Below are 72,089 nucleotides of genomic sequence, written 5' to 3' on the forward strand. Positions count from 1 at the left end.
TTTTAATTGCATTATATTGATCCACGCCTTAAATTGAGTCACAAGCCCCTTAGGCATTGCTGCAAGATTAATGGAGACGGCTAGAGTCATTAAATTTAATATATATTTAAATTTAATGAATGGAGTAGGGAAGGGTTCAATATCTATTTTGAGCATAGGTCAGACATTTTCGCCAACAAATTAATGATAGGTGTGTCTATTATACGTTGTATATACTGAAATTTTGGCAAAAAGAAATTGTGAATACAAATGATAGGTCCTCCCATGATATAGCCATACACTATAGGCTTCCCTGTACTAGTGCTTTTGACTGTGCACATATCATTTATTGGACCTGTCCTACATCCACCCATTATGTTGCTATAAACAACAAGTGGTACAAATTTTGTACTCCCTCCGTATTTTAATGTATGACGACGTTGACTTTTCGACCTACGTTTGACCATTCGCCATATTCAAAAATTTTATGCAAATATGAAAATATTTATGTCATGCTTAAAGACTATTTGATGATGAATCAAGTCACGATAAAATAAATAATAATTACATAAATTTTTTGAATAAGACGAATGGTCAAACGTTGGACAAAAAGTCAACGGCGTCATACATTAAAATATGGAGGGAGTATGAAGTCTAAACATAATATGGCTATATGCATCCTTATTTGGTGCAGAGGCCAGTAATTATAGATTTCTTGTAAAAAAACACCATATATATATATATAGAACTAAAGAAACTAATCCCAATTTACTAACACACGTAAGAAAATGGAAACGAATGGCCAGTTTTTTTTTTCATAATTCTAAGCACTGACTTTTGGTTATTCATTTTCACATATATATGGTCCACTAGACCACTACGGCTCCATTAACACACAACACCAGACGCAGATATATGCGGAATTCATCAACGTTTGTATTGAGATGGACATGCTGGTCCATTTAGTATAAATTAAAGGGAAAGGCAGGCAGTTTGCATATCATCCATGTGTGCACAACTCAAAGATCAGTAGAGAGATATGTCGAAGCTCTCAAGGCAGTCTCTTTTTCTCACCTTTCTTCTGCAGTTCTTGCTGCAATTGCCATGGTCATCGCATGCTCTTAAGCAGGGCGAACCACCCACGAAGGTATAGCAAGTCGCCATCTCCTTTTTCATGCGATCACCACGCATATATCATGTTTCTAACTGGAGTTTTCTTATTGGTCGTTAAGAAGTTACCGGAGGCTCTACAGTAGAATTAGAATAGTACTAAAAACTTTGTACTAAAAATCATGCATCTTGGTATCTCCTCAAACACTGTAAAAATGCTCTCATATACTCCCTCCGTTTCAAAATGTTTGACACCATTGACTTTTTAATACGTGTTTGACCATTTGTCTTATTCAAAAAATTTAATTATTTATTTATTCTTTTCATATCATTTGATTCATTGTTAAATATACTTTCATGTACACATATAGTTTGACATATTTCATAAATTTTTTGAATAAAACGAACGGTCAAACATGTGCTAAAAAGTCAACGGTGTCAAACATTTTGAAACGGAGGGAGTATCATTGAGTTAATATATAGCTACGACTACGTGCTGGTAATAACTATTTATAGAGAGGTGCTTGCTTGGCTGATTGATGAATTATACTATATTTGAAGCTATACATTGTCTACCTTGGGGAGAGAAGACACGATGATGCTGATCTCGTCACTGATTCCCACCATGACATGCTTGCCTCTGTTTTGGGAAGGTAAGAATGCACATTCTCTGTCTGTCCTTTTGCAAATTCTTTTCATTTTTAACTGATGATACTACCTACTAGCAAGTAAGTTAATATTATCCATGTCCAAGTAACAGGTCAACAGTTGGATCACTATCTCTGCTCACTGCAAGCGGGATGCATGGATCTAATCATCTAATTACAAATTTGTGTATTGCAAAATGTGATATGGAATGATTTTTTCAATGATAATATATATAGTTGTGAAAAGTTACAACGTTTCTTTATGATTAAATGGATTGCCTCTTATATGCAAAAGCTTACTAATAGCCAATAACAGAAACATAGCAACCGATCGACACAAACATTATGAATTCGAAAGAGACAAATATGGATGTATATCATTAAGAAAAGATGCAAAAATAATATCTTTGATGATAATATAAAACCTTAATTGAAAACGTACACAAATGTAGCAACTAACAAATGTAGCAACTAATAGACAAATAAGGGAAAACAACATTGCTTTAATGGAAACTTGGAATGTGAAGCAGGAGTAAATTAGACTGAAAAGGGCAATTGAGTGCATAATTTCTCTGATAGTTGGTTGCATATACACATCAGTAAAATTAGCGACCGTAAGGGGTATTCCAGTTTCTAGTAGTGTATATGCGTGTGCCTCTTCATGTGATGAAAAAAAATCACCACACAAAATGTTTAGCAGGTAATATGTGCAGGAGAACTACATGCTCATGTGTATATATGCGTTGATTGACAAAAATATAGAGAGTAGGATTTGATCTATCACTAAATACATTACTACGTACATATATCTAGGGATAAAAATGGTCGGAAAAAAGCCTGGGTAAAATTAGTAAAAATCAGGAACATAGTTGGTCGATCGATAATTACCACACAAACACCATTTTCACCCCTACTACTGTGAATTAATTAATTGGAGTAATATTAAAATAATACATGGTTACTTGTTTGAAGCAAGGAGGCGGCTCTTGAGTCCATCGTATACAGCTATAGGTACAGTTTCTCTGGCTTTGCTGCAAGGCTCACAAAAGCACAAGCGAGCATCATCCGAGGTAATTAATTAATTAATTAATCTTTTCCTTTTAGAGATAAAAAAAGTAAGGACATGTGTGTGTATGTCTATATATACTCTGACAATTCTAATTGCAATTAATATTCTAGGGTTGCCTGATGTGGTCAGCGTGAGAGAGAACCATATCCATCAATTGCATACCAGTCGAAGCTGGGATTTCCTTGGAATGGACTACAGGCAACCAAATGGCCTGCTTGCCAAAGCTAACTACGGGGAAGATATTATTATTGGTGTGTTAGACACAGGTAATTAAAACATTAATACTTGCACGCCTAAATAACATGTTCCAGTTTGAACTCCAAGTTCAATATTATACCATGCAATCAGAGATACTCCCTACGGTGAATGTCACCCCCTGAAAATTTCCTAATTATAAATTGTTAAGGAAAAGAAATTTTTAGAAAGTATTTAATAATTAAAGAAAGTGCTTGAATAAAAACCAATGAAAATTTGATAATTCTAAACTGCTTAGTTTAAAATAAAAAGAAATAATATGCATAGATTTGTCTTAATAACTAGAAAAATACCCCGCGCGTTGCAGCGGGAACTTATGAAAATGTAAGATGGCTTATTAACTAAATTACAGAAGAAAAATACTAATGTGCTAAAAATAACTATATATGTTTTTAAATATATGACACATTTGACTTTTTATATGCGTTTCACTACTCATTTTATTCAATTTGTTTGTGCAAACGTATTAAAATATAAGTCATGCTTACAAAACATTTAATGATAAATCAAGCCATAAAAAATAAATAATAACTACGTAATTTTTTAATAAAACAAATAACCAAACATATTTAAAAAGTCAACAGCGTCGTATATTAAAAAAAAAGTACGGTCTGGCAATTGCTCTTTGACGTAGATGCTAGTTTGTTGTGAATGTGCTGCATGAATATCCAAATAGTTGATGCTCTCATGCTCTGTTCTAAACATTAAACATATATTGACTCAAGATTAAATATGGTGCTTGTATCTCTCAGTTCGATGATTTGCCTATAGCATTATCTAAAAATATTAGACAAAGCCTAACACATATTCATCCGAAGAGAATGTGTTATATAGCAAAAGCACGCAAAATAACGGTCACTTTGTATTATCATTTGCATCGAAGTGTCAGTGTTAACAAAATCTATGGAATCAGACGATACATTTAAGAAATAATATAGCAACACGTGGCACATATATGAATGTAATTTAATACTAATGGCCTGATTTACATGTTGATGCGTAGACGTAATTATCCCAAAGTGAGATTCTAGGGAAAGCAGAAATTTCATGAAGCCAGGCAAGGAGTTACCTTTAGTAGTCCTTTTCCCTTTGTTTGAAGAGCTCTTCTAAAACAGGGAAGATGATAAAGTATGTCTATTTTATCAAATAGGACTTGAAGAAAATGAGAACATGGATAGACCTATATTACGCTTACCATGTCTAAAACAATGCAAAATTAATAAACAAAGAGATTAGTAGAACTATCCTTTATGGGCTTTTTTCTCATGCTCGAGAGTTCACCATTCAATCTTGAATCGAGAAGATTTCTGCATTCATCTGAAGAGTGTTAGCGAGGGGAAACATATCCCGAAGGAAACCAAGATTAGGAGTAGAAAGGAGAACGATCGGAAGAGGCAAAGGAAAAGCAAGAAAAGAGGAAACAAATGCTACCAGTTGATTCTGTGAACACATCAGACATTAAGAAGTAATCATAGTGGGTAATAAAACTGGCAGTTTCGAAAGATAAAGCGCTTGGGAGACGTGGAGGTACTCAAGTAGAGCTAGATGTTTTTGCTGCAGATCCTAATCAGTGAAAATCTAAGACATCCATTGCAAATCTAATGGTCAGACTAATTTAGAGTGACGTGGCAAGCTGTGAGATGAGAGAATTAGAGTTATTGGGGATGAATTGTATAGGTATATAGGATACTGGGGTGGAAATTCTTGGAGACTAACACTGGTTAGCCCTCTCTAGCTTTTCAAAAATTATAATAATAGAATAATTTTAAAACAGCCCTACACTTATTAATATTCCAAGTTTTTCTGCAAGCTCCATCGTTGATACAGTACTACCATAAAATCATAAATACTAGATTTGATAAGATTAATAATTCTAATATGAGCAACTTTTATGTTAAACTAGAAAGCTAGCCCATGCATTCGCGCGAACATGTGCCGCACACTAAGTTTGAGACACTTACATCAACAAAATATTAACCGGAGAACATCTGGCACGATTTCTCCATATATTGTTTTAGTTGGTATATTATATCATATTTAACTAATATCTATTAGTTATATTCTTCTTTATCATTTGAAACAAAGGTAGACTTATTTTCTTTAGAAAGCATGTCAACGAAAGTAAAAGTAAGGTGTTTTTCTTTTTTAATTGCATATATATTATCATAGTTTATTAAAGGATGAATTGGGTGGAATACGAAGCTCAATGTATGGATTTATATAGACTAATACGATTCATGTAGTTTGAGAGGCGATCCATCTATGAACATTTCATGTAGAGTAGGGGAGAGGCTCCACGGAGCCTAACATGAATACGATAACAATGAAATATAATTGCGCAGTAATATTTTTGAAATATGTTGTACCATGAGTACACGCTTATTTTTTTATATAAGTTACGAATAATGGTTCCACTGGTTTAAAAGGCATTAGAGTATTCCAGAAATGTAGCTCAAAAACTATAGTTGTTTCAATATAAAAAATTGTTGCGATATGAGCGTACCTTAAATAGTTAGATTTCTCGTGGGGGAATCAGCCCACAAGGTTCAAGTCCAAGACTTGACACGGATGCTCGCATTTACAGCTAATTATTCTTTCAGTGATAGGCGACATACCCGTCGATAGCGAGGCACCCGTGCTAACTTCGTTAATCTAAAAATATGTCAGTCCAGTCTTTCGGAGGAGCCCATAAGGGTGAGTGTGCGCGTGTTGTGAGCGCCTTTGTTTGCACTATGCTTCTCAAAAAATATCTAACATTATTGATTGTTTCTCTTTTAGTTGAATAGCTAAACAATAGGCAGGGGCCGACCAGTGTTGTGTGCATGTGAGCGCGAGGATTAGGTGGAGATTTTATTATTTTTTTCTAAATGATTTAAGTGAAAGCCGATGTTGAGGTGTTTCATTTCTCTAAGTATTTCTAAGAATCTTTCTTTTTTTTGGACGTGACAGATGGCGGCTTAAGATTTTTCAAAAAATAGATTTAATAGTTAAAAATAATGGATATGTCAATTTAATTGATTTTGTTTAGAATTTGAGGACATGATCCACGGTGGCTTATGAGCACTCTAGAAGGTGTTTGGTTGATTTTTGTTATGTACAATTTTTTGGTATAACGTAATACATATTTTCAATTAATTTTTCATTGTTATTAAGTTACCATGCAAACTATATGGTCTACGTTCAAATGATGTTTTCAAATTTTATATAGTAAAGTATAGCTAATGTGATCTTGATTTATTTATTTTATAATAAATAAAACAATAGCCATGACTATTATTATATTATGTAACATAAAAAAGATAGAAGAGGAGATAATTGAATAGGAGATGAGAGGATGGGAGGGTCAGAGGTATACATAAGGGCATCCACAATGTATGCCATAAGGAGGGTCTTAAGCCTCTAGGGTGTGTATTATACACTGTGGGAGTAGTCCTTATATGAATACTTTGCTTGAGGTAGCCGTATGCATAAGGACCGGCCATAAGCACACCACAAGCAATAAAAAAATCGCACGCTCTCTCTCACTGCTGCTTTCTCTCTGAATCTGTTTCTTACCACCATGGGAGAAAAGGGAAGAAGAATGGAAGCCTCGACATAGAAAGGGGAAGAAAGCAGGGATCACCTGCATGGAGTTGCGGTCGCCGCCACCACTGCCAGATCAACTGGGACAACCGCCGCCCTCACCGGTTCCGCCCGCCAGGGCCACCGTGAGTGTTGTCGCCAAAATCGGCCCCCGCCGATGAGCGCCGTTGTCGGCGCTGAATCCACCTGCGACCGCCATCGCAACCGTCATCGCCGAAGCCGTGTCCGCTGGCGACCGCCTCCACCGCTACTAGAACCACCCGCGACCGCTACCACCCTCACTGGATCCACTCGCATGAGATGGCATCGTTGCTAAGCACTGCCCTACCGGATCCACCCCCTAGTAGCATCGTTGCCGCCGGATCTCCCCACCGAATCTGGGAGCACTGCCGCCGTCGCTTGATCCTCTCGCGCTAGCCACTGCCGTCGCCTGCTCCTCTTGCGTGGAAGAGAATCGGAGGGGGATTTGAGGAGATGAGGAAAAAATTCACTGGAAGGGAAGGGAAGGGGTAGTTGAGGAGTAGTACAAATGTTTTATTTAGGTGGGACCCACTCTAATGCCTTCTTTGTCACACATACACTGCAGTAGGTGCTATTATATAAAGGCTGGTCCCACATGGGCCAACCATATGATACAAGTGGGTCTTATACATTGCTCATGTCCTAAGACTAGAGAATGAGTGGATGTTATTGTTTTTAAGATAGATCGAATGAGTCCTAGTTTTGAGTTATCTATTTTTATAAATACCTTTAATCTTAGATCTAATAGAAAATACTTTGGGTGTTGTATTTTCTACTTAAACTACTTAAATTATTTCAAATTGTTCTAATTTAAGTGCATGTTATTAATCAGAAGGTTTAAAAATCTATTTGATTTGTTCTTAAAAATGCATGGATCGGTGAACATAGTAGCTAGCCCGTAGAATATATATGACCCAACGTAATGAATCTCTTTAGTAATATAGTTAATTTGGATCTTAAATTTAAAATTTTATTATAGTAAATAATCTAATGGTGTGCACCAATACAAAAAAATAGCTAAATGATTCAGACAATATAGTTGTTTAAAATGTGTTATCATAAAATATTTTTTCCATCTAACTAAAAGAGGAAAATAGGAGAGAAAGGAAGTAGGTGGGGAGGTACATACTGGATGGGAGGGGGTGGGATATGCAGGACTTTTTTTTGTTTTTATCCTTTTCATTTGATAAATAAATCTAATGATAGAAAATAATGGGTCCACCTTATATTAGTGAAAATCGACTAGATTTTTTGTTTATTCTCAGAAATTTTGTTATTTTTATAATTTATTAGAAATGTGGTGGTGTAGAAGCATTTGTAGGAGTGTAATTAGGTGGTGGCTTGAGAGCGTTAATATGATGTTTAATGGATTTTTAGTACATAATAGATAGATGCAAGCTACTTATGACTGAAGGGAGTAATAATGTAGAGGTTGGATGGTGGAGTTGTCGGTTCCTGACTCCATTCATCTTAAATACTAACTATTTAGTACTCACGTTAAGCAAACACAAATGGTTCCTAGTATTGTTACAGACGTTAGTATATTTATTCACAATCCATATGTACTAGTTTATATCGTGTGTCTGTCATTTGTATTACGCTTCTGCAGCCAAATGGACTCAACTGTAGAGACAGTGGTGGTAAAGTCTATTAGTAATTCCCCACTCTACATCATCACTTTAACCTTACTTTTTTGGGTTAACTGGTTAGCAGAGGTAAATTAATAATATGCCTTGTAAAATAACATTTAGAATTTCAATCAATATGCTCTTATCCCGTAGGTATCACGCCTGAGTCACCAAGCTTCGCTGATGATGGATATGGTCCCCCTCCATCCAAATGGAAAGGAATTTGCCAAGTCGGTCCCTCGTTCGAAGCCAAAAGTTGCAACCGAAAACTTATCGGTGCACGGTGGTATATCGATGACGATACTCTAAGCAGCATGAGCAAGAATGAAATTCTATCTCCTAGGGACGTGGAAGGCCACGGCACGCACACGGCCTCGACAGCCGGTGGCAACATCGTCCACAATGCTAGCATTCTTGGTCTAGCTACTGGAACAGTTCGGGGTGGCGCGCCCCGTGCACGAGTAGCCATGTACAAGATTTGTTGGTCCGGCAGCGGCTGCTCCGCTGCCGTCCAGTTGAAAGCCTTGGACGATGCTGTCTACGATGGCGTCGATGTGTTATCACTTTCTCTTGGTAGTCCATTGGAAGATCTAGGCACCTTGCACGTCGTTGCCAAAGGAATCCCAGTTGTATACTCTGCTGGGAACGATGGACCCGTTGCTCAGACAGTGGAGAACTCATCACCATGGCTGTTAACGGTTGCTGCAGCCACCATGGATCGATCCTTCCCTGTGGTTATCACCTTGGGCGATAATCATAAGTTTGTGGTATATATATATTATGTGCAGTTCATTCATTCTGACTTAAATTGGATATATATCCCAGATGTGTGAACTTAATGATCTAATCAATTTTCACTAATGTGTGGTGATTCTTGCAGGCACAATCCTTTGTCCTTTCACGGCAAACGACAAGTCAGTTCAGTGAGATACAAGTTTTCGAGCGTGACGAGTAAGTGTAGTAAATCAAATAACTAAAATCTAAAGCTAGTAAGGTAATTAAAATAAGTGCTAGCGAGCTACCTAGCACCAACTGATCAGTATCATGTACAACGGTGTCTAATAACGGGCTCTCTTCGTTGTCATGCAAGTAAATTTGATGACGTGGAAGAAAGAGAGGGAAGGAATGAGAAACATCGTTGCTACGCATGACAATGGCTCAGAGTCGACTCTTAGCATTTATTAACGGAAAATTTGTTGCATGAGAGTGAAGAAAAGGAAAGAAGTATAATTAAAAATATATTTAGTGCATTAATGATTTAGAAATCTCATTGTCTCTACTATTGTAGAAGGATAGTCTCTAGTGACATTAATTAACATAGAGAGCTCATATTAGACTCTACTTTTGTACATGTCCTCATAAGTGGTCATCTGTTCCTGCCCTGCAGCTGCAATGCCGACAATATCAACAGCACAGTGAAGGGGAAGACGGTCTTCTGCTTCGGGACAAAGTTGGATCCGGAGCCAGACATCAACAGCATCATCAAGGTGACGGGTGAGAAAGGAGGAACAGGGGTGATCATGCCAAAGTACAACACCGACACGCTACTGCAGGACGGCCCCCTCACTTTGCCTATTCCCTTTGTCGTAGTTGACTACGAGATCGCCTACAGGATATACCAGTACTACACCAAGTAGGTGGTAACTTAATTAGAGAAAGAATTAAACTACATATATACTGAATATATTTTTGGATCATTAGATTGATTATACCACATTCTTCTTGAGAAAATATACTCCATGCCATCAAGTTTGCGCTAGTTCAATAATTTACCTTTGACTTTCTCTTTTTTATAATGTACCATTGAACTCATCAATTCCTTCTACAATATGCCATTGGATCATTTACTTTTTCAAAAATTACCCCAAATACCCTTACGTATAAGAAACAATTGATTGACTGGATAGAAGTTTTAAAAAGATATGAAATTCTTTGTGTAGTCTCCTTACATGATATATAAGCAGATTTTTTTACATTAAAAACACCAAACAAAAAATATTCTATGTAGGATGTAGCATATAAGTTATATTTTATAAAAACTATAGTGCAAGAATCTTGGAATTTATGTACAATTTTTTTATGTTGTGTAAGGAGGCTAAAAAAATTTGAAATTTTCTAAATCTTCTAAATGATTAATCAATTGCAATCTTATATATTTGTATTGGCATTTTTGAAAAAAGAACACTTGGCCCAATTGTATATTGTAGAATTATGGCTAAACTCAATGGTATATAATAGAAAGATACAATATTAATGACATATCATTGAACCGATGCAAGCTTAATGGCATAAAGTTGACTTTCCTTCTTCTAACTATTTAGTTTAGGTTGTGCACTTGAATAATTAATTGCCTTTACTTCTAGCCATGCACTGATTAGCAATCATTCTTCTTTTTTGTCAACAAATACAATACAATAACAGTGAAAATGATGGCACCGCAAAAGTGAAGATATCATTAACCCAAACAACGATTGGAAAAGTAACTGCCCCTAAAGTAGCAGCTTTCTCATCGAGGGGGCCCAGTTCTATCTATCCTGGGGTTATCAAGGTAAAATTAGTTACAGTATGTACTGATAATTAATGAAGGTTCATATACAGAATTGCCTGTACTCAAGGCAATCGACAAATACTTTATCACAACATCTACGTTCATATTAGGGCTCAATAATGCATATTTGTTTTTCTTGAATCTGAAAATTAATTAATATTTGTCGGAATCATATATATTACGTTCATTTATAGCTCAGTATATATAGCTAAAGGCTTCGACGGACATGCTAAAGAGAGCAGTCAAAACAATACAAATGTGTGCAAAATTAAGTTGCTGACAACATAGGCACATAACTTTGCTGATCAACATAGTTTTCTAAATTCTAACATCATTATCTTGGAAAGGCTGGCTGCTGCAAGATCACTATTTGTAGTTCAGCTCAATTAATTAAGACAGAAATAATGTAAAAGTAAGCCAGTTTTATTTCTCTTACCAGCTAATATTCGCTAGGAATAAATAACTGTAGGTATATATCCAAATCAGAACTATCATAATTGTTATTAAGAACAAGTTGATTATGTTATTGTTTGAACTGTTTTCCCATTGCTCACAATATTCTGTAATCATAACATGGATGACGTTCTCTCAAATTGCAGCCTGATATTGCTGCCGTAGGTGTTACGATTTTAGCGGCTGCCCCAAAGAATGTTATTGATTTAGGTATCCCATACCATTTCGAGTCTGGAACATCGATGGCTTGCCCCCATGTGAGTGGTATCGTTGCTATACTCAAATCACTGCATCCTGAATGGTCACCTGCTGCCCTCAAATCCGCAATCATGACTACAGGTAACTATTTTTCTTTTCATAAACAACAGATTTAGTTTGGAGAACACAACTTAATTTTGCGCTAATACTTCATCATTTTAAATGGACCTTATTTATTTTTGGCGGGGAGGAGAACTTTGATTGGTCAATACCCAAAAGAATAGTACATTCAAACTGCATTAATTGTTGAATAGTCTCACATTAGTTATTGAAGGACAAGGGACCTAATATATAAGTGGGGAGCCCCTCACCTCATTGGCTAGTTTTTGGTGAAAAGGTCTCTCTACGATCCAACATTAACTTCATTATCAATGAACTTAAATGACCAAACCAGAGCAATATGTTGCTATCCCAGAGCAACCAGCACATGCTAACGGGGTCAATACTACATTTTGTTTTCTGAACCGTTAGCCTTCTTGCAAGCAAATATATGCATTTGATGTACAGATTGAGTTCGTAACGTTCTGGTCATTATATTTCTTCACATCCAGCACTTACCTATGACAACGATGGGATGCCGATACAAGCTAATGGAAGAGTTCAAAAGATTGCGGATCCTTTTGATTATGGAGCAGGGTTTATTAATCCGAATATGGCAGCTGATCCAGGGCTCATCTACGACATCTCTGCATCCGATTATCTCAAGTTCTTCAATTGCATGGGAGGACTAGGCTCAGGGGACAACTGCACCACAGTGAAAGGATCACTTGCTGACCTAAACCTCCCGTCCATCTCCATCCCCAACCTCAAGACAATCCAAGTCGCGACACGCACCGTCACTAACGTTGGCCAGGCCAATGCCGTGTACAAGGCATTCCTCCAACCCCCCGTCGGCATCGAGATGGCTGTTGAGCCGCCAATGTTGGTGTTCTCTAAGGATAGAAAGGTGCAGAGCTTCAAGGTGACCTTTAAAGTGACGAGGAGGCCAATTCAGGGAGACTATAGGTTTGGAAGCTTGGCTTGGCACGATGGTGGTAACCATTGGGTTCGGATCCCCATTGCAGTTCGCATCGTGATTGAAGAGATCTACTCAAAGATCTCCTAATTAATGTGATCGAGATATGCTAGTAGCTACTTATAATAATTCTAGTTGATCAATGTCGACTGATATTGTATAAATGAAGGACCAATCCATATGCTTCACATGCAGATGTTATATACGTTTCTGCAATGTAGCTTCAAGAAGTATTTTACGCAATCTTATGTTATATGTTTGTTCTGATTAATAACAGAGTTTGTATTTTCTAGCTAAAGCCATAGTGAAAACTTATTATTTATATGTTTGAAATAATAAAAAATATAAAAATGACGTACATGCATGTCAACCCACTGTGTTTTTATATGCATGACTTTGGATTTGTTCTAGTATTGCTTTCATCCTCTGCACTGACCAGGGTGTACAAAACCATATTTGAGCATTTTTGAAGCCTGGTGGGTAGACTTATGCACTGAAGAATCCACCACCACCATTAGTGCTCCCTCGATAATTTTTTGGATTGGTGTTTGGGATTAACTTCTTCACTTTTGTTGCATAGATTTCTCTCCATAATTGTCAAGAGTGCAGTTGAAAAGCTATCTAAAATTAAGCTATATATGGATTACGAGCCAAAAAAATAAATTAAGCAACAAAAAAAAGAGAAAATTATCTAAATTGATATTAGGACAAGACATTTGTATTTCTACTCTTTTTGATCGAAAAATTAAGGTCTGGAAAATAGAAAGCAATGAAACATCCTCTAAATAATTACTACAAAATTTAAATTTAAAATTCAAATTTGACCGTGGCTTGTATAGTTCTTGAAGCTTGTATAGCTGTTTGGTGATCACTTCCAGCTCAAGAGCCGAAACACATTTGGACATATTGCTTAAAACTCAATGAGGGAGTGTTTCCATGAATCTGGTGCACCACAAATTGAACATGTGCTCTGTGTTGCTATGTTCCTGTGATGGAGGACATCTTCAGTTGGAAATTGGAAGAGAGTGATGATGGAATTTAACATGCCATAATGCAGCCCAGTAGTCTTTCTCCTCAGCTTTCATATCCGAATTGCTAGTTCTCTCTCTCTTCAAGCCATGCTGTTCTTCGCGTCCCGTTAATATACTATTCCCTCTGTTTTAGGTTATAAGATATTTTGACTTTGGTCCAAGTCAAACTGCTTCAAGTTTCACTTAGTTTATAGATAAATATAGTAACATTACCAAATTAGTTTTATTAAATTAATAATTAAATATATTTTTATAATAAATTTATCTTGGGTCAAAAATATTACTTTTTTTTCTATACGCTTGATCAAACTTAAAGCAGTTTGACTTTGACTAAAGTAAAAACATCTTATAACTTGAAACAGAGGGAGTAGCATTCGCCATCTAGTACGCCGAACGGGACTGAGATATGATCCCCTTTCTATAGTGGCGAATTTAGTACGAAATTATAGGGGGTGCTCATTCCTAATGTGTTTTACGAAGTATGATGGATGTTTGCATGTCATCTAAATAGTTCTAAATAATTTAAAAAAAAATTGACAACATGGACTGATATGAAATATATCACTCCACAAACATATAGGGCCAAATTTGACTTCTACAAGTTGCAACAAAAATAACAAATTAAATTGAAAACCATTATTGTACCTTCGCAATTATAATTTTTATTTTTTTACAACCTGTAGAAATTAAATTTTAACTTGCATGTTTGTGGAGCGATATATTTCATGTTAATCAATTTTTTTATGATTATTTAGATGACATGTACAAAACGAGGGGATATCCCCTCGAGGGATGAAAATGCTTTCCCTTGATGGAAGACATAATACTACAAAGGCACAACCACAAATTCAATAACACAATTGTTGATAATTGTTGGATTACTTTGTGAGTAAAAATCACCCGGACATAATACTACAAAGACACAACCACAAATTCAATAACACAATTGTTGATAATTGTTGGATTACTTTGTGAGTAAAAATCACTCGCTTCCCTAATCCCATGATCGTTCCATCCATTGAAGTAGGCAAAAAAAAAAAAGCAAAAACTAATAACTTAATAAGGAAGGCCTAGCAGCCAATTAGTCCACTAATCACCCATGGACCATGACATGTTGTCTTTGTTTGCTCCTTCTTCCCTACGAGCTGGTTGTTCTGCACTTTTGCTTCACGCTGCTCCTCTCCCGAAGCTGTGGGCTGCTGCTCTGCATGCAGGGCAGTGGGTTCTGCTGGGATGGAGCCGGGGCTCTAGCCCCATCGAGCCCCAACAGTGAATCCGCCCTGCATTAAGTTGAGAGTTGAATTAGGGTTTCAAGTTTAGTCAAATTTTTTGTGAGGAGTGCTGCTGTTGCACTTTGTAGACACACAGAGAGAGAAGTAATAAAATTATCATATACATCTAGAGTTCTTTGATTTGTGTTTGCTGAGTTGAATCAGGGTTTCTAGTTTAGTCAAAATTTTTGTGAGGAGTGCTGCTGTTGCACTTTGTAAACACAGAGATAAGTAATAAAATTGTCATCTACATCTAGAGTTCTTCAATTTGTGTTTGCTCGGGTTCGGCAGTCTAACTGACGAGACACCGGCGGTCAGACCGGCGACGGCAACCAGGGGAAGACGATCAACACCGGTCAGACCGGCGGCGCAGGTACGGTCAGACCGGCGGATCAACCTCGGTTAGACCGAAATCGAGGGTAACTTTTAATTCCGCAAAAAGTTTGGATATTTAGGTACACTGACCATTCACCCTCCTCTGGTTAGCTTAGTTCTTTCTATTCGGTCCTACAACCATGACATGCTCGCCTCTGTTTTTGGAAGATAAGAATGCACGTCGTTACTCTGTCCGGTTACGAATACTTTGTCGTTATAACTAGTGATACTATATCTAGCAACAGACCAAGAGTTGGATCATGTTCTGCTCACTGAAAATGGGATGGATCTAAGTACAAATGTGTGTATTGCCAAATGTGATATGGTATGATTTTGGAATAATATATATAGTGGTCAAAAGTGACAGCATTTGTTTATGATTAAGTACCACTAGTAGCCAATAATAAATGCGAGAATCCATTATATAACACTGAGTTTCTCACAGATCTACGATTTGCCACTGATTTTATCATGTTCTACGATATGCCATCGTCTCTTGCCTAACTTCTACGATTTACCATCACCGTTCGATTAGTCTCCGTTAGTAATGTACAAATTTCTCCAAATGACCAAAATACCCTTAGGACAAAAACTTTCAAAATTTGGATAAAAATTCTGAAATATCAAATTTTAAGTTTTGGCCAAATTTTGGATGCTTACAATCTTATGTTTATAATATGATATTTTTGAAATTTTTATCTAAATTTTGAAAGTTTTTGTCCTACGGGTATTTTGGCCATTTGGATAAAATTGTAAAGTGCTAACGGAAGCTAACGGGACGGCGATGGTAAATCGTATAAGTTAAGCAAAAGTCGAGCTCACTGTTAGTCACAGATTAGAAGCCAATAAAATAGAAAGTGCCTAACATGTAGAGATCACTGTTAGTCACTTTCAGAACATAAAAATTAGCACATTTTAATAAAAATCCTCTTCTTGATGTGCCCCTTGAAGCTTTCAATTGGAGCAGCAGGATTGGCTCATCAACATGCCATCAACCCGTGCCTCAACTACAGTATCCCACACTGCACCTATTGAAAATAGCAGGATTAATCCAGATATCAAGTCCAAGATTTCGTATAACAGTGGTCTATGCATGAAGAATATAATGAGGCATAGCTGAATACAAAGCAATGTGAATTTGGAATATTATAGGCATTGTTTCAGTCTTTCACCTTGATTTATTCCTCCACTCATTAAAGATATATGACAGTAACACTACATATGCAAGAACTAAGTTATTTTTGTTAGTATAAAAAATTATGTAACAGTTTATTGTTTTACATACCTCAGGAACACATATAGGTTACTGCGAAGTGGAGCACACCATGACCCGGTCGAAGCACTGTTGGGAAAATACGTAGATACAAGAATAGCAATAAGAGCCTCAACATTATAAAGTATTAAGAAATGAAAGAAAATTAAGAATGGAAACGTCCTTGTAATTAGTATGTAGTACATCGAAAAAGATCACAAACCTGTATATTCATATCTCAAAATGAAAATCATATGGCTAACTGATTCAGTGAAGGACAAAAGAAAATTCATTTGTGCTGCTCTACTGAACCAGGGAATTTCAGAAAAACTGTTACCCGATCAACAATGCTCAAATGAAGTACAAAATTTCAGAAACTAGTACCATATCTGCTAATCGCGTGGCTGACTGATCTAGTGATGTTGTGTTGAAGTACTTCAAAATTGCAGAAAACTGCTGGCTAATCAACTGATAGCTCTGCTACATTGAGAATTTTCAGAAACTGCAAGCTTATCGACAATATTGTCAGGCGTAACCAGCTAGCATCAGGCAGCAGAAACGGACTAGCATCACAAAATTGTCAGAAACTTAACGATAATCCAAGCATAACATCTGAACTTCGCTGCCTTGTGCAAGCCGCTTTGGCTGATGATGAGGATGCATCAATCAAATGAGGCAGCTGGCATGGCGTCATCCGTTGGGGAGATGTTGGGCCTTCGGATCTAGAAGCCAGGCAGCCCTCTCTCCTGGACATCAGCCTCCACAATCCTCTTTCTCGTCGCCGCCCTCCTTTCCGGACAGGATCTGAGTAAATGTGAACACGAGTTTGCAGGAGATGGGAAAGCATCGCCACTGCTTGCCGTCGGAGCGCTTGCGCCGCAGCTCCTCCGGCACGGCGGCCGCCTCCATCCCCATCCCCCATACCCTGCGGCATCACACCCTGCCGCCGCGGCGAACGAAGAACGAGACGCGCCCCCATTTGGTGTGCCGGCCGGGGCCACGGCGAAAAAGAAGAAGAGGAACAAGAAGAACAAGAAAATGGCTAATATGTGCGGTGGGGTCCAGTTGAAGTAACAACGTCACTACAAGGTAAATGCATATTCATATAGTAATCATTTTGCTATCGTTACTACAAGAAAAGAAATGTGTGGGGAGCGGGGTGGGAGGACAGGGTGGCCCGGGGGGTGGGGGTGGGGTTGGTTGTGTTTTAATACAACGCAACCCAGTTGTAGTATAGTATATATTACGTCCATCGTTTAAGTTAAGAGATAAATCAAAACAATATACAAATGTGTGCAAAATTAAGTTGATGAGCAATGTAGTCATCGAAATTCTAACAGCATTATCTTCAAAATGCTCTCGCTGCAGCAAGATCACCATTTGTAGTTCAGCTCAATTAATCAAGACAGGAATAATGTAAAAGTAAGCTACAATTTTATTTCTCTTAGCAGCTAATATTCGCTAGGAAATAAAATAACCGCAGATGATCATAATCAGAGCTATTAATTGTTATTTTGTACAAGATGATTTTACTAATCTTTGGCAGGTTTTTCCATTGGGCAACATAACATTCCGTTATCATAACATGCATCATGTTCCCTCAAACTGCAGCCTGATATTGTGGCACCAGGGGTTTCGATTTTAGCGGCTGTACCAAAGCCCAAAGGCTTATATTGATGCAAGTAACCCATACCATTTCGACTCGGGAATATCTATGTCTTGCCCCCATGTGAGTGGGATCATTGTGTTACTCAAGTCACTACATCCTAAATGGTCAACTGCTGCCCTCAAATCCGCAATCATGACCACATGTATCTATTTTTCTTTTCATAAACAGCATGATTAATTTGGGAAACATAACTTAATTTTGGTCTAGTACTTCATCGTTTCAAATGGGTCATATTTATTTTTGGCCTCCAAATTTATCTATTTTTCATGTTTTCTCTTATTGCTAATCCATAGGTGGCTTGGCCACTCGCCAAGCAAATATTTGCATATCACATATAGATTGAGTTAGTAATGTTCTGATCATGATATGTCTTCACAAGCAGCATTTAGCTATGACAACAACGGGACGCCGATACAAGCTAATGGAAAAATCCCAAAGATTGCCGATCGTTTCAATTATGGAGCGGGGTTTGTTAATCCGAACATGGCAGCTGATCCAGGCCTCATCTATGATATCGAACCATCAGATTACTTCAAGTTCTTCAACTGCATGGGTGGATTAGGCTCACGGGACAATTGCACCACAGTGAAAGAATCAATTGCTGACTTGAACCTTCCGTCCATCGCCATCCCCAACCTCAGGACATTTCAGGCCATGACGCGCAGCGTCACCAATGTCGACCAGGTCAACGCCGTGTACAAGGCATTCCTCCAGCCCCCTACTGGTGTTGAGATGGCTGTCGACCCGTCGGTGTTGGTGTTCAGCGAGGAGAAAAAGGTGCTGAGCTTCAAGGTGAACTTTAAGGCAATGAGGAGGTCAATTCAGGGGGACTATATTTTTGGATCCCCATTGCAGTTCGCATTGTGATTGAAGATATCCACTCCAAGATCTCCTAATTTGATCGAGTTATGATAGTAGCTACATATAATAATGCTAGTTAACCAATAGTGAATCTATATGCTTTGGATGTAGTATGTTTTATGTGTTTCTACAATGTACCTCCAAGAAGTATTTTTTATGTAAAAATTGTGTCAGAAATTTGTTCTGAATAACAGAGTTTCTTTTTTTGGTTAAAATCATAGTGAAAACTTATTATTTATATGAATGAATAATAATAATAATAATATATAAAAATATCATAGTATATGTCGACCCACCATGTTTTTTATATGTGAAACTTTGTTTTCTTCAATAATAAAAAAAATTCAGTTCTATCTTTTGCACCAAGTAATATATATGCACACAGCCATATTTGTGGAATTTTGAAATTTGGTGGGTGGAGTCTTGAATCAACGACGGCACCACCACCATAATTGTGCTTCCCCTAAATTTTGGATTGATGTATAGGATACACTTCATCACTCGTTGTGGCAAAGATTTGTTTTCATAATATCAAGAAGACAGTTGAAAAACTATCAAACATTAAGCTACGGCCAAGAAAATAAACAAAGCAACCAAAAATGAAAATCTAACTAAAATAATTTAGGGAAAAACTTTTGTATTTCTACGGCTGTATGATAAGTTAAATTTGCTAGATAAAAAGGCGGAAAATGTCCTTTTGACTCAAGAGGAAATTGATATTAGATGGTTTTATAGGAATAGGTTTTCTTCAATTCTGAGAGAAGAGGAAATAAAGTGGTATCAGAGAGCTAAAACTAAAGATATTTTGGAGGGTGATTCCAATACAAAGTATTTTCATTTGGTTGCAAATGGAAAGCATAGGAAAACTAGAATTTTTCAATTACAGGATGGCGATCAAATAATAAATGGTGATGTGAATTTAAAAGCGCATATTACCACTTATTATAAAGGTTTATTTGGTCCTCCTGAAGACTCTTCTCTGCAATTTGATGAGAATAGAATAGTGGATGTCCCGCAAGTCTCTCAGTTGGAGAATGAAGCTTTAACGCAACCTTTCTCTAAAAAGGAGATTAAGGAGGCTGTTTTTCAGATGGAGCATAATAAAGCACCGGGGCCGGATGGTTTTCCGGCAGTGTTTTACCAAGTTTTTTGGAATGTTATTAAAAATGACTTGTTGGAGCTTTTTAATGATTTCCATAGGGGTACTCTACCTTTGTTTTCTCTTAATTTTGGCACAATAATTCTGCTGCCTAAGTGTGTTGACGCTATTAAGATTCAACAGTATAGACCTATATGTTTACTAAATGTGAGTTTTAAGATTTTTACCAAAGTTGCAACGAATAGAATAATGGGAGTTGCTCAAAAATTTATTAGTCCCACTCAAACGGCCTTTATTCCAGGTAGAAATATTATGGAAGGAGTGGTTATATTACATGAGACTATGCATGAATTACATCGTAAAGACAATAGCGGTGTAATCTTTAAGATTGATTTTGAAAAAGCTTATGATAAAGTAAAATGGTCCTTTGTACAACAAACGTTGAGGATGAAGGGTTTCTCTCCTAAATGGTGTGAGTGGATAGCTTCTTTTATTCAAGGTGGTCATTTGGTATAAAAGTAAATGATCACATTGGCAAAAATTTTCAAACATACAAAGGTCTTAGGCAAGGGGATCCGATATCACCAATTCTTTTTAACATAGTAGCTGATATGCTTGCTTTGTTAATTAAGAGAGCTAAAGAAGTGGGTCTCTTAAAAGGGGTTATTCCTCATCTAGTGGATGATGGTTTGTCTATATTGCAATATGCAGATGATACCATTATCTTTCTGGAACATGATTTGCAGCAGGCAAAGAATCTTAAATTGATTTTAACTGATTTTGAAAAGCTATCTGGCTTAAAAATAAATTTTCACAAAAGTGAATTATTTTGTTTTGGTCAGGCAAAGGAGTGTTATGATCAATATTCCAATATCTTTGGTTGTAAGTTAGGTTCTTTCCCTGTTAAATATTTAGGAATTCCAATGCATTTTAGGAAACTATCTAATAAAGATTGGAAAGTGATTGAAGAAAGAATTGAGAAAAAGCTTAGCAGTTGGAAAGGTAAATATTTATCTGTCGGGGGAAGGTTGGTCTTGATTAATTCTGTACTTTCAAGTTTAGCTATGTTTATGATATCTTTCTTCGAGATACCCAAAGGGGTTCTTCAAAAGATTGATTATTATAGATCACGGTTCTTTTGGTAAGGTGATGATCATAAGAAAAAGTACAGACTCACTAGATGGGATATTATTTGCCAACCTAAGGATCAGGGAGGCCTTGGGATTCATAATTTGGAATTACAAAATAAATGTCTTTTGAGTAAGTGGTTGTACAAGCAAATAAATGAGGAAGGGGTTTGGCAGAACTTATGAAAAGGAAATATCTTTATAACAAGTCTATAACCCAAGTGGACAAGAAACAAGGTGATTCCCATTTTTGGTAAGGGCTTATGAAAGTCAAAAGTACTTTTTTAGATATGGGCTCTTGGATTGTGAATGATGGGGAACAAATAAGATTTTGGAAAGATAAATGGCTAGGTAACTTGGCTTTCAAGGATAAATTTCCATCTTTATATGCTATAGTCCGAAGGAAATCATCCACTATTGCCACTGTGATGGGATCTGTTCCGCTTAATGTTTCTTTTAGAAGAGCTTTAGTTGGTCAGAATCTTGTATATTGGCATGAGTTGTGTGCTTCTATTGTACATATTCAATTAAATCCTTCTTCTGACTGTTTTAGATGGAATTATCATCAGAATGGTAGGTTCTCAGTAAGGTCAATGTATCTAGCTTTAATTAACAATGGTTATGTTGAAAGGAACAAATATATATGAAAACTTAAGATGCCGCTTAAGATTAAAATCTTTATGTGGTATTTGCTTAAGGGGGTTGTGTTGACCAATGATAATTTGGCGAGACGGAATTGGAATGGTAGCTTAAGGTGTTGCTTTTGTATGAAAAATGAAACAATTCAACATCTCTTCATGGATTGTCATTATGCAAAATTCATATGGAGAGCAGTTCAGTTTTCTTTTGGTTTTAATCTTCCAACTAGTATATCTCATATATTTGATGGGTAGCTTTTGGGGATTGACAAGAAAAAGATTAAACTGATACTGGTTGGAGCTTCTGCCATTTGTTGGGCTCTATGGTTGAGTAGAAATGATTTGGTTTTTAATAAATCACCATCCATTTCATATATGCAGGTAATTTTCAGGGCAACGCACTGGCTCCGGTTTTGGGCACAGCTACAAAGGTGTGAGGATGATGGGGAGTTTCTAAAGGTTGCATGCCGCAAGTTGGAGTCAATGGTTATGCAATTATTTGCCAATTATGGATGGAGGTTCACAAATAGACTTCAATAAATGTGTTCTCCTTATTTTGGCTTAGTTTCCTCTGTTTTTGTTTGGTGTGTCCTATTTAGCTGAACTACGCTCTTTTCTGGATTGATACAATGTAATAATTGGCTGTAGCTCTTTTTGAGCAAAGGCTGGGATGTTAAATTCCATTATCTAAAAAAAAAGAAAGCAATGAAAGGACCTCCAAAGAAATTCTAAAACAAGAATTCAAACCTCTCAAACTTGGCTGTGGCTTATAAGCCGAAAGCCTGCCTGTAGAAGAGAAACATAAATTCAAAACTGACTTGGATTATAATCCATAGAAATGGTTGCTAGAGCCCAAGTTGGGGAAACCCATACCCTCAACCAACAGGCTGGACATCTCAGTTAGCCCAGCCCAGCTACTAGCCCACAGCCCATCGAGCCATCCACGATGTGTGTGGCACTGGCGCTGCTGCGTGGAGTCGTCCAAGTTTGGAGTTTGACCCTTTAAAATCAATGAACTGCACTTAGGCACCGTTCGTTCCAGGGTGTTTGGGGAGATTGAGTCTCGTTTTCCGCGCGCACGCTTTTCAAACTACTAAACGGTGCGTTTCTTGCAAAAAATTTCTATAGGAAAGTTGCTTTAAAAAACCATATTAATCCATTTTTGAAATTTAAAATAGTTAATACTTAATTAATCATGAGCTAATGGCTCACCTCGTTTTGCGTATCTTCTCAATCTCCTCAATCCCCTTCCCCTCAAACACACCCGTGTAATTACCAGCTTTTTTTCTGTCTTAAGGATTCAATTTAATGGTGTTCTGTCTTAAAACTGTAGGTTGTTATGTAATTAAGTACTTTTTTTTTGCAATTTGATGATTCGATTGAATTAAAACTAATTGACAAAACATGTGGTAGAATTGAGGGGAAAGCGTACAATAATACAAAGTAAGTAATAATCCTTTCAATTAGAGATAACTGAACTATGGTTTGATGTTTTCACCCTTCCGTCGTTCAATTATCTAATAATGGAGTGTTCAAATAGTTTGGAAATGGTTGGAGAATTTTTTTTCTCAAAAAGCAAGCACACATAATCAGGAGTTCACAAAGCATTGTAATACCTAACTATATATCTCAGGGTATATATGCCGGAGTAGTATGGACTCCGATAGAGGGGATTCCGTGAGACCACCTTTATAATTAAGTTCGGCGTTAGTCACGTAAGAGTAATGGGCTCGGGACTATTTAGCGCTTTTGGAATAGACGAACACAACGATATATACAAGTTTTGGCCACCCGTGGGTATAATTAATTCCCTCAACATGAGCACGACTTATTCCCATGGCGCACATGTGCCAACATGTTTTTTTTTCATTTTTTGAACTTTTGTAAAAAAAAAATTTCATTTTTTGAACTTTTGTAATTTTTAAATTTAAAAATGAGCCATTTTAAAATGTATTCCCAGACTATGAAATTTTGGTCACGCACTCACGCCACCTATAGCGGGCATGACAGTTTTATTTTACCATATCAGCCACGGTGGCATGGTCAAACAACGCTGCGATACCAACTAAACCGACATGACAACAGAATAGTTAGGCTAACTTGGCCAAAAGGTTTACATAAAATAAGTTTTGGATTGATTTTTTTTAGAACTAAAAATTAAAAAGGTCAAAAGAAAATCTATGAAAACTAGCCACATCTGATTGTGTGTATCAAATGAATGCCATTAAGAGAACGGAAACTCCAACCGACGACATAAGGACCAGGTCGACTAGTTAAAACACCCCGCTGTTTCTGCTGTGTCTGAAACATTAACCGAAAAATGATTGGGCACATTTAATGAGAACACAGTAGAGGATCCTCAATGTTAGAGCAGGTTTAATAGTATCGCCGGCTACAGGCTATAAATGTGTACCATGTCATCTTATAGCTAGAGAGTACAATAATAAGCTGTTGACACGTTAAACAAGTAACATATTTATTAATTTTTTAACACTGACAAAAAGCAATTCACAGGCGCCTAGGAGCTCGTGTGCGCTGGCGACTAATTTACCGTCCGCTCGCACCCTCTTTCCTCCCTTCTCTCGTCCATGTCATCATCCAATCTGACGTGTAGCTCATATCGCCGGCTCAATCTATCTTATTAGAGCAAGTTTAATAGTATAGCCAACTACTAGCTCTAATTTATCTATAGCCAATCTAATAGCTCATTCATACAATAGTTACATACTACACTATTAATACTTGGTCCCACCTGTCATACATACACTGCGTCTTGGAGTCCGTGCTGCAGCTGGCTACAAATCTGTAGCCCGCTGCCCTTCTCTCTCCTCATTTATCTACTTAAAATATGTTTGCAGCTGGCTTATAGCCTGCTATTGTACCTGCTCTTAAACCTGCTCTACACAACAATCATAAGGTGAGACCCACAACTATATATCTCTTGCCTTATAGCAAACGCTACACTGTTTAATACCTCGTCTTGATCTTAGTGCCTGCCAAAAAAATTTCTTTCCATCCTTTAAAAGGAAGGATTTAAAACTAATATACATATACCGAAGATGTAAAGTAATTTTATATTCTTTATGGCGAGCACTGAGCTTAAGGTTAGCTATAGTTATATTCTCCTGTAAGATCTTCCAACGTATAAAGTTGAACTAGAAATTTAGTTTATTATTGAAGATGAACTTTACAGGCATATTGATGATGCCCTAATGATCCAAAGATTTGTCTACTGAATATGATATCTGCATTATATCCGGACGATCTATCAACATATATATATCAACGTCCAACAGGCTGTAAGTTTTCGCTCAATTCTTTCTACCCCTTTAATTTTGTGTTTCATCCTTGTGTATGCCCTAGTTTTTATTTTAATCTCTTTATAACTATTGCGTTAGTTGCCTATTAGTCGATCATGAGATTTTTCTTAAATAGCCATATTAATTGGCACTCGATTAGTCTCATATTTATGTGTAATTAAGTTAAAAAACTTAGGATATAACCTAGGCAGATAGGACATCCGTGATTCTACAAAGCCCGTGCGCTGGCTGTGTTGCAGAGTCTGCACCATGCAGCCGAACACAGCCTAATAATACTCCTATCCATCGAATGGAATTGTTATATTCAGTAGATATAATATAATGATTACTAGTTAGTTTTCTGTGGAGGGTCAAAAGTCCCAGTTATATAAGAACGAAAGAAGGAGCATCTTTCTTGTGCACATATCCCTTCTCCCCCTCCTGTAATATTCTGTTTTGTAATTTTTTAGCTCCATATGAAACATTGCGAAACTCCTATGGCGCGATGGATCGCTTGGGCGATCGGTTCCCCTGTCCCACACGGTATCTTTTTTTGACACCGCTTTACTTTTCTGTTTTACTAAGTTTATACACCTAAAGTTTATACCTATCAAGTTTATACATCTAAAGTTTATACACCTAAAGTTTGTAGACCTAACATTTATAAGTCAAAAATTTATATATCAGATTCAAATTCATCTTTAAATGTATTTGAATTCAAATTCAAATTTGAATCGGTTTATAAGCTTTTGACCTATAAAAGATGTGTAAACCCTAGATGTATAAACTTAAAAAAACTATATGGTGAAAAAAAAGGAAAAGTGGTGAAAAAAAACGATCGCCCCACGCGAGGCGGATGGCGGAGGCGACGGCAGCGGCGGATCACCACGCGTGAGGGCAATGGTGTCCCGGGCGGAGATGTTGACGAAGACGGTGGCGTCGAGTGGCGACCTCGGCGACTTTGGCAACGGACGACGACGAGGTGGCCTCGGCAGCAGAGGGCAACCGGCGGCGGTGTCGACTGCAGACAATGGGGCGCCGGCAATGGACGACAACGCGGCGGCCTCTGCAGCGAACGGAGGTGGGCCCGATAGGGGACGACAACGGCGGAGGAGGCGGTGCCGGCGGAGAGGTGCCGGTGCGCTGGGGAGTGGACAAGCGGAGGAGGAATCGTGGCGGAGAGAGAGTGCGAGACGGGATGGGAGGGGGAAAAGGTGTGGGACCCACTTTTGGCTGGCCAAAGTTGGCCAGCACGAGTAGTACTTGGCCAGCCGGATGGCTTGGCCATCCGGTTGGCCAGTCTGTTGGAGCACGATTTTGATCCAAAATTATTAAAACTAGGAAGGTAGCCCGTGCGGGCATGCATCGTACGCTATGTTTGAGATAAGTATAAGAGCAAAATATTAAATGGAGAACATCTGACGTGAGATATTAAATTGTTTTCATCAGCATTAATTGCTTAATAAGTTTCTAACCTATTAGTAATATCATATTTGAATAATATCTATAAGCAATTATTTATAATCTTCTTTATCATTTGAAAATAAAGTAGACTTTTTTAGAAAACATGTCAGCGAAAGTAAATGGATATCTATTATAATAGTTCATTAAGGGATGAATTGGGTGGGACATGAAGCTCCACTAAATGTATGGGTTTATATAGGCTAATACGATTGATGTAGTTTGAGAGGTGATCCATCTATGAACATTTCAAGTAGGGTGGGTGAGAGGCTCCATGCAACCTAATATGAATACGATAATAATGAAATATAATTGCACAATAATATTTTGGAAATATCATGTACCATGAATACATGCTTAACTTTTATATAAGATAGATCTAACGGTTATAACTAATAGTTCACCGGTCTAAAAGGCATATAAGTATTCCAGTAATGTAGCTGAAAAATTATGGTTATTTTAATATCCAACGTTATTGTGAAGCGAGCGCGGCTCAATTAATTGGTTAGGTTTCTTTTGGTGAAACATGCCCATGTTCAAGTCCTAGACTTGACACGGGTGTTCACAGTTACGACTAATTATTCTTTCAGTGGTAGGTGACATACCCGTCGACAGCGAGACGCCCGTGGTGACATTGTCAGTCTCAAAATGTGCTAGCTTAGTCTTTTGGAGGTACTCAAAAGGGTAGGGTGTGCGTGTGCTGTGTTTCTAAAAAAAATCCAACATTGTCTATTGTTTTTATTCTAGTTTAATAGCTAAGAAATAGCAAGGAGACAACAAAACTTATTTGCTTTTTTCTTAAATATATGTGATCCAAAGTAATGAATTTTTTAATAATGTAGTTAACTTGATTATTTAATTTTAAATTATATAGTAAATAATCTAATTTATCTCCTACTTAAGCTACATTCTATCTCATTGGTTGAGCTTATGCCGGGCACGGAAAACAATGTAGGTCATCAATGCAATATTAATTAAGTACTAAATATTACAAACATTAAAATAGATTTTTTTTAAAAAATTATAGAAAATATTTGCAAAACACACACAGTTTAATAGTTAGAAGAACATGCTCAAGATAAATGAGGGAGAGCCAATCTAACAAACACTTTAGAACTCAACCTTAAATTTATTACTAAATATGTACAAATCAAAAGCATAGATTAATTGAGTCATTAACGGCTAACTATGTTTTGCGAGAAAAAATGCAACATATTTTTAAACAATACATTTTTTATTTGAGTTTCTGACAATATGTCCCATGTAATATTTTAATTACTCGTTGTTTCATCTTGAACTATCAATGTAGGCCCATTGATGCAAATAAAATCTATCTATACTCAACAATTATGGTGTGAAATGATATGTTTATTTGATATTTTATATTATATTATAGATCTATTTTTGGGTGTGTATGTTTTATGAAGTAATATATTTTTCTTATGCTACCACCTTCATTAAATATTTGACGTTGATCATCATAAAGAAAATAAAAAAATCCAGAGGAAGTATAATAGAAAAATCTAGTTTAAAATCGTTGTTTTCTTTCGGTAGTTTCACTAAATATTTAATGTTGGCAATGTTTTTTAAAAAATACAGAGGAAGTTCCAGTAGTACGTAGTACGTATACATGCAGTATGCTTTTTCTATTTAACTCGTACGTACGTATATGCCTTCTTGGCTTATTCCGGCCATTATATTTAGGTAAGTATTACCTGGTAAATCAGGAGAGATAGATTACTATTTATAATGGATCTAATCTAACGGTGTAAACTAATGGGTCCACCAACTTAAATGAAAATCGAGGGCTAGTTTTTTTTCTTTTTCTTAGAATTTCTAAGATTTTTTCTATTTTATTAGAGCGCCATGTGGCAGCTTGAGAGCGTTTTTAGAGCGCCATGTGGTGGCATGAGAGCGTTTTTAGGAAGTTTAATGGACTTTTAGTATATAAAGATAGATAGATAGATAGATAGATAGATAGATAGATAGATAGATAATAGATAGAAGATTTAGCTTGGAGAGTGGAGTAAGTGGGCTGTTGGAGATGCTCTTAGCGATACCCAAAACATTGGATCCTTAAACAATCATATTCCTTCAGTTCATCAAATTGCAGATATATGAACAACGACATTGCATATATTCTAGGACATAATGAGTGTTTAATTGCTCCATAAATCCCTGTGCTATACTCCCTCCGTCCCAAAAAAAAAAGACAAACCCTGAGTTTCCGTGTCTAACTTTGACAGTTCGTCTTACATGAAATTTTTTTATAATTTGTATTTTATTGTCGTTAGATGATAAAACATGATTAATATTTTATACGTGACTTGTCTTTTTAATTTTTTTCATAATTTTTTCAAATAAGACGGACAGTCAAAAGTTGGACACGGAAACCAGGGTTTGTCTTTTTTTCGGACGGAGGGAGTACGTGTAGAGGATTTCCTTCTGCTTCATTTAGAGGGGCACTGTAACTATCCCCTGACGTTAGTATAATATTCTTTATATAGGGCCTTGTTTAGTTAGAGAAAAATTTTGGGTTTGATTGTCACATCGGATATACAGACATACATTTAAAGTATTAAATATAGTCTAATAACAAAACAAATTACAGATTCCGCCAGGAAACTGCGAGACGAATTTATTAAGCCTAATTAATCCGTCATTAGCAAATATTTATTGTGGCACCACATTGTCAAATCATGGTGCAATTAGTCTGAAAAGATCGTCTTGTAATTGACATGCAAACTGTGTAATTGATTTTTTATTTTGTCCACATTTAATACTTTATACATATATCCAAACATTCGATGTGATGGGTAAAAAGTTTTTACTTTGGGAACTAGACAAAGCCGCCTAAGACGAACCATATCAAAGGGGGCAATTGCGTTTTGCTCAGCTTTTAGTTTCAATTGTGATTTTGTCCCTATTTCAAAAGGGATTTGTGAGAGACAAATTAATTTCTGCGCTCATTTAATTGTCCCGTGACCTCAATCTCTCACGGGATCCAGTGCGCTAGCTAGCCTCCAAACACTTACACGCCACCACACGCATCAGGAACCCATCAACATCTGCTGTATTGGGTTGGACATCCAGGAAAAGTTTGGCTGAGTCCTATTTAGCAGCTCCAACCGATGACTTTTTCGTTTTCGTCAGTATATTTTTCGAACAACTAAATTATAGAGGTCTACAATTTAATAATTATAGAATTATAGATAATATAACATGCTATGCTTGCATAATATTTAAGATGTAATAATTATTAGTGGATGATGATATGGTAATTTTATTGTAAGATAGTAAGATAGGATTTACGGGAGACATTACACTACAATTAGCTACAATTAGAAAGGTACTTTAAGAAATTATTAGTAGTAAAAAGCAAACATGGTGCCAGTACCCATATAAAATTATATATTTTTTAATATGATTTTGCTTAAAATTTATTAAATAGTTATCTCGTTTTCTTAAGATTTTGAAAGACCAAACCTCGCTATCCTCGTGTTTCTAATTTTATTGTTTTTAAAAGTTACATCAGTTGCTACCCCTTACTTCTGTCATATTATTTTTTATTAACTTGCTGGATCTACCACTGGAAATTGGATCTAAAAACTTTTAGTTTTTAAAGTTTATTATCCTGTTGGGCTTCTTTTTTATAATTTCTAGATGTCCCATCAAACGCTGCCATTATACTCCTCTACAACCGTCTACTGCATCTTCTCTTTATTGTCATTGCTATTTTAAAAATCGAACATAATTATTGTTTAGGTTTATTTTTTTTACTTTCTATCAGTTCCGCCAAAACGTTAGGGACTTTTGTCACTGTACTCCTCTACGGCTCGCCCGCTGCCGCCTTTTTTTATTGTCATTGAGATTTTAAAATCAAACATGATTATCATTCAGGTTCATTTTTTTTTATTTTTAAGAAGACCGAACCTTTAAAAATTGAACCTTATACCTTATAGTTTTTAGAGTTTTATTGTCTCGTTGGGTTTCATGTTTTTATAATTTTTAGAAATCCCATCAAACGCTGCCCCTATACTCCTCTATGATCCATCCGCTGCATAATCTTTATTGTCATTAGGATTGTAAAAATCGAACATAATTATTGTTGGAATTCATTTTTTACTTTCTAGAAGACCCACCAACCATCGGCGGCTCTACCATTGTACTCCTATACGGCCCGTCCGCTGCCTCTCATTTTTATTGTAATTGAGATTTTAAAAATCACATGATTATCATTGGGGTTTATTTTTTTACTTTCTAGAAGTCCCCGCCAACCGCCTTGACTAATTGCTTCATGACATGCCCGTCGTCTTTCTTTTAATCGTCATTAGGATTCTATTTAGTGTTTTATTAATAGTTTTTAGATGTCTCATCAACCGTCACCACTCTCCTCCTCTATAGGCATGCTACTTCATTGATCTCGTCATATATTTTAGATGGTCTTTTCTTTTAATAGTCTTATTGTTTATCACCAATTTTAGTTATTTACAAATTGTATTCCTAGTTTAAATTTTTTTTCTTTTTCTAATTTTGAAATTTATTTTATTTATTATTATGTTCTTTTGATATTTTTATTTTTTATTTTCAATTTCAGTTGTTTCAAAATTGTATTCCTACTATTGGGTTCTTTTTTGTCTAATTTCGGATTTTATTTTATTTTTATTCCGAATTTTAATTAATCTACTATTGGGTTCTTATATGTACTTTTATTTCAATATTGCTTATATTTAATTTCGAATTTAAGTTAATTTTAAATTGTATTCCTACTTGAACTCTTATTTTCATTTTTTTTCTAATTTTGATTTTTTTTATTCCAAATTTTAATTAATCTTGTATTGAATTCTTATATGGACTTTTTTTTAATATCGCTTATTTTTAATTTTAAATTTCAGTTATTTATAAATTTTATTAATACTCGAACTCTTCTTTTTTCTTTTTATAATTTTGAAATTTATTTTATTATTATTTCGAATTTTAGTTAATCACGTACTAGGTTCCTATATGGACTACTCTTTCTATATTGCATATTTTTAATGCTGAATTTCAGCTATTTTTAGATTGTATTTCTACTTGGACTCTTCCTTTCTTTTTCTTCGATTAATGTGGGAATTTCTAGCCTCTACAGCGAACGTGGTGCCTCCTTTCAAGGTTGTTTTAATAATATAATAGGTAGATAGATAGATGCTACTGGATGTCAGAATTAAGATGGTAGGTATTAAGGTATATATGTGAAAACGTCAAAGAGATCTGTTTGTCAAGACCAACAACTATCAGCACATGCGTTTAGATCTGAAAGTTGCAAGGTCAGTTTGAGTACTTCATAAATTATTACTACAAATTTCCTACTTTCTGTCGAAAAGTTTTATCAACTAATTTTAAATCAGCAATAAGAGTTTAGCTCTACTCATTTAGCGTATTTAGTGACATCATATTGTGTACATGTAGCATGCAGTTACCGACGAAAATAAAACTTCTATATATGCTAATTGTTTGCACGACTACATGACTTCTATGCGTATTGTTAATTTGAATTAGAGTCTCCATTTACCTAATTAGATTATCATACCTCTAGTGCATATATATCATCTTGGAGCAAGAACAATTCAACCTAATTAATTAATGCGACCAGTACTTATCAGTCCTTAATATCCTTTTCACTGATTCAAGGTGCATGAAAATAGACAGGAAAAATTAACAGGTTGAAGAAGTAATATTGACCGTTTCACGTGTAAAATCTGCAACATGCATTGAACTTTTTATCCAGTGACATGTATATATAGGCCAGCATATGAGTGTTCTGCACTGTGAAACTAATTAAGTAATAGATTTTGAGTAGCTAGATATGGCAAGGTTCTCAAAGCTACAAGCTCTGTTTCTAGTATTGCTCTTTCAACTTAACTTGCAATTGCAATGGTCATATGGTCTTCAGACAGATCAAAGCCGAGTAAGCCACTTCATGTCTAACATGTGCATGTTTGTCTGTGTCTATATATGTCATTTCAGGGAATGAACTACTAAGGGGGTATTTAGATCTAGGGGTGTAAAGTTTTGGCGTGTCGCATCGGGTATTAATATAGGGTGTCGCATGGGGTGTTGGGGCACTAATAAAAATACTAATTACAGTATCCATCAGTAAACCGTGAGACGAATTTATTAAGCCTAATTAATCCGTCATTAATTAGCACATGTTTACGGTAGAGCCATATTGTCATGGAGCAATTAGGCTTAAAAGATTCGTCTCGCAAAGTAGTCACAATATGTGCAATTAGTTATTTTTTAGGGTTATATTTAATGCTTCATACAGGTATTCAAACGTTTGATGTGACAGGGTGTAAAATTTTATGGTGGGATCTAACTAGGCCCTGAGAGGGGTTTATACGGATAGCGAGATTGCCCACTTGCTTTCCTATGAAACGTTTCTCAATAAATTAAAGTGCATGCTTAGGCTATGCTGATTAGCGCCAAAACTGTTATATTTAGAATGTCTTTGAATTGTTTGTACTGCAATATTATATATACATCAAGTTCTTAACTTATCCATGACTATGTTTTCTTCAGCTATACATCGTTTACCTCGGTGAGAGGCAGCACGAAGATGCTGATCTTGTCACTGCATCACACCATGATATGCTCACCTCAATTCTTGGGAGGTAATTGCCAAAATCCATAATAAGATATTGCTCCCTTTTAAGTAGTAATAAAACATTTTCTTCACTTGTGAGAAAGCCCAGATATTGCAGTTAAGTACTCTATTTTTTTTTCGGGAATAAGCACGTTACTATATCTTTATATTAAGCTTGCAAGGTTTCCAACCAGCTTACATGTAGAACTTTATGTAAAGAAACAAGTGATATTTTTGAGTTTTCCAATGATTTATATTGTCAATATATTAGAGACGCCTAATTAATTGATAACAACTTTCGATCTGAAGCAAGGAGGAGACTCTCAGGTCGATTGTCTACAGCTACAGGCATGGTTTTTCTGGCTTCTCTGCTATGCTCACACAATCACAAGCCAGAAAGATAGCGGGTAATTAATCAATTAATAGTTTGTTTGGACATATATTTGGTGTTTTGGGATGATAATTAAAAGCAAACATGGATTGAAATTTTGTTCCCTCATGACAGGCCTGCCCGGGGTCCTCAGTGTAACTGAAAACCAAATATACAAAACGCATACAACACGAAGTTGGGATTTTCTTGGACTTGATTACAAGCCGACAAATGGGCTGCTCGCGAAAGCTAGATATGGAGAAGGCGTGATCATTGGTGTCGTTGACACAGGTTAAATAATTTAGTAAAAATATACTTTTCCAATAATCTAAAAATCAATGCTAGCTGCATGTCAAACATGACAAGCTATTACACCCGGTGTCCTTTGTGGGGTGAGAATGGGAGGAATGGGGTAATTAAATTAGTACAAATGAATTGCCTATCTTCTGGCTTAAATTTTTAGGTGAATCATATCTAGTGCATGCAAAGCGCTAAAATGTTAGTTTGAATTTTAGTTAATTTGGTTTTGTGTTTGTAGGAATCACACCCGAGTCACCAAGCTTTGACGATGCCGGATATGGCACCCCTCCATCCAAGTGGAAGGGGATTTGCCAAGTAGGTCCTTCATTTGGTACTAACAGTTGCAACAGGAAGATCATCGGTGCACGGTGGTACGCTTACGATGTCCCAAATGGCACGCTCGACACAGAAGTGCTATCACCCAGGGATGTCCATGGGCATGGCACCCACACGGCCTCAACAGCCGGTGGTAACATCGTCCACAATGTTAGCCGTCTCGGGCTAGCGGCTGGCACAGCGCACGGTGGCGCACCCCGTGCACGGTTAGCCATATACAAGGCTTGTTGGGCCACACCTGACGGCACTGGATGTTCTGGCGCTGGCTTGTTGAAAGCCATGGACGATGCTATCCATGATGGTGTTGACATTTTATCACTTTCCATTGGTGGTCCGTTTGAACATATGGGCACACTGCATGTTGTTGCTAATGGCATTGCTGTTGTGTACTCTGCTGGGAACGATGGACCCATCGCTCAGACGGTGGAGAACTCATCCCCGTGGTTACTAACGGTGGCTGCAGCCACCATGGATCGGTCTTTCCCTGTGGTTATCACCTTAGGAAATAATGAAAAGTTTGTGGTATGCATATATTATTACGCATCCTTGTTTAAAACTCATTTATTCGATATATACATGCAATCTATTTGTTGTCCATCTGTTAATTGTCTGATTGCCTCTATCTGGTGACATTGCACTCCTGCAGGCACAATCCTTCGTCGTAACAGGAAGTGCGAGTCAGTTCAGTGAAATACAAATGTACGACAATGACAAGTAAGCGTGGGAAATAAATTAACTAACTACTTCATCTATCCACAGATATAAGAACTTATAGTGTTTTAAATTTGTCTCAAAATATAAGTACTTCCTCATTTAATTTTTCATCCGTACGTTTTACCGTCAAATGCCCGAAACACACTTCCACTATAAAATTACCCCTCATCTAACGAAAGGCATAATAGGATTTTTAGCAAGGAAAGTATCAAAAATAATTTTCTCTCACGGCATATATTGTCTTTTTGTCATAAATATTCCAATGAAATATGTATGATGGATGGTCCCCTCCTTCTGTAGCTGCAATGCTGACAATATCGACAACACTGTGAAGGGGATGATCGTTTTCTGCTTCATCACGAAATTTGACATGGAAAACTATGATAGAATCATCAACACAGTGGCCTCCAAAGTAGCCTCCAAAGGAGGCCGAGGGGTTATCTTTCCGAAATACAGCACTGACTTATTCCTCAGGGAGGACTTGATCACTTTTGATATTCCATTTGTCCTCGTGGACTACGAGATTTCTTACAGGATTCGCCAGTACATCATGTAGGTAACTTATAACTGTGGGAGTGTATGTAATATAAGTATTATATATGTATCATGTTTATGTTGACCATAAGCTACGGATCATACACCACATGAAATTAAGATCATGGCAAAGAACACAGACATGCATTATCTCGGGACGGGGAATTTCGTTTTTGCTTGTTCCAAAATTTTGAATTACTTTTGATTATGTTTCTTATATAAGTATTAACTTTTTAGAACGTACATTATTATCTTTACTTCCATCGATACTTCATAAAATCATTTTCTTAAAATATTCTTTTACACAGAAATAATGAAAATGGTAACATCCCAAAGGCGAAGATATCATTAACCAAGACAATGGTGGGAAGTGAAAATTCTGCTCCCAAAATAGCAGCTTTCTCATCGAGGGGCCCTAGTTATATCTATCCTGGGGTTCTCAAGGTAAGACTGAAATTATACACAGTGTGTACCCCATCATTAAGCTTAATATTACTAAAGGCATCAACAGAAGGGACAAAATGACATAATAATATCTAGCAATATGCTAGCTTGCTATTTAAAGAAAAGATAAAGCAAAGAGAACTCTGCGAAACATGCTAAAATGAACAATATAGATTTACAGGTGCTGAGTTGATAGCAATATCTTGGAAAAGTTGTTGCAAGATCACTGTTCATTTTTCAATGGAATTAATGTAGTCAGAAAAATAGTACAACGAGCGTAGAATATTTTAGCTCTTAGCTGGGTATTTTTTATACAGAGGAAGGATCACTTTCAGCCTTTGCACCAACAATGCTCATAGCCATATTTGTGTATATCAGGATTCAAATATACGTGATTTTTTTAAAAAAGTTGAAGTGCCATACTCAGATGCTATAGCCATTTTAAACAATCTTATAGTTGATTTGATCAATATTTTCACATTGGTCAACACTCCATTAACATATCACAACGTTCTTCGAAACTCGTAGCCAGACATTGCTGCACCAGGGGTTGCGATTTTAGCTGCTTCACCAAATACTCCAGAGTTCAAAGGTGTTCCCTACCGTTTTGATTCTGGAACATCTATGGCTTGCCCACATGTATCTGGGATCATTGCCGTGCTCAAATCCCTTCATCCTGAATGGTCACCTGCTGCCCTCAAATCTGCGATTATGACTACAGGTAACAGATTAATTTGTTTTCAAAAGAACATGTTTGACCTAGAATTTTTGTGCTAATATTGTATGTCAAACATGACATCTAGACATCATTTGATGTATAGAATTAATAACATTTCAATCAATATATATCTTGCATGCAGCAAATACCTTTGACAACAATGGGATGCCTATGCAAGCTAATGGAAGAGTTCCAAAGATTGCCGATCCGTTTGATTATGGAGCAGGCTTTGTTAATCCGATCATGGCGGCTGATCCAGGCCTCATCTATGACATCAACCCATTGGATTATCTCAAGTTCTTCAATTGCATGGGAGGACTAGGCTCACAAGACAACTGCACGACGACAAAAGGATCCGTGATTGACTTGAACCTGCCATCGATCGCCATTCCCAACCTTAGGACATCCGAAACTGCGGTGCGCACTGTCACTAACGTTGGTGTCCAGCAAGAGGTGGTGTACAAAGCTTTCCTCGACCCTCCTGCTGGAATCGAGATGGCTGTCGAGCCATCAGAGCTAGTGTTCAGCAAGGACAAGAAGGATCAAAGCTTCAAGGTGACCTTCAAGGCGACACGGAAGGTCCAAGGGGACTACACGTTCGGAAGTTTGGCATGGCATGATGGTGGCAGCCACTGGGTTCGAATCCCCATCGCAGTTCACATTGTGATTGAAGAGATATACTCCAATATTTCCTAATTTGATATGCCAGCTTCATATAATGCTAGTTGATCAGAGATCAACTATAAATAATGAAGAAGAAATCAATCATATGCTTCATACGTAGCATGTGTATCTGCAATCAGGCTGGATGATATCATTCCAGCTCCAACCAGTGTATATTTAAGGTTACAATGAATAACTTTATGTAACCCTATATTAAATGTTTATTTTGAATAATAGACTTCCTATATATGTGGCCAAAGCCATCGTGATGAAAAAACTTAATCTGTGTTTTCAGGACAGGGGAGTATGAATGATAACACAGCCCAACCTCTGAGTTTAGGGCAATCCTGTGATCGGTTGGAGTTGGAATTGAGAAGCGACCAAAACACCACTCTATCCCGCCAGTTCATATATTTGTTCGGAGCGATTTGATGCGCTCCGCTCAAATTTTGAACAGATATAGATTGTTTGGTTGAACTCTAGCTTTAGGTAAAATGAATCTAGGAGCTGGAGTTCTGCCAAATAGGCCCTTAATGTCAATTACAATAACACATACTGATGCTCATTAGGGTTGGGTACAAAATGACCAAAAACCATATCAAAGTAGCGGTTTTTCAGTCTTGTTTTGTTCTATTTCCCTTTGGTCTTTGTGGTTCTGAGTTAAAAAAACAGATGAAGTCAAATAACTGTGCATATATTGGAAAGTTAGTCCAATGTCCTCCTGTGGGCCTTTCCAGAATGAAAGTCTCAAGGCCAAAGCCCACTAACCACCACTACATCATGTCCCTTACCCACTAACCCGTATCGCGCAATTGATTGCTCGTGGCGGAGGTGCGTGATAGGGAAAAGCACGCGGACACGTAGATGCATTTTCTCGTTTTCAGTTTGCGCATTCATAAAACGGCCGACGCAGCCGCGCCCTTCCCCTCGCTTCCCTTTCACGACGTCGCCCAACTGCCACGTTTGGGTACACAAAAGAAATCTATGACTATTTTTTGGCCCATCAAACTATATTTTTCCCTTTAAAATTTCTAGGATGTGGTAAGTAGGGATAAGTACAGGGTGGGGAAATTAATGAAACTAATTTTCAAATGATAAAAGCTATAACTTTCTCCACCAGTTTGTACTGAATTGAAAAATCAACTCAAGATGTCCAAAAACAGAAAATAAAAGACGTTGAATTGCACAATGAAAACATGATGTGGAGAGAAGAAAAAGAGAGAATTTGAAGTTGCTTGTAACATTCTGACCGTTGAAGTAGCTCAAAACTCAAACCTGTAATAAGAAAAATATTTCATACATTGTTATAACTTGAGAGAGTATCGGGTGAATCAAACCAAATGTTGGAAGAGGTGAAAAAGAACCTCATTTAGGATTTGCAGATGGCATAATCTCGATAGAGGATATTTGAAGGGATCATTTTGCAAAAAGTATAGCCCGAGTCAAAGAAGTGAGGAGCAATCATAGCCGTATGTACAAGATGCAATGATGAAGATAGCAGTTTCCAAATATTCAAAGTGTGTTTTCACCAGATATGTTCTCTTATAACTTATATGAGCAAAAAATGTTAACAAATAAGCGGCAAAAAAAAAATACGCACAAAGAAATAAAAACATGCTAAAATGTGTAATTTCATACTACTCACAATGGTTGTGTGAACTAAGCTTTGAATAAGTGAAAAACTGATGGTCATACATGACAAATGCATTGTTCATGAGTGTGAAAACTTTATACCTACAAACTTTCTACTTGAAAACTTTATAGCTACAAACTTTCTACTTACAAACAACATATTTACGAAAGTTTCTAGCTGTAAAAACTTTAAATGCATCACTTTCATGAGGGTGAAAAAACTTTCGTGCTCTGTGTTTGTTGTTACCGAATCCATCCACCAGTAAAAAAAAAAGCCTAATTATAAATGAAGGTGAAAAAAAAACCTTGTCATATCCCAATCCTTTCCCCCTAATTTAAATTAGGGAAAATAATGCTATGCAATGAGAAATGTTCCAACAACTATAATTTTTTTTAAAAAAAATATTAGCTCCTAGCTCATCTAGCATGGGTAATTATAAATTTTATGATCATAAACTTTATAGTTAAAAATGTTCTTCTTATAAACTTTCTAACTATAAACTTGCTACTTGTAAACATTCTACTTATGAAGTTTCTACATACGAACAATATACATTCTACCAGGATTAATTTTCAAATGTAAAGTTGAATGCTAACAAATGATAATAACCCATGAGTTTTTCATCATGCAATGCATGAACATCGCATGGCACATCAGAGGGGGATCATTTGTGCTTATGAAAACTATACCTTAACTTTGTTTATTGTAGAATCTGAAGGCTGGTTTGCTTCAAATCTGTTAGTTTTAGATTCTCCCGAGCAGTTATGTTTACTTATGGATTGTTCACCAGTGGCAAACTTGTTTGGAACATAATGTGAATTTGAACATTTTTCCTCACTACTGTCTGAATCTTCAAGCAAATTGTTAGCATCTTCCTCCAGATCATCCATACTACCTGAATCACCTAATGAAATTTATTATCTGGGCAAAAAAAAAAGGTAAAGGTGATGGTGTGAATATTGGGTTGTTATAAATCATCAATCAATAAACTGCTAATCTTGCCATATGATCTATTAAAAAAAATAGTGATCCCTCTACCGTATCGCACGCACACAGTAAAAATATATGATGTAATGTCACAGCCTGAATTTCCGTTTTAGGATTTATAAATTATTTAATAAATATTAATAGAATTTATATTAAATGTTCATTAATTTACTAGTGAAGTTAAATGTGGAAAATAAAATTTCCTAAATATAAAGCATGGATGGATTTAATTTGTATTAAATTCTCCATGATTAATTATACTCTCTGAAATTTTCTCGGATTTTTCGGAGCTCAATACCTAATTTTAATAATACAAAGAACATTTCAGTAATTATTCACATATTAAATTAATCATTAAATGGTCTGGTTTTAATATTATTAAATACTTTGAGTGTCCAAGTATGTTCAAGATTTTTCTTGGAATTATTTGAGCATTGTAAGTATTTTTAACAATTCAAAGATCATTTCGGTGATTAATTTAATTGAAAAAGTAAATTAAATCCCCTTTTCCTTTTCGGGCCGAAAAAGGAAAAGTTCTCTTTTAGTCCTCAGCCCATCCTTTCTTTCTCTCAGCCTTTTTCCAAAGTCTAGCTTGAGTCCTCTTCAATCGGGCTGTGACAATAGAGCCCAGCCAAAAGTCTAAATTTCTTCCCTGCACTACTGTTCATCTTCCAGCTCAGGCAGAGGCCGAGCCAGCCGTGCCGTGCACAGTGCCGCCGCCTCCCCCTTCCAAAATTCGGCCACCCCGTTGCTCCTCTTTCCAAATTAGTTGCGGGAATGGAATCCTCTCAATCTCCTCTTCCTTTTCCCCAAGAAATCCTCAAAAGTTTCTATGGAAACCCTTTCCAATTTCGCGGTTCAACCTTTCCTTTTTCCGGCGAAGATCTAAAATTTCCCGAGTTTTTCCCGTCGTTGTGGGCTCGATCCCGGCCTCCCATGGCTATATAAAGGACCCCCTAGTCGTCCTCTACCTATCCCCTCAAGTCGCCGGAAACCTTCTCCCCGCGAGCTCCTCTCTCTCCCACGTCGCCGGCCAAATCCAGCCGCCCCTGCCGCCGCGTCAGCACGCCGGCCGGCCGTGCTGTCGCCTTCCTCGGCGTCGCTGCCACCTCCTCTACCCCGGCCATTGGTTCTTTTGCGCCAAATCCCACCGGAGGTAGCCCGTCATCGTGAACCGGAGCGCCGCCGTCGTCGCTGTGCCTCCAGCCGCAGCAAGCACCCGCCTTAGCCGCCGCTTTTGGTCGCCGTCGACTCCATTGGGTTTGCAGCTGCGAAGTGAAGACCGGCCACCCTTCCGTTGTTGCCGCTCATCGCCGGAAAGTCGTCGCCGCCGTGGACAGTATCTCGTCGCCCTTTGAAGCTTGTCGCCGGCCATCTCCCGTCGCCGCCACCACTGGTGAGTTCGCTGTGTCCTCCTATTCCTTCCTGTGCCCTTTGTTTCCGTTGGAGCATCACCATTGGTCGTCGCCGTTGTTGTCCGGAGCCACCGGCCGTCGTGCCCGCGTGGCTGCCATGTCAGCCGCCACGTCAACTTGTCCATCCTCCGTGGCGCCCATGCGTTCTGTCCCACGTGGTAGCCCTTAAAACCCTAGATTGGATTAAATCTAATCCGTTTGATCTTGGTCAACTCTATGTCAAGATTAATCTTAGCCATTCAAAATCAGGCTGTGTTTAGTTGGATCCAAAGTTTGGATTTTTGTTGAAATTGAAGATGATGTGACTGAAAAGTTGTGTGTGTATGACAGGTTGATGTGTTGGAAAAGGACTGAAGTTTGGATCCAAATTTTGGATCTAAACACAGCCTCAATATAAATCCGTTCCCTATTTTCCGTGGCATATTATTTCTTTTTAATATATGTCATCTACCAAATATGATCTAATCTTTTTCCGGAGGTTGTTTTAATCTTTTATCTCAGTTATAAATCATTTGTAAATTGTTTAATTAATTTGTAATAGTCTTTTCTTTAATAGGTTTAATTGGAATTTAATCTTGTAAAATTTGTAATTAATTCATATGAAATCGGAATGAGGTCGTTCAAGTCTCTAAATTCATCTAAAATCATGATCTACATGTTTGTTTACTTCATATGTATTGTTTATTTGGTTTTTATTAGTCTTTTTCTTCGTTTTGCGTGTTAGCTTGTCGTTTTCGTTGTTTCGAAGGTCCGTGAGTGCGTCGGGAATATTCAAGAAGATTAATTGAAGACCGATTATTGCAAGACAAGTCACACAGATCCCAAACACAATTCCTTTGAGCATGTTGATCCTATATTTAAATTCTCTATTTATTTCAACTGTGCATTTATTTTTGAATGTCACCGGGTGGTGTGAACCTATTCCTTTGTTATGGCCAATTTGCATTGATTACCCTATTTCTTGATTACCTCGGGTTATAATTTGACTAGTTGGATTTATATATTGGTTCAACTAGATGTATTAGATATAATTGCTTAGCCATGCTTAGAAACATTAGCACATAATTGGGATAACTAATGTTTCACTATTACTTAATGATGGATATTTAGTGATAGCTCACGATGGTCAATCGTGATTGGTTAATTAATTAATGTGTCAACTAAAACTTGATAATGGTGGGTTGTGAGCACATGGTTTTGATGGTCGTGCTCATGACAATTAAGGACCGGTTCACGAGTTTCGGTTGTGAAACATTAATCGTGCCAACCACAAGCCAGAATGGGCAACGGCTGGACACTTTGTATAACAAGGCTCATTGCGGAGCACCAGACTGAGAAGTGGCGGAGATAAGCCCACGGTGGTCGCTGGGGAGTCCATGCCTCTGGTTTTTGAGGGGGTGACTACGATCCAGGAACGGTGCACTGCTTTAAGTTGAGGTATGCGAGGGGTCTTGTCACAATCACTCAACATGGTGACGTGTCTGGCCGGGCACGGTAACATGTTGGTGGATTGTGTCTTGTGGGTACAGTGGTACACCTCTGGCCAGAGTAAAACTATTCGAATAGCCGTGCCCGCGGTTATGGGCGGGTCGAACAATGTCTTTCGTGATTAGTCCCACACTCATTAATAATAATGTGGTAATTGATGGTAATTAATTTAGCTCCTCGTAGCTTTTCTTATCGCAGCTTTGCTCCACCAAATGCAAAACCCACAAGCACCCGTTGCTCAAGCTCCCATACACGCTCCACCGCAGTCAAAGCTGTCGGAATTCCTCCGAGTCCGACCTCCCACTTTTTCAAGCACAACCAATCCCGTCGAAGCAAATGACTGGCTGCACGCGGTTAACAAGAAATTGGACCTCATCCAATGTACTGATGAAGAGAAAGTCGCCTTCGCCGCTCACCAACTGCATGGACCTGCTTCCGAGTGGTGGGACCATTTCCAAGCCACCCAGCCAGCTGGACAAGTTATTACTTGGGCTTGTTTCTCTACCGCTTTTCGCAGAGCTCATGTACCTGCTGGAGTTGTAGCTCTGAAGAAGAAAGAATTCCGTGAACTCAAGCAAGATGGCAGGACCGTCACTGAATTTCTGCACGAGTTCAACAGGTTCGCCCGCTATGCTCCCGAGGATGTTCGCACAGATGAAGAGAAACAGGAGAAATTTCTCGAAGGGTTGAATGACGAGTTGTCAGTCCAGCTCATCTCTGGTGACTACGAAGACTTCCAAAAGCTAGTCGACAAGGCGATCCGCTTGGAGGACAAGCACCGGAAGATGGAAAGCAAGAAGCACAAGATGGCCAATGCTAGGATGTTTCAAGGACCAAGTCAGAAACCGCGTTATGTGTTTCCCCCTCAAGTTGGTTCCTCATCAACAGCACAGCGTGCACCCCGTCCACAGATGAACAACAAGCTACAGAACTCCGGATGGAACAACGGTCAGCGTTCTACCACTGCCCAAGGTGGATCCACACGCAAAGATAGCTCCGGGAAGATACTTGTCTGCTACAACTGCTATGAGCCTGGACACTTCGCCGACAAGTGCCCAAAGCCAAAGCGTCCGCAAGCTCCTGCACCTGCACACAATGCCAACCAGAGCAACAATGGCAACCGCAACAACAACAACCTGGTGAGGGGACGTGTGAATCACGTCTCGGCTGAGGAGGCACAGGCTGCACCAGAAGTCATACTTGGTACGTTTCTAGTTAATTCTGTTCATGCATGTGTACTTTTTGATTCAGGAGCTACGCATTCCTTTATATCAAGAGATTTTGTGGCAAAACACCAAATAAGGGTAGAAGATCTTAGCAAGCCTATGATAATATCAACCCCGGGAAGCCAGCTACCGGCTAAGCTCTTCAGCCCATCAGTAACCATAGAGATCCAAGGAGTCACTTTTCTGGCTAATCTCATCCTTCTGAGCTCTAAGAATCTGGATGTCATTCTTGGAATGAACTGGTTGACGAAGCATAGTGGTATTATAGATTGTGCTAGCCGATCCATATCTTTGATTGGGGGTACTGGCCAACGAGTCATTTTCCATGCTAAGCCTGCACTTCCTTGTAAGCAAGTTCTGAACCAGGTCAGTATGGAGGAAATACCCATCGTGAAAGAGTATCCAGATGTTTTTCCAGAGGAACTACCAGGCATGCCGCCCAAGAGGGACATCGAGTTTCGAATTGACTTAGTGCCCGGGACAGCGCCAATCTCCAAGAGACCGTACCGCATGGCTGCCAATGAGCTAGCTGAAGTTAAAAAGCAGTTGGAAAAACTCAAAGGAAAAGGCCACATCCGACCAAGCACTTCACCCTGGGGAGCTCCAGTTATCTTTGTGGAAAAGAAAGACAAAACTAAGAGAATGTGCGTGGATTACCGTGCACTCAATGAGGTCACCATCAAGAATAAATATCCTCTTCCGAGGATTGATGACCTCTTTAATCAACTAAAAGGAGCAACAGTGTTCTCAAAGATTGATCTTCGATCCGGCTACCATCAGCTAAGGATTCGGGAGCAAGATATCCCCAAAACGGCATTCACGACCAGATATGGGTTATATGAATGCACAGTTATGTCGTTCGGACTAACGAATGCACCAGCCTTCTTTATGAACCTGATGAATAAAGTGTTCATGGAATATTTAGATAAGTTTGTCGTGGTCTTCATCGATGACATCTTGATCTATTCCAAGACAGCAGAAGAACATGAGCAACACCTATGCCTAGCGCTAGAGAAGCTTAAAGAACATCAACTGTATGCTAAGTTCAGTAAATGTGAATTTTGGCTTTCAGAAGTGAAATTTCTCGGACACGTCATTTCAGCTCAAGGAATGGCAGTGGATCCAACTAACGTCGAATCGGTGACCAATTGGGATCAATCCAAGTCAGTGACCCAAGTCCGTAGTTTCCTTGGACTTGCAGGCTATTATCGCAGATTCATCGAAAACTTCTCAAGAATAGCAAGGCCAATGACTGAGCTACTAAAGAAAGAAGAGAAATTCATATGGACCTTGCAGTGTGAAGAGGCATTTCAATTGCTCAAAAAGAAGCTTGTATCTGCCCAGTGCTGGTGTTGCCAAATATCCACAAGGATTTCCAGGTATACTATGATGCCTCTAAACAAGGACTAGGGTGTGTCTTAATGCAAGAAGGACAAGTGGTAGCCTATGCTTCCCGCCAACTTCGCCCTCATGAGAGCAACTACCCAACACATGACTTGGAACTAGCTGCTGTGGTGCATGCTTTAAAGATCTGGCGGCAATATCTTATCGGTAACCATTGTGAGATATATACGGACCATAAAAGTTTGAAGTATATATTCACTCAACCAGATCTGAATCTCCGTCAGAGAAGATGGTTAGAGTTCATTAAAGACTATGATGTGGGAATCCACTATCATCTGGGGAAAGCTAACGTTGTGGCTGATGCTTTGAGTCGGAAGAGTTACTGCAATGCTATCATCCATGAACAGTGTCCGCCTGGATTATGCCGAGAGCTTGATGCCTTGAATTTGGGAATAGTCAGTTATGGCTACGTAGCGACCTTAGAGGCGAAACCTCTACTCCTTGACCATATTCGAGAAGCCCAAAAAGGTGATTCTGATATCCAAGAGATCAAGAAGAATATGAGGAGGGGAAAAGCAATTGGGTTTTCCGAAGATGAACATGGGACCATCTGGTACGGGGAACGTGCTTGTGTTCCCAATGATCCTGAGATCAAGAAGCTTATTTTGCAAGAGGCTCACGAGAGTCAATACTCAATACACCCCGGCAGTACAAAGATGTATCAAGACTTGAAAATGAAATATTGGTGGGTCAGTATGAAACGTGAAATAGCAGAATTTGTGGCACTTTGTGATGTATGTCAACGGGTTAAAGCCGAACACCAAAGACCAGCCGGACTGCTACAACCACTCAAGATCCCAGAATGGAAGTGGGAAGAGATTGGGATGGATTTCATCACCGGTCTTCCAAGGACCAATCTGGATATGACTCTATTTGGGTTGTTATCGACCGCCAAACCAAAGTTGCATATTTCATCGCAGTCAAAACCACTTATCCCGGCAGTAAGTTGGCAGAATTATACTTTGCTAGGATAGTTTGTCTTCATGGAGTACCGAAGAGAATCGTCTCCGATCGGGGTAGCCAATTCACTACTAAGTTCTGGCAGAAATTGCAGGAAGAAATGGGAACTCATTTGAACTTTAGCACCGCTTATCACCCTCAAACAGATGGCCAGACAGAGCGAGTCAATCAGATTCTTGAGGATATGCTCAGGGCATGTGCCATGGACTTTGGCAAAAGTTGGGATAAGAGTCTCCCTTATGCTGAATTTTCGTACAACAATAGCTACCAAGCCAGTCTTCAAATGGCACCTTTTGAAGCTCTCTATGGCCGGAAATGTCGAACCCCACTCCTTTGGGACCAGACTGGAGAACGTCAAGTTTTTGGGACCGACATTATAAAAGAAGCAGAGGAGAAGGTAAAGGTTATCCAAGCAAATCTAAAAGTTGCCCAGTCTCGACAGAAAAGCTACGCTTATACGCGTCGAAGGGAGTTAGCCTTTGAAGGAGACTTTGTGTATCTCAAAGTTACACCGCTTCGTGGAGTACGTCGTTTCCACACCAAGGGAATGTTGGCACCACGTTTTGTGGGACCTTACAAAGTTCTTGGTAGAAGAGGGGAAGTTGTTTATCAATTGGAACTACCAGCATCTCTAGGGGGAGTTTATGATGTATTCCACGTGTCGCAACTCAAGAAATACCTTCGAGTCCCGACAGAGCAAGCAGATCCAGAACAGATTAAGATTCAGGAAGACCTGACTTATGTGGAGAAGCCTATAAGGATCTTGGAAACATCTGAAAGGCATACCCGAAGCCGGGTGATCCGTTTTTGTAAGGTTCAATGGAGCAATCACTTAGAAGAGGAAGCAACATAGGAAAGAGAAGACGAGCTGAAGTTCGCCCATCCTCACCTCTTCGGAAGCGTCTCCGAATCTCGAGGACGAGATTCTCTGTAAGGGGGGTAGGTTTGTAACGCCCTGAAAATCGCCCTAAATTTAAATCGTGCTTTAATGCATTTCTAGAAATTTTAAAAGCCTAAAAGAGCCTCCAACAATTAAAATTCACCAAGATTTATATCAAATTGGCTTGTGGGTATTTTTAATAAATTCCCCATGCCTCAAAATGTTTAACCAATTTTTACTTGAATTTTCAGAGCATTCTAAATAATTTTAAGGCAACAAAAACAATTAAATAATTTTATAAAAAGGAAAAACTAAAAGAAATCCTCTTCCTCCTCTTGGGCCTCTTCTAGCCCATCTCTCCCTCTCCTTCTCTCAGCCCAGCCCAGCCACCCCTCCCTCTCCTTGGGCTGGCCCAACTGCTTCCCCTCTCCCTCAGACAAAAGTCTGCTTCACCTCCCCTGCGCGCCCAGCCTGAGACAGGTGTGCTCCTACTAGATGACAGGTGGGTCCCACTCGTCATCCCTAACCTCCAGCCATCCTCTCTCTCTCCGGCCGAATTCCAAGCGACGACAACCTTCGATTCGCCTCCTCCACTCGCCGTTTCATCAAATTAATTGAGGGGAATTAATTCCCACCTCATCCTCTCCAATTCCCCCATAATTTCCCTCTCGATCCCGTATTATTCGTGGTGGATTTTGATGATGTTCTTTAATGGTGAGCTCCACCATGGCCGGCGTCGATCTCCCTATCCGGCGTCTCTCTCCCTCCCCTCCGGCCTATAAAAGGGACCCCCGACTCCCTCCTCTCTCCCCTCACACCGCCGCCCTCTCCCTCCTCTCTTCGCGGCCGCCGCGCCGCTCTCTTCTTGTGCCCCCGCCGTCGCAACTCCGGCCGCCCCTCGCCGGTGGTCGGGACCTCGTCGGAGCCCGGCGTCGCCACCATCCGCTTCGCCGCTTCCTTCTCTTCCCCGTCCACCCCTCCGTCGAGCACGAGGACCACGGGAACGACGACGACGCCGACGACCCGAAGCTTCTCGCCGTTTCTTCCTCACCACCGGCAACACCGTCGACCTCTCGCCGCCGCGTCTGCTCGGTGAGAACCGTCGCCTCCTCCCCTTTCCGTTTTACCTCTTCCCGTACTCCGTTGCACCGCCGCCGCGCTGTTGGCCGTCGCCGGCGTGCCGCTTGGCTTGGGTGCTTCCCCTTCCCGGCGAGTAGTCCTTCGTATTCCGCTGTGTTTTCGGTCGCCCTGAAGTTGAGGTGGATTGCGTGCTTGAATTGATCTCCGGAGGGAGACGTCAAGATAAATCCTGCCCCTGCTCCTTGGCTGTTGAGTGCGCCATCGAACGCCATTGTCCATGTTTCGTTGTCGACTTGGTTGTCTGATTTGTTATCTGGCATAGTCCAATCGGCAACAAAATCGGCGAGTACCTGGGACTTGATGGCTGTTCGTGGCACAAAGTGGACATCAAACTGGCTCAGCTCGACTACCCATTTCGCAATGCGGCCGACAACGTCTTTGTTTCTCACAACTTCGCCAAGAGGGAAAAAGGAGACAACTGTGACCCTGTGGGCTTGAAAGTAGTGGCGTAGCTTCCTTGATGTCATGATGACCGCGTAAAGCAGCTTTTGGATCTGTGGGTATCTTGTCTTTGCGTCGTGGAGAGCTTCGCTGACGTAATAGACTGGTCGTTGTACTTTCTCTCTCTCGACAACAATGACGGTGCTAACGGAATATGGTGTGGCGGCAATATAGAGGAATAATTCTTCATTAGGTTTGGGAGCAACAAGTACAGGGGGGTTTGATAGGTAGCGCTTGAGTGCAACAAATGCCTCTTCGGCTTCCTGTGTCCATACAAATTTGTCTTGTTTCTTCAGCAGAGCGAAGAAAGGATGTCCTCGTTCTCCCATCCTAGCGACGAACCTGCTCAGTACCGCCATGCATCCAGTTAGCTTTTGTACCTCCTTGAGTCTTGTGGGCGACTTCATGTTCTCGATTGCCTTGATCTTCTCGGGATTTACTTCTATTCCTCTGCCAAAGACAAGGAATCCGAGCATCTTGCCCGACGGTACTCCGAACGTGCACATCTCTGGATTGAGCATGAGGCGATATCGTCGGAGGTTGTCGAACGTTTCCCGCAGATCGTCAATCAATGAGTCGCCTGTCTTGGTCTTGACAACGATGTCGTCGACATATGCCTCGACATTGTTGCCAAGCTGGTCGCTAAGTGCGCCCTGGACCGTGCGCTGGAAGGTATTCCCTGCGGTTATCAGTCCGAATGGCATCTTAACATAGCAAAATACCCCGAACGGCGTGATGAATGATGTCTTCTCTTCGTCCTCTTTTGCCATGCTGATTTGGTGGTAGCCAGAGTAAGCGTCGAGGAAGCTCAACAACTCGCAACCGGCTGTTGAATCCACCAGTTGATCTATTCGAGGGAGAGGGAAGTGATCCTTGGGGCACGCCTTATTGAGGTCGGTGAAGTCGACGCACATTCTCCATTTTCCGTTGGCCTTCCGCACCATGACTAGGTTGGCTAGCTACTCTGGATGAAGTACTTCTCTGATGAAGCCAGCTTTGAGAAGTTTGTCGAGCTCTTCTCGTATGGCTTGTTTTCGGTCTGGTGCAAATCTCCCAGTCTTTGTTTTACTGGCTTGGCATCGGGTCGCACCATGAGTTTGTGCTCAATCACCTCCCTTGGGACCCCCGGCATGTCGGACGGCTGCCGAGCGAACACGTCAGCATTATCGCGGAGGAAGGTGATGAGCGCGAGTTCCTATTTCTCGTTTAGTGTCGCCCCGATCTTGACGGTCTTGTCGGGGTTGGCTCTGGAGAGTGGAACGATCTTGATGGCGCCGTCCGGTTTCGGCGTCTTGTTTGTCTTGCTCACTTTCTTAGGTGGCTCAGTCGTGGCGGGTGGGCTGGGCGTTTGCTCGACCATGTCGAGGCTCCGCTTATCGCACTGCACTGCCAGCTTTGTGTTCCCTTGAATAGTGATTATTCCCTTCGGTCTCGGCATCTTGAGCACTTGATACGCGTAGTGAGATGCGGCCATGTACTTCACAAGTGCAGTTCTCCCGATGATGGCGTTGTAAGCTGTATCGAATTCAGCGACATCAAAGGTGATCTGCTCTGTTCGGAAGTTGTTGGCTTGGCCAAAAGTCACGTGCAACGTAATCTTGCCCAATGGTCTGGACGATGATTGGGGAGTAATTCCATAGAAGGGTTGATCGGTTGGTGTCAACTCGCTTTGCGGAATTCCCATTGCGTCCAAAGTGCTGGCGAAAAGAAGATTGATTGAGCTGCCACCGTCGATGAGGACTCACGCTACCTTGATGTTCCGAATAGTGGGTTCGACCACGATCGGATATCGTCCTGGGATGACGGCGGTCTTGGGGTGGTCTTCTTCCGAGAACTCTATCTTTTGTTCAGACCACTTCATCTTGGGTGCAGCCCCCTGCCATGTCGAACAGACTTCACGTTCCACTTTCTTGTATTCTAGCTTGGAGGAGTACGTTGTGGAACCGCCGAAGATGTGTGAAACGTGGAGGTCGGAGTCTGGATACGCTGAATCCAATTCGTGAGGAACCGCCTCCTCATTCTTCTCGACCACGCGTACTCACTTGCCTTTTTCAAATGCGATGTGCTTCTCGAGCGATTTTTTGAAAACAAGGCAATCTTCCAGAGAATGTCTGTCCGTCTTGTGTATGGGGCACCATGCTTTCTTTGTGTCGCTACTTTGTGGGTCTGGGCGCTTGGGAGGGTTCACGTATTCTGCTGCGAGGACTTCCGCTTGAGCTTTCCTTTTCCCATTTTTGCGATTCTTCTTCTTGCTTGACTCAGATGCGTCCGTGGCTGGTTTCTTCTCTCCCCCAGTCTTCGGCTTATCGTTCTTGCGTCTTAGCGCATCATCTGCGTGGGCGCATCGCTCAACAATCTCGAACAATCTCCGAGTAGTTGTGATGCGTCTTGTCGCCAACTCCTGGGTAGTGTAGCGATCTCTGACACCGGATTTCAAGGCGCGAATTACAGAAGCGTCGGTGATTTCGGGGATTGTATTTCTGCACTCGTTGAAGCGCCGAACGTATTCCCTCAATGATTCACCCGAGTTCTGTGTCAACGCGTGTAGGTCGTCTTCGATCGCGTGGCGCTTGTATGTTCCTTGGAAATTGGCGACGAACTGCTGCCACAGGTCTGCCCACGAAGAGATTGAGTAGGGAGGTAGATGCATCAGCCATGAACGTGCATAACCTTTCAACGCAGTTGGTAAATAATTCGCCAACGCGTTGTCGTCTGCTCCGGCAGCATAGAGTACTGTGGAGTAGACTTGAAGGAATTCCTCTGGGTCGGTGCTCCCATCATACTTTTCTATTGCTCTAGGTCGGAATCTCTCAGGCCATCGGACATCACGCAGGGAACGACTGAAAGCCCTACACCCAGCGTTGGGGTCGGTGGGTTGTCGGCGGTCGTGTGTCCTTCGTGGATGTCTGTCTGACGATGAGAAGGACGCGGATGATGACGATGACGATGGGTCGCTTGGTTCCGGCGTACGATTACGAGGATGTCGGCCTGGATCTCGGGAATCCTGTCGTCGTCTCCCGCTGTTGTCACGGCGCCGATCTCCATCATCGACGTCGTTATGGCGACGGCCTCGACCAGTATTGTCTGGCACCCGTCGTTCGCGATCGTTGTGATCGTGGTGGTTGTCCTGGTCTCGGTCCTCGTTTGAGCGGTCTCCTCGATTTCCGTTATCATGGCGCCGAGAAGAGACATGACGCCGAGAACGATTCACATTGTCTCGTGTGCGTCGTGCTTCTTGGCGGCCGTTGATTTGATCTCGGAGATCGCCAGTGCCGCGAGGTGGAGGGGTAGCTCGTTGAGGTGATTCCCTCCGTTCCGGGTCTTCACCATTGGCATCGCCAGTTGGTGGCTGTTCCGGGTGCGCTGCGGTAGCGGCTTCTTCGAACGCGTTGCTGAGGTTGGTCACTGATTCCCGTAGTCGTTCTGTCCAACGCTTGAGGTCATCGTTCAGAACGGGATCGTAGGGATTTTCCCTCAGTATAGCTTGAACGGCCCTAATGTGCTGGGCTGGAGTAGTCGATTGATTCCCCGCTTCTGCGTTGGCGTGCGCTGACGTGCCAACGTCATCGATAGCCAATACCTCCCGCGGCACGCTCGTTGTCGATGACCCATAGTCTTCGAGATGGTGTAAGACTGATGGTTCGTGAGGATCGATATCGATTACCGCAACGAATCGATCTGAAGTTGGAGTCGCTCCTTGTTCTTTGCCGTTATCCCTGATGGGGACGTATGACTTAGGAGACAGAGCTTTTATGGCGCTGAGAAAGACCTTGCAGCTTGAGAGGTCGTGATTCTTTGTCTTGTGAATAGGACAATAGACAACACGAGTTGGAGAAATACGCTGAATTCCACGTTCTTTGCAGGCGCGAATTTCAGCACGGACGTTGAGGAAAACCCAGCAGGCTTGCAGAGTGTGTTTCCTGGTTTTGTGGATAGAATACCAGGACCTTGTGGCTTCGGAAGTCATCTTTGTCGACTCGTGGTTCATGTCAAAAGGACAAGGTTTGGCCGCATCAGAATCCTTCTCGAGCTCGGATGTCGTCGATGCTCCGTTCTCCGTCTCGGCGGGAGGATTTTTCGACATGGGATCGCCTTGGTTTGTAGCCACTGCGTTCTCGTTTCCGGTCATTGGGGGACCGGTTGAGATCGGCGTTGTGGTGGACCGGTTGAGATCGGCGTTGTGGTGTAAACCGGGAAGACGATTTCGCCGACTTGAGTCGACACTAGCATCGTTGAAGCAGGGAGTACTTGGCTGAGGTTGGTGTTGACGCTGTTGTCGACGAAGCTGGATGACATAGTAGTAGAACCTTGAGTACCAAGTTCCCCTACCTGGCGCGCCACTGTCGACGGGTGGTACCCGTAGACCGGATATAGAGGGTATTGGGGTACGTTGGTACAACGATCTACGTAGTACGACATTAAGCAAACAAAAGACGAGAATTATACTGGTTCAGGCCCCTTGATCGATAGGTAATAGCCATAATCCAGTTGATGTGGGATTATATCGTGGAAAACACAGGTTACAATGGGAGCAATGGAACTTGTCGGATCCGGCGAGATCGTAGTCGAGTTGGTTCGACTAGATCTCGATGGCTTGGCTCCTTGCAGGCTCCGGCTTCGTAGGCTGTGTGGGTTGTGTTGGCTCTGAGATTCGATGCCTTAGGCCCTCCCCGGAGGGTCCCTTTTATATCGCAAATCTGGAGGTCTCCAAGTAGAACTCGGAGATATCAGACCCTGTACGATGCATTAACGACCCAATCTTGTCCGAGTAGGATTCTTCACATCCATAGATTCTGTGAAGGATTTCCTTAGAGCATGCAGGAAGTATCCGTATGCGCGTGGGTATACCATACCGATATGTGACGTATATCGAAGGGTAAAGGGTATGCCTAACCCGTAACCCTGACAATACTCATCTAAATAATTAGATGATTTTTGTAGTTAACTAATAATGTATTAATCTTATTGTAATGGTATGATGTAGTTTGATCTATTATAGACTCTCAGCTTTCAAAAACAATAATAATGATAATAAGTATCCACTAAAACAATATAATCATCATAAGAAGAGGTGACAATAGAAAAGTGATTTTTATTTGAAATTTAGGAAATACTCTTATCATTTAGTATTTTTGAAATAGTATAAATGTTTTTTATTATAAGATAATATAGAGTACTCTACAATGGATATGGTAAGTTGACTTATTTTATTACTATTTTCATAAATAAATAAATAATATGCCAACCTTCTTCCTAGACCAAAAGAAGCATTATAAATGATTTCTTGTAGGCATGAATTAAATACTAAATAATTTCAAGCTACCAAATAGTTTGAAAAAAAATTACTGAGCGATGCTAATGAAGAAAAGTTATGAAGAAATAGTACTTTTGAAGCATGGCATGTATCATCTGGTTTATATTCCAGTTATATAGGTTTCCGAAACATAACATGTTATACATGCCCGCACGATGCGCGGGCTACCTTCCTAGTTGATTGAAATACTTACTGTTTTTTCCCATGATAACTGAACAAAAGGGACAGCAGAAGTGTTCCTAAGTTAAGATACTTCCAGAAAATATATTCCTGGTAAAAAGATTTATTGTAATCTGCAAAATCATGTGTATCACAGAAATTGATGCATCTTATCGACATCCATTTCACACAATTTATCAAGGCATCTCATGAAGAATAAAACGTACATGGATTAATTGTTGAAGTGCAAAGGGACATGTTCTCACATCAATCGCATGCAAGGTATATGCATTGTTGTAATTGTGATGCTGAAGGCACTGCTCACAAATCCTACATTATTCAGCAGCACCACACAACAAGGAACTAGGCAAATTTAGTACAAGTTCAAGCCAAGTAAACTATCTGTCAATTTGGTCCGTAGAAAACATGGTTTGTTTAGTTGTAAATTTACTCAACAACATAGTTAGGTCATAAATGACACTACAGAATTTTTTAACTTGAGACCAGTGAAAAACAAACATGTTAACTATTTGGTCTGAATGTTTCACCTTACCCCCTTTCGATTAAAAAGTGGATACTTTGATATTTGTGTGATAAACCGGCCCCGAAATCACATCGGAAACCAAACGCGGAAGGAACGCCATAGGAGATCCAAACACGATGACAACACCAAGGGACGATATTTGATAATGGAGTTCAGCCGAGGCCTACATCTCCGGGGCACTGATTACGGACGCTCCTCCCCGATTCAGCATATACAACGTATCAGAGTTACAACGACTCACGGCCGGTCGCCGCCGGCAGCCGCTACCTCTCGCTATGCTAAGTCGCCCTGCGGTTACAACAGGTACATTCCTCTATTTATGAGAGATCCTAGGAAAGAGTCCGACTCATACTCTAGTTATAATACCTATTACAACACCAAGTCCTAAACTGTAACCGACTACGTACACATATTCGACACAAACTCTAACAATTTGTCCACGTCATCAATAGTAAAACTTTTACTCCCATATTTGCACAACATATTTTCCTGACTACTAGGAACGGAAAGGGAAACATAGGCAAGCCGAGCTGGAAATGGAATGGGAAAACGTTCGCGCGGACCTTACGCACTTGAGCATTCGTGAATTACTGTTTCCGCTCTTCATGACCACTAATCCGGTTTATTTGGTGTGGTTCTTATTTTGGTACCAAACACACCAATTGGCATTTACAGGAATCTAGATTTCTATAAAATTGACGAACTGATTTAACCGAAAGAATTGAATTAATGGCCACTCCTAATGATCAAGAACACTGATCTTGTTATAACTCTGAAATCTTGATCAAGATCAACACAAGTTTTTTGTGCGTGGTTCCAACTCGAACAATGTATGTCAATTTGTTAAGTGTGTTAGTCCTGGGCCTTATGTTTGTTTTGAACAATTAATGGAATTAGAACCACGTGGCTAAAGCCATAGTGTAAACTTGATTGTTTATATGGATAAAATGAACAAGCATGAAGGTAGATCTGTCATTTAACTATGAATTTTAAGCCTTGTTCCTTTCATTTGGGACGAAGTCGTGGTTTGGATGTAATTTCTAGTGGAGAGAATATCATTTATCTCTGTTCATGGGCGTATATATAGTCAAATTGTTTGACTTATCTTTCATGCCAACGTCACTCTTTAGGCTCCTATCGGATGGTAGCCAAAGAAAAAACCAAAATTTGAATTTTCAAACTTAATTGTGTGATTGATTTTAAGATATTTTCAACATAGTTTCTTTTTCAACATTGGCTTTTAAGTCACCAAGAACACATTTATAAAAGTTTTACCTACATATTTAAACGATGGGGACCTAAACTTTTATGACTTATCTTTATCTTTCATGACAGTGCCTATCCACTACGGGCATTGATGGAGAAAAAGTGCTTTCATCTCAGACTTGAGTTGATCCTTTCGCTGCTCACACCGAGCCGCCCCGACAAGCCTTCACCAGACTCACCGTAACAAGAGACTCCCACTATCCCTATAACTTCTTCCTCTTGACTCCATCTGCAGTAGTGCTCCACCTTCTCTCATATCACCACAGTCCTCTTGCCCAGCGAATATTGGATTCCTTCCTAGGTATCGCATCATAGACTTCCGGAAGTCCATGTTCATCTCCATCTTCCGTCTTAAATTTGATTCAATCTAATCCATGGCCAAATAACCGATGCCATCACCAACTAGATAAATCAAACTCACCAGACATGAAGTGCATCATTTGTTCCTTATTGCCTTATGACCGAGCTAATAAATCCAACATCCACGGTTTTCGCATCCGTAGACTGAATTCTTGATAATTTAAGAAAATCACCGTTGCCTTGAATCACCCGAAGAAATTACCACCATAGCGATTGCTCTTCCTCTTCAGTGAGGAAGATTCCATATATCCCCATCATGCAATCCGCGCAGATCATAGATATATCCTGCATTGCCAAACAGCCCTTTGACGTTCTCAACGATTTTCACCCGCTGTTGCCTAGGACTTCTGATCATCTGCCCGCAATTGCCTCTGTCGAGTCAAACTTTGAGTTAACACACTTCCAATGCTGCCTTACTACATGCATCCGTCCTCTATTACATCTACCATGGCCACACCAGCCCTTCCACAAACATGTGCAATATGCATAACAAGCATATACATGTCCTTCCAGCATGTACGAGACCACCTCGTCCATACATGAACATGCTTGTCCTCCAGCATCCTTCACATGTCTATGAACCTCGGTCTTGACCAAACTCATATGCATCCATCAGTAACGTAGCATGCAGCCAGCTTGTACTCCTCGTGAAGCCACCTTCAACCAAACAGAGCCAACCACCGTGCGGTCAAATATCCCTGGTAAATTAAACCACCTCGACTAAAACCAGTCGGACTGCTTGGTTTTCTCTCAGAAAAAAAACCAGCCCGGTTTTCTTGGTCAAAAAACCAGTCAACAGGAAATCTAGAGATCGGATCGATCCCCTTCCTTCCTTCCTTGTTCCTTGTGCTCGACTTCTCCTCGGCCCAAGTGCGCCGCGGCCAGGTGCCTGCTGCGCTGCTTCCTAGCCGCCGCTCCTCTGCCGACCCACCGAGCTCCAGAGCTGCACCGCCTCACCGTCCTCCGCGCCGCCACCGAAGATGCCGGTCGCCTTGACGCCGCCACCCGCCTCCCTGCGGGACCTCGCCTGTGAGGTCTGCTGCCGTCGCCGCCGCCATGGGCTTCCCGCCGGTGAAGATGCCGACGCCCACGGAACAGCCTTCCAACACTGGAGCGGACGCCGCCCCGCCGCCGGAACCCACTATTGGAAATTTGGTCATAATTCGGCATATTTTAATCCAAAATAACAAGATAATAAACATAATATTTACGATAAGATTTGATCCAGTGATAGTGGTGAATGTAATCAACATGAGTATACTTAACGTAGAATAAGCATCAACAATCACATAATAACACAATGTTGGTATTGCGATGAACATTAACAGTAAAACTTCTAATTGAAATAATGTAAGAAGGTTATACCCCAAGAATGGTCCTCTGCTGGAGTTTGAGGCAGTATTGCCTCCATTGGTGTTGACGGGAGCCTCCTTCTCCTTGTGAAGGTAAAGTAGATGTTGACGAACAGTGAGTAATCGCGCCTTGCGCTCCCCAAAAACCTGATCGCCCGCCCGTCCATGCAAACGTCACAGCAGCGCGTGGTTTCGGAGGCCTACTCTCCCAACGCGTGTGCACACACTCGTCGGGATGGGATTACCATAGCAGCTGTTAGTAGCAACAGCGTTGGAAAATGGATGAAAGTGTGTCTCTCTTCTCTTGCGGGAGATCAAATCCATTCTCATTTTACAAGAGGAATGGAAGATGAAGAGTAAGAGTCATGGAATAGGAAGATGAATAGAGTAACTAATTCTCATCAATTAGCCATCAACCATCCTCCACTACACAACCGTCAACCAACAATCAATTAGGAGTAATTGATGTAAGTTACCAATGGAATAGGAAGAGGAATAGAGCAACTAATTGTCATCAACTAGCCATGAACCATCCTCCACTACACAACCATCAATCATCCATCAATTAGGACTAATTGATATAAGTTACCAATTCCCTAATCAAATGGATTAATTCTCAAAACTCTTCATCCCATTGATATCCCATAAAAAAATGAATACACATGAATTCCTAGCATAATGAGCCTTGGAATTTATTTGATTTAATTGATTTAAATGGATCAATTACCCAATTAAATCTAACACCCACCGCTTCCTCCTGGAGCCGGCCCACGTCGAACTCGCCGGCACCTACACGACGACTACACCAAGCCATGCTCCTGCCGCCCGACGTTCGTCGCCCAAACCACCGCCGCTCAAGAAATTGGGTCTGATCTCTTCATTGCTTTGGTTGTTTGATTCGATTGCAATCTCTGCAATCCCGTGGATTCATCTTGTTGATTTACAGGAACAAATTGAGCCCGATTCTATTTCCAAATCGAATTCTCCTCCGGTCCCCTTTCGTGTCCGATGCGGTATCCTTCTCGATCTCTTCTTTGTTGTGTGTATTCAAGCCGAACTTGTGCTCAACCCCTTTTCTACCTACCACGGCCCCCTCCGAGTCGAGTCCTGCATGAACCCAAACCGGGTCTGCTACTACCAGCGCCACTTTTGCCTCCGTCGTCGGCTCGGCCTCTGCGCACGTCGCCGCGACCCTGACCTCCAAGCTTCACGTACTCCAGCGACACCCTCTCTCTAGAGCAAGCACACACAAGACATAGCACGACCACCAACATCGTCAACGTCTTCCGCCGCCAATCTATGTCGACCCTATGCTGACTGTTCTTTGTTCTGTAATCCATCGCATGTACATCGCTAAGTAGCAATCCTCCATGTAGTACCTTATCGTCAACACCTCCAAAATAGCCTCTAGGAACCACCTCTCTAACTTTCGGTTGAACGCCATCAATCTAGTCAAGAGCCGAACTCGACAAGTCACATGTCGTCTTCCCAGTCGCCGGAACGACCCGAGTGTTACGTCTACCCGTCTCCTTGTCGAACGCAACTCATTGAAAGGCCCGGGCCATCCCGCCCAAAGTGTTCGATTCCACCAATCGAGAACGCCAATCGCCTCCAACTTCAATCAACCCGAGCATGGGGCCCCATGTCTCCTTGTTGAGAGTAGCTCACCGGAAAGTCCGGGCCACCCATCCGGAGTGTCCGACCCACCGATTGGATCACCAATCGCTTCCGCCGCTATCAACCCGAGCACCACGTCTGGTCATCCCCCTGTTGGTTGCAGCCATTGAACGGTTCGAACCACCGTCTGAAGTGTCCGATTCCACCGATCAAATTTCGTTGATCGCCGCACCTTACATCCATATCCATCCCTGGACACCCTATGTAGTCGTCGCGGCGTGGAGCACGTCCCTCGTACCTCTACCATGGATCTCCCGCAGGCTCTGATACCACTTGTTATAAAACCGGCCCCGAAATCACATCGGAAGCCAAACGCGGAAGGAACGCCATAGGAGATCCAAACACGATGACGACACCAAGGCACGATATTTGATAACGGAGTTCAGCCGAGGCCTACATCTCCGGGGTACTGCTTACGGGCGCTCCTCCCCGATGCAACATATACAACGTATCAGAGTTACAACGACTTACGGCCGGTCGCCGCCGGCAGCCACTCCCTCTCGCTAGGCTAAGTCGCCATGCGGTTACAACAGGCACGTCCCTCTATTTATGAGAGATCCTAGGATAGAGTCCGACTCATACTCTACTCATAATACCTATTACAACTCCAAGTCCTAAACTGTAACCGACTACGTACACATATTCGACACAAACTCTAACAATTTGTCCACAGCATCAATAGTAAAACTTTTACTACCATATTTGCACAACATATTTTCCTGACACTAGTACAGAAAAGCCTATTGGTGCCGGTTGGAAACTGGCAATAGGTGTCGGTTTTCCGTCCGGCACCAATAGGTCGGCACCAATACTAGCAACCGGTACCTATAGCAAAAATAGAACCGGCACCTTTGAGGCACCCATGAGCCAAAAAAAATCGGCTCAATGCATCGAGCCGATGCATTGAGCCGTCAAGCCGATGCCAAAATTTCCCCCAAATCCCAAATTTCCTCTAAAGATTTCTCAAATCCATACATCACATTCAAACAATGCATCAACATCACATTCATCAAAAAACCATTCCTAAAAAAAAAATTGTGCCTGGAACGAATCGCCGCCGCCACCTCCCCTCCCGCCAGATCTGGCGGAGAGGAGGGCGCCGCCACCGCTCCTCCGAGCGGCTGCTGCCGCCTCCGCTCCTCCGGGCGGCCGACGCCGCCTCCGTCGCCTCCCCTCCTGCCGGATCTGGCGGAGGGGAGGGCGCAGCCACCGCCGCCGCCTCCTCTCTCGCTGCCGGATCTGGCAGACGGGAGGGCGCCGCGCCAGGCCCGCCGCCTCTTGTCTCGTCGGGCCGGGCCGCCGCCACCTACGCCGCCTCCCCTCCCGCCGCCGGATCTGGCGGACGGGAGGGCGCCGCGCCAGGCCCGCCGCCCCTCCAGCCCCCGCCGCCGCCTCTTGTCTCGCCGGGCCGGGCCGCCGCCGCCTCCCCTCCCGCCGCCAGATCTGGCGGACGGGAGGGAGCCGCGCCAGGCCCGCCGCCCCTCCAGCCCCCGCCGCCGCCTCTTGTCTCGCCGGGCCGGGCCACAACCGCCTCCACCCCACCGGATCTGGCGGAGGCGAGGCCCGGCCCACCGCCTCCATGCCGTCAACCGCCGCCACACCTCGTCGACGACCCTCCCGCCGCTGCACACTGAGAGATCGAGAGAGAAGGAAAGTGGAGGGAGGAAGAGAAGAAGCCGAGAAGATCGAGTGAGATGTGCGGTTGTGAGTCGCTCTGAGCCGCTCGACCTTCTTATCTCCCCGTGGGTGTGGGGCCCACCGTGGGAAAAAATCTCCCCGCCCGGTTCGAAAGCTATAGGTGCCGGTTCTTAAAACAACCGGTACCTATAATATATTATAGGTACCGGTTATAGGTGCCGGTTCTGTTAATAACCGGTACCTATAATATATTATAGGTGCCGGTTCTGTTAATAACCGGTACCTATAATATATTATAGGTGCCGGTTATTTAAGAAAAACCGGCACCTATAGTATAGGTGCCGGTTCTAGCGTGTATAAAGGTGCCGGTTATATAGTTTTTCATCATGGGGAGGTGGGAAAAGCTCTATAGGTGCCGGTTTTAAATGAACCGGCACCTATGAGCCGGTCTCTACGAGGGTTTTTGTAGTAGTGTGACTACTAGGAAAGGAAAGGGAAACATAGGCAGGCTGAGCTGGAAATGGAAAGGGAAAACGTTCGCGCGGACCTTACGCACTTGAGCATTCGTGAATTAGTGTTTTCGCTCTTCATGACCACTAATCCGGTTTATTTGGTGTGGTTCTTATTTTGGTACCGAACACACAAATTGGCATTTACAGGAAACTAAAATGCTATAAAATTGACGAACTGATTTAACCGAAAGAATTGAATTTATGGCCACTCCTAATGATCAAGAACACTGATCTTGTTATAACTCTAAAATCTTGATCAAGATCAACACAAGTTTTTTGTGCGTGGTTCCAACTCGAACAATGTATGTCAATTTGTTAAGTGTTAGTCCTGGGTCTTATGTTTGTTTTGAACAATTAATGGAATTAGAACCACGTGGCTAAAGCCATAGTGTAAACTTGATTGTTTATATGGATAAAATGAACAAGCATGAAGGTAGATCTGTCATTTAACTATGAATTTTAAGCCTTGTTCCTTTCATTTGGAACGAAGTCGTGGTTTGGATGTAATTTCTAGTGGAGAGAATATCATTTATCTCTGTTCATGGGCGTATATATAGTCAAATTGTTTGACTTATCTTTCATGGCATTCACTCTTAATGGACATATATAGTCAAATTGTTTGACTTATCTTTCATGATCGACAGTGCCTATCCACTGGGCATTGATGGAGAAAAAGTGCTTTCATCTACCGGAAACTGTTTTAACAGCTCGAGTGGACGTCCACCCGTTTATTCCATGTCATCTAAATGGTTATGAAAAAATTGAAAAAATATAAACTATATCAATCCACAAACATGCAAGTTAAAATTCAACTTCTACAAATTGTAACAAAAATAACAAACAGAATTCAAATTAATATATGTATATTTACAATTAAATTTGTTATTTTTGTTACGACTTGTAGAAGTTGAATTTGAACTTGCATGTTTGTGGAGTGATATATTACATATTGATCTATCTTGTCATTTTTTTTTGAAAATTTTTCGTAACCATCTAATTGATATACAATAAATAGGTGGACGTATACTCGAGATATTAGAATCCATCTCCTTCATCGCCCCCTTCCATCTTTCGGGAATGTTTTATACCAGGATCATGTACCCCCCTGTTTCGGATGGGATCCCCTGCCACGTGAGTATGTATCTGTTGTTTCTTGGCTTCCTATCACAACTGCTTCACCAACCTCTTCCATCAGCAACAGCTTCGCCCCACCTCCTCCAAGTCTTGATGCGGTGGAAGAATCAGGGTGACGCATCGGCAACAGTGGCAAAGCTAGGCCTCGCGCAACTTGTGCGACAGCGGCAGTGGAGCCGGACCACGTGCAGTACGTACTTTTTCGTGCATGAGCACCCGGAGCCATTATTCAGCTCACTCCGCATCGCTCAGGGATCGGCCGGAGGTACACACATTTCACCCTCCCCATATCTCTCTTCATCCTACAGCGAGGTGCACAAACATTATATATCTATCTATCTATCTAGCTTTCTTCCTTGCCACTGGTACAAACAGGCATCGGTTGATACCGACGAATATCAACTTGGTACCTAACAAGTATCATCCAATAACTTATAAGTATTATCCTGTCTGGACGGGATCCCATTGTATAACGGCCTTCTTCATATTTTAAGTCGGTTTACTCTATCACACACACTCTTTCTATATATATATATATATATAGGAAAATGATTCTATACTCCCAGGAGTACATACTCCCTCTCCCATCCACCGTTCATCCATAATCTGATCTAGGTCCTGTATTCCGGCTCTCCTAACGGATGTATCCAGGGGCGGATCCAGAAACAAAAAGTTGGGGGGACTCAACATACCGAGTACACCGATATAAATACATAATCTCAGTATTAAACTATGCTAAAATGCTATTATAAGACCTTTAACACCTCCTACCTTATCAACTATGATGAAAAAATTGAAGGGGGGGCTTAGGGGGTATCCATGGGTTTTGTGGGTGTAGGGGGGACTTGAGTCCCCCCTGCACCCACGTTGGATCCGCCCCTGGATGTATCTGCAGTGAACCCGTTTCTATTTATATGAAAAGAAAATAATTCATGTTGTTAATTATCCCCCCATAATCGGAACAGACACCCACATCGAACCCGTTTCGATCAAACAACTCGATCTCATCGGTGTTCCCAGGCGGCGGCGCCAGCTCGATCTCATCGGCGTTCCGCGCGTTCCCAGGCGGACGACGTCGGCCAAGGATATATCACCGCGTCCGTGCGGCGGTGGCTAGCGGCGGTACTGAGAAGCGATCTCTACTGAAACATGAGGTAATCGACCTGGAGATGCTACCAGCCATTGGTGTCACCGGAGGAGAGGTCAGCGATCTTGGGACTTGGGTCAGCGGAGTGCAGGAGCGGGGCAACCGTACGTGGAAAAATCGACGTACGGGTCACAGTAGCGGCGATCAACCAAAGCAGCAGGTTAGTATTGATGTATTTCTACGTCAAGATCGACGCACATCTAAATTTTTCATGTTTGCAGGGGGCACAAGAGAGTTAGTTTATCAGCACTGTCGAAGGCGTATGCCCCAGAAATTGATGCCTGTGATTGAATATCTTGCTGTCTATAGAGAAGGATTATGTTTACGTAGTTCGGTCCATGCATGCTTTCAGTTTCAATTCGGATGCCCCTGTAGATGCATAAGCTGGTTTTTTTTGGGATAAAGTATCTGCTGCTTTTACACATGAATGTTTATATGCTACCTTGCTTGCTATGCTAGTCTGTATAAACTGCAATGTTCCCGGAGGTGTATGTGCTATATTTGCTTAATTTTTACCGACAGACATATACACCACATTTTTCCTTAGAGAGAGTGTATGCTCCTTTATTTCCAGTAGGGGTATGTAATGATTTTTTTTTTTGTGCAGAAGAATATGCTTTCCATGCCAGGATATGTACTGATTTTTTATAACAGAAGTATTAACTGAACTTTTGTATATACTGCATTTATATGGAGTGGTAAATACTGATCACTTTGTTAGACAATAGTATACAGTGCATTTTTCTTTCTACAGAAGTATATACTGGACTTTGTATATATGTACTACATTTTTCTATGGAGTGCTATATGCTGAATTTTTCTATGGTTGGGTATATACTGAACTTTGTCAAACAAAAGTATATACTGCATTTTCCATAGATATGCTGGATTTTTTCAATAGAGAGGTACATACTGACTTTTTTACACCGAAAGAGTAGTAACATACTGAAAAAAAGAGAAAAGAATAGTATGTATTCCACCAAAAAAAGGACAGTATGTACTCCTTCAACGAAAATTTAGTATACACTACAAATTTAGAAAAGTGGTATATACTACAAATCTAGAACAAGAAGTATATGCTAGTACTCTAGAGATGGTATATACTACTAGTCTCTGCCTTTCAGAGATTAAGGCTTTCTATCTCGTATTACATTTATTGAGGCGTCAAATATTTTCTTACTGATGCTGATATAGTATTTTTAATATTTTCTTGTAGAATGGTCGCCATTTGGAGTAAGGAAATTAAAACAAATGACTCCACGTATCTGAAGCCACAAAAGACCAAAAGCAGAGAGCTACAAACTGCAATTTTTATAAGGAAAGAAAAGCAATATATACTTGATCAAAAAAAAAAGATCTTCAATGAGAAATGCAGTATATACTGAACAAAGGAGCAGTATACTCCTTCAACGAAAAAAATGAGTATATACTCATTTAACAAGAAATGTAGTACATGCAGAACCTTGTAGAGCAGGACCTTGTTGGATCCTATCCGATATCCAATATGGAAGAGGGAGTATGTACACCTGGGAGTACAGAAGAGAGTGTGTATATATATATATATATATATATATATATATATATATATATATATATATATATATATATATATATATATTGACGGAGCATGGGGCTCCTCACCGGGAGACCGCGCAGGCCCCCCTTTGCTGGTTCGGCCGGGGACCCTGGGTGAGGTTCTAAGCTCCTAAACTGTGGAAGGTTCGCGAGAATGGAAGAAGCACACGACACGGGCGATGTATACAGGTTCGGGCCGCTGAGAAGCGTAATACCCTACTCCTGTGTTTTGGTGGATCTGTGTATGAAAAAGCTACAAAGTGCGAGCCAGCCCTCGATCGTTCTGGGTTCCCCCCCCCCTCTCTAAGTGGGCAAGGTCCTCCTTTTATATCTCAAGGGGATACCACATGCACCATCTCTCTCTTTTGTGTGGAGACTTATCCTCTCCCTTTCCAAACTTGACTTGCCTTCTCTTCATAAATGGACGGAGATTTGTATGGTTGCCGTCCGAATGACTTTTCAATGGGACGGCCCATACCTACCTCCACTTCCGCCGGAAGCAGGCGCGACGTGGGAACATGGCTGTCTGCTGATGACATGACCAATGTCAGACCAGTCACAAATCGGTCATTCTTTGTCCACCACGCGTCAGTTTATCAATCTGCATGTCCGCCCTTCTTCATACAATGTCTTGCTTGTAATGGTTAGGATGAAGCCTGGCATATATCTAACCGGGTCCAACGTGCCACCTCCAGGAGCTAACACGCCGGCTTCGGCTTGGGACGAGTGCTTAGAGACTCTCATCCTGACGGGATGGGGCGAGGCGTGCGTCAGACCGCCTGTCGCCACCTAACCCACGATCTGATCGGTCTGTGACTGGTCACAGACTGGATAAACGAGCGCGCTGCACTGCGTTACATGCAGCGTGACGCGCTTGACCAAACCGCAATAAATGCGGTTAGGTGAGCCCCGCCGTGCTCACCTAATCCATACATGCGGCGCAAAACCCACAAGGGGTCGGGGCGCCTCGGCCCTCGGGGCCGAAACAGGAGCGGTCCAACCCCTCGGGGAGACTTAGAGAGGGGCGGTCATACCACCCTCGGGCCCGACACCCCCGAGGGGGTCAGGCCACGTGGGTGATCGCGCCTGCTCAATCCTCTAGTCATGATACTCCCGGTCCCATGTCACCGACAGTAGCCCCCGGCGTTATGCCAGGGCGATCGCCCTCCTCGAGGGAAGCGGTCAGGCGTAACGTCACTTCCAAAGGCCTGGTGATAGGTGGGACCGGTCTCCACGGTTGGGCAGAAACCCAACGGTCGCAAATCACGCACATCAGCAATGGTAACTCGGCTCCAGTAATGAGCGGTCTCTTCAAGACTGCCACATTACTCGAGTAGTACGCGAATCGGGACGAGCCGGTTCGTTTTGCCTGGAGATATGGTGATGGCGCTTCGGTCGGCGAGCGTAATTAACGCGCGCACGATATGTTTTATCTCGACTGCCACAACCGCATATCCACCTCATGCGCCGCAAGCGGGCGAATGGGATTAGTGGATGCGTGGACGCGAGAAACGAGGGAGCGAGATAGTGGGCGCGAGAAGCGAGGAGCCGGGCACAGCGTTGGCAAGGGTATAAAGGCGCCGAGGAAGAGATTTGCTTCCTTCCTCTCGCCATTATTCCCCTTGTCTTCGCCGCTTGCGCCCCTAACTCCTTGTTTCCTGTTCCCTACCTTCGCCTCACGCGCTCGCTCTCAAACATCTCTTCCTCCGGCGTCATGGCACGGGGCTCCGCTCTGCTTGATGGTAGCGTGCTGCCGCCTTCCTGCATCGTGAGCGAGAGGCAGGCCGGGTTGCCGCGCCGCTTCATGCCGGAATCTGCCACTGGCCGGGAGATAGTCACGCTGGGCAAGGGACGCCCGGCGCCATGCTACCCGGGTCGGTCCGTCTTCTTCCTCCCTTTTGCAATGGCAGGGCTGGTTCCGCCATTTTCTTCTTTCTTCATGGATGTTCTGGAGTTTTACAATCTCCAGATGGCGCACCTCACCCCCAACGCGGTAATGACATTGGCCATCTTCGCGCATCTGTGCGAGATGTTCATCGGGGTGCGCCCATCCCTTCGGCTGTTCCGGTGGTTCTTCACCGTGCAGTCGGTGTCGCCGCCGTCGGTGGTTGGTGGCTGCTACTTCCAGCCGCGGGGGCCGGTGCTGAACCGCTACATCCCCTGCGTCCTCCGCAAGAAGTGGGACGACTGGAAGAGCGACTGGTTCTACACCCCCCTCGCCGACGAAGCGCGCCTCCGACTTCCGAGCCAGCCCCCGTCGCAGGCCTCCAGCTGGCGGGCGCCGGTAGATCTGGGAAATGGCTATGACGCCGTCCTCGACCGCCTGGCAGGCCTGCGATCCCAGGGGCTCACAGGGGCCATGGTGTACGGCGACTACCTTCATCGCCGGATTGCGCCGCTCCAGCGGCGCGCCCGGGGCGCCTGGGAGTACTCCGGCTCCGAAGACTACATGAGGACCCACCAGGGGGTTAGATGGGACTGGGCTCCTGAGGATTTCAAGATAGTGGTCCAACGGGTGCTGAATCTCAGCTCCGTGGAGGCATCCCTCATTCCCCAAGGAGTCCTCCCCCTCTGCAGCGATCCAGACCGCACCTCCATCCTGACCATCATGCAGGCGGTCGGGGCGTCGGAGGAGCGGGCTCCTCGAGGCCACGATGGCGCGGGCGGGAGCCGCAGGGGGGAACAATCTACCCCAGGAGGGGGTCGTGCTTCTGGGTCCCGTGACGGGGGCCCGGGGAGCAGCCGCCCTGCCGACGCCCGAGGGAAGAGGAAGCAGGAAGGGACCCCTCCCCCATCTCCTCCCCGAGGGGGCGGGGCGGCGCGTGTCAGCAGCAGGCGCCCGGAGGGGGCCTCGCCGACGTCGCAGCCCGAGGGGGAGCGGAAGAAGAAACGGCTCCGCAAGATGGGGGGACAGAACCATCCCGGGGAAACCTTATTTCCCCTCCAAAGTGGTCGTTTAACCAACCCCCTCGCAGGTTCGTCCCACGCCCATCGTGGCTGTATTCATTCTTTCAACGCGAGTTTTCACTCACCCATCTTGTTTGTCTTCTGGTCTTTCTTCTGTTTCAGCGAGATCCCGTCGCGTCCCTCCCGCCATTCCAAGTCCGGCCAGTCTGAGGTCGAGGACCCGGCGACCGCAGAGGCCTGGAGGCGGGAATCTGACCGACGAGAAGCCGCGGATCGCCTTCGGGAAGCCGAGGAGGCCGCTCGGGAGGCCGCCCGGGCTCGCCAGACCGAGGAAACCGCTCGGGAGGAGGCCGGGCCCCGCCAGGCCGAGGCGACGACATCCTCCGAGGCGATCCATGAAACCGACCGGCAAGAGGCCGCGGATCACCTTCGGGAAGCCGAGGAAGCTGCCCAGGTGGCCGTCCGAGCTCGCCAAGCTGAAGAAGCCGCTCGGGAGGAGGCCAGACTTCACCAGGCCGAGGCGACGACGACTTCCGAGGCAGCTCGCGACGAGGCCGCGGGCGCATCGTTTGGGCCCACTCCCTCGGGCGACGCTCAGGACAAGTCAGGTCCGAGGGACGTCCCCGAGTCCGGCACGTCCATCGGCGGGCCGAGCCGCGCGGCATCTTCTCCGAGGCGGCTCTTCCCCACGCCTTCCGTTGCCCCACTGAGCGCAGAGCCCCTTCTGCAGGCCTTGGCCGTCGCAAACACCACGGTGTTGGACGGGTTAAGTGCCTAGGTGGAGGCCCTGCAAGCAGAGCGGGCGGAGCTCGACGCTGCGTGGGCGCGTGTCGAAGAGGGGCGACGCTCGGTGGAGGCCATGGTGGAGGTGGGCCGCAAGGCACACCGCCGGAGCTCGAAGCCCGTCGGAAGGTGCTGGGGGAGATCGCCAAGGAGGTGGAGGAGGAGCGGGGGGCTGCCCTCATCGCCACCACCGTGATGAACGAGGCGCAGGACACCCTCCGCCTTCAATACGGGAGCTGGGAGGCGGAGCTAGGGAAGAAGCTCGACGCCGCCCGGGGGGTCCTTGACGCTGCCGCTGCCCGAGAACAGCGGGCGGCGGAGACCGAAGCAGCGTCCCGGCGGCGCGAAGAGGCCCTTGAGGCTCGTGCCATGGCGCTGGAAGAACGCGCCGTCGCCGTGGAGAGGGACCTGGCGGACCGCGAGGCCGCCGCTGCTATCCGGGAGGCAACGCTGGCGGCGCACGAGGCCGCCTGTGCCGAAGAGGAGTCCGCGCTCCGCCTCCGCGAGGACGCGCTCACCGAGCGGGAGCGAGCTCTCGAGGAGGCCGAGGCTGGAGCGCAACGGCTGGCGGACAGCCTGTCCCTCCGTGAGGCAGCGCAGGAGGAGCAGGCGCGCCGTAATCTGGAAGGTGCCCGCGCCGAGAGGGCCGCACTGAACCAGCGGGCCGCTGAACTCGAGGCGCAGGCGAGGGAGCTGGACGCGAGGGCGCGCAGCGGCGGGGCGGCTACGAGCGAAAGCGACTTAGCCGCCCGCCTCGCAGCTGCCGAACACACCATCGCCGATCTGCAGGGCGCGCTAGACTCGTCCGCCGGGGAGGTCGAGGCCCTCCGCTTGGCAGGCGAGGTAGAGCCCGGCATGCTTCGGGACGCCGTCTCCCGTCTAGACCGCGCCGGCCGGCAGGCGGGCCTCTGGGGCGGGCGGACTGCGAAGTACGCCGCTAACCAGGGGGGCCTCGCCCTACGCCTCCCGGAGATGGCCGGGACTCTCCAACGGCTCCCCGAGGAGCTCGAGAGGACAATTATGTCATCCTCGAGGGACCTCGCCCAAGGAGCGGTAGAGCTCGTACTGGCGAGTTACCAGGCCAGGGACCCCAACTTCTCCCCATGGATGGCGCTGGACGAGTTCCCTCCCGGGACCGAGGACGGCGCGCGCGCGCAGGTCCGGGACGCCGCCGACCACATCGTCCACAGCTTCGAGGGTTCGGCCCCTCGGCTCGCGTTCGCCCTCAACTCCGATGAGGAGGGCGATGACAGCGGAGTGGGCGACAGTGGCGACGAGGCTGGCGACCCGGGTGAATCGGAGTGAGTCCCCAGGCCCCCGCCAATCTTAAAATAGTTTCTTCTTTTTTCTTTCGAGGCCTTCGGGCCCCATTCTTGTACAGACTAATTTAATCTGCAATCAAATAAAGAAGAAATTTTTGTGTCAATTCTATTTGTTGTGTGTATGAGACGAGGATGTCTGTGCCGCGGTCCTTTTGTGTCTTGGCTTGAACAAGGGCTCGTGCCCAGGTCCTAGTCCTCAAATAGCTCGGGTCGGGGCTAGTGCCTGGGGAGATCCACATGTCGAGACTGGCCAGGCCAGGAGCGTGGTGACCGAGGGTTATGGGTGACCCGATTGTGGGTTTTTGCCGATTCCCCCCCGGAGTTCACCACGCCCCGGGGCACGGCTCGGTTATGGGCCCCTTTTAGCGATTTTAGCCGACCCGAGCCCCCGAGGGCAGGATTGAACACGAGTGACCTATTTCAAGTCAAGATTCTTCAAAAGGAAATAACAGCACAGATACAGCCTCTAGGAAATTGAAAATGCTTTTATTGAAATACAGATATAAGAGAGATAAGAATATGCATGCGGTTAGGTGAGCCCCGCCGTGCTCACCTAACCCATACATGCGGCGCAAAACCCACAAGGGGTCGGGGCGCCTCGGCCCTCGGGGCCAAAACAGGAGCGGTCCAACCCCTCGGGGAGACTTAGAGAGGGGCGGTCATACCACCCTCGGGCCCGACCCCCCCGAGGGGGTCAGGCCACGTGGGTGATCGCGCCTGCTCAATCCTCTAGTCATGATACTCCCGGTCCCATGTCACCGACATATATATATATATATATATATATATATATATATATATATATATATATATATATATATATATATATGTTGCCTTGTTATTGCAGCTAATTCACTAAATGTCAGTACTTTAAAAATAAATAAGATGAAATGTATTAAACTTGAACAAAACATAACACCTGGTAATATGTATAATTCTCAAAAGTTGTTGATTAAAGCTAATATGGACACATTTGGTACATTGTACATAATTACAAAACTAGTACTCCTATACTAATGACGAGGATTATCACTGCTCGGATATGATCATGATGCCTATATATTACACATCAATAAAGCAAAAGCGCATGATTTCTATATAAGATTCACTTGTTTTATATTTGAATAAAAGTTACCACACCATGAGTTTGACATATTTTCATTTACAGAGGTGCTTGCATGGATCAAACAAAGGCGAAGAGTCGTATGGAGACAACAGATGATTGATGAAGTTGACTGGGGACCATGTGAATTCCTTCCCCAAGTGTAATTCCATGCCATCACGTTACTTTTTGGTCAATATAAGGCACGAGATGAATTTCTGCATGTTTTGAATTCGGATTTGAGCTTCCTGACAACATCAACATTAAACGGACCTAGCCGCTTATCCAAAAGGATTGTTGAGGCCCATGAGTAATTTTTGGATAGTGTGGTCTTGTTCCCACATTAAGCTTCCTTCTAAGCTGTTCGGAAT

General features: G+C 42.2%; 2 protein-coding genes and 1 pseudogene across 2 annotated transcripts; all 3 read left to right on the plus strand.

Annotated features, from left to right (window-relative positions):
• Positions 1-875: 875 nt before the first annotated feature.
• Positions 876-12,863, plus strand: LOC4334975 (subtilisin-like protease SBT3.9). The gene is made up of 10 exons (XM_015779568.3): positions 876-1,126; positions 1,651-1,742; positions 2,709-2,806; positions 2,916-3,071; positions 8,445-9,058; positions 9,172-9,242; positions 9,679-9,924; positions 10,713-10,839; positions 11,439-11,631; positions 12,102-12,863. The coding sequence occupies exons 1-10, from the start codon at positions 1,019-1,021 to the stop codon at positions 12,653-12,655; spliced, it is 2,259 nt and encodes a 752-aa protein (XP_015635054.1). The 5' UTR covers positions 876-1,018; the 3' UTR covers positions 12,656-12,863.
• A 4,466-nt stretch (positions 12,864-17,329) lies between these two features.
• LOC107276555 (subtilisin-like protease SBT3.14) lies at positions 17,330-19,030 on the plus strand (annotated as a pseudogene).
• A 13,430-nt stretch (positions 19,031-32,460) lies between these two features.
• On the plus strand, positions 32,461-37,609 carry LOC4334976 (subtilisin-like protease SBT3.9). The gene is made up of 10 exons (XM_015778928.2): positions 32,461-32,595; positions 33,210-33,301; positions 33,583-33,680; positions 33,779-33,934; positions 34,182-34,801; positions 34,926-34,993; positions 35,294-35,545; positions 35,836-35,971; positions 36,500-36,692; positions 36,832-37,609. Exons 1-10 carry the CDS (start codon positions 32,494-32,496, stop codon positions 37,383-37,385), a joined length of 2,271 nt encoding a protein of 756 aa, XP_015634414.1. The 5' UTR covers positions 32,461-32,493; the 3' UTR covers positions 37,386-37,609.
• The last annotated feature ends 34,480 nt before the right edge of the window (positions 37,610-72,089 follow it).

The sequence above is a fragment of the Oryza sativa genome, chromosome 4 (assembly GCF_034140825.1).
Source record: "Oryza sativa Japonica Group chromosome 4, ASM3414082v1".
In the NCBI taxonomy this organism is placed as follows: domain Eukaryota; kingdom Viridiplantae; phylum Streptophyta; class Magnoliopsida; order Poales; family Poaceae; genus Oryza; species Oryza sativa.

Coding starts and splice junctions, on each gene's coding strand:
- LOC4334975 (XM_015779568.3), top strand. CDS start 1,019: ATGTCGAAGCTCTCAAGGCAGTCTCTTTTTCTCACCTTTCTTCTGCAG. Junction 2,807..2,915: donor ACAAGCGAGCATCATCCGAG/GTAATTAATTAA, acceptor TTAATATTCTAG/GGTTGCCTGATGTGGTCAGC. Junction 10,840..11,438: donor TCTATCCTGGGGTTATCAAG/GTAAAATTAGTT, acceptor CTCAAATTGCAG/CCTGATATTGCTGCCGTAGG.
- LOC4334976 (XM_015778928.2), top strand. CDS start 32,494: ATGGCAAGGTTCTCAAAGCTACAAGCTCTGTTTCTAGTATTGCTCTTT. Junction 33,302..33,582: donor CTCACCTCAATTCTTGGGAG/GTAATTGCCAAA, acceptor TTCGATCTGAAG/CAAGGAGGAGACTCTCAGGT. Junction 35,546..35,835: donor AGGATTCGCCAGTACATCAT/GTAGGTAACTTA, acceptor TCTTTTACACAG/AAATAATGAAAATGGTAACA.